General features: G+C 38.3%; 3 protein-coding genes across 6 annotated transcripts; 2 read left to right on the top strand and 1 right to left on the bottom strand.

Annotated features, from left to right (window-relative positions):
* The first annotated feature begins 2,001 nt into the window (after positions 1-2,001).
* On the top strand, positions 2,002-13,540 carry LOC135468376 (carboxypeptidase O-like). The gene is made up of 7 exons (XM_064746594.1): positions 2,002-2,105; positions 2,670-3,389; positions 3,664-3,765; positions 5,807-5,979; positions 10,150-10,245; positions 10,872-10,991; positions 11,170-13,540. Exons 2-7 carry the CDS (start codon positions 2,780-2,782, stop codon positions 11,350-11,352), a joined length of 1,284 nt encoding a protein of 427 aa, XP_064602664.1. The 5' UTR covers positions 2,002-2,105; positions 2,670-2,779; the 3' UTR covers positions 11,353-13,540.
* Positions 13,541-14,461: 921 nt separating this feature from the next.
* LOC135468323 (ubiquitin-like FUBI-ribosomal protein eS30 fusion protein) lies at positions 14,462-18,571 on the top strand. 2 transcript variants are annotated; one of them, XM_064746509.1, is made up of 5 exons: positions 14,462-14,480; positions 15,683-15,763; positions 16,055-16,193; positions 16,401-16,456; positions 18,395-18,571. In XM_064746509.1, exons 2-5 carry the CDS (start codon positions 15,689-15,691, stop codon positions 18,518-18,520), a joined length of 396 nt encoding a protein of 131 aa, XP_064602579.1. In that variant the 5' UTR covers positions 14,462-14,480; positions 15,683-15,688; the 3' UTR covers positions 18,521-18,571. The 2 variants fall into 2 exon arrangements, with proteins under 2 accessions (XP_064602579.1, XP_064602578.1); XM_064746508.1 differs by lacking the exon at positions 14,462-14,480 and adding an exon at positions 14,570-14,604.
* Positions 18,572-20,238: 1,667 nt separating this feature from the next.
* LOC135468105 (ras-related protein Rab-13-like) lies at positions 20,239-41,851 on the bottom strand. 3 transcript variants are annotated; one of them, XM_064746168.1, is made up of 9 exons: positions 41,633-41,851; positions 35,175-35,342; positions 33,856-33,916; positions 32,310-32,370; positions 30,152-30,229; positions 28,786-28,806; positions 27,681-27,770; positions 26,869-26,934; positions 20,239-25,782 (listed from the first exon to the last, which is right to left on the bottom strand). In XM_064746168.1, exons 2-9 carry the CDS (start codon positions 35,296-35,298, stop codon positions 25,570-25,572), a joined length of 714 nt encoding a protein of 237 aa, XP_064602238.1. In that variant the 5' UTR covers positions 35,299-35,342; positions 41,633-41,851; the 3' UTR covers positions 20,239-25,569. The 3 variants fall into 3 exon arrangements, with proteins under 3 accessions (XP_064602238.1, XP_064602240.1, XP_064602239.1); XM_064746170.1 differs by lacking the exon at positions 28,786-28,806; XM_064746169.1 differs by lacking the exon at positions 41,633-41,851 and having other exon boundaries at positions 35,175-35,357.
* Between the last annotated feature and the right edge of the window lie 13,284 nt (positions 41,852-55,135).

Raw genomic sequence — 55,135 nt, 5'->3', positions numbered from 1 at the left:
ATGTGCACTTTGCATACTTAACATGTGGAAAAGTTTGTCAGTAACTTGCCAAAGGTCGGGGATTTATACTAGGCAGGTGAGTATGATGTTGAGCAGCAATCAAATAAATAAATAGCCTATGGGTGTCAAGAAACATGCGCTCCACTAGAGTGTACCACAACGTCAGTAATATAAGGGACGCTTCCAGCACGATTAACGTGGCACGATTTGTCGTATACATTTGCAGACATTTAAAAGTTATGAATTCAACAAGCTTGTATGTGGCTTGAACTGCGGTTTATATAAGGTGAAAAGAATACTGTACCAGGGTTGAATTATGGCAATGACATATAGAGAATGAGACTTCACGCAAAAATTGCGGCTGTAAGGAAAAATATGGACAACTTTCTGTTTTGTGCATGATGATATGACAATTTTATATTCATCTGACATCTTCGTGGCTAGGTTACTTGCGAAAGGGCGATTATTTATTCCCGACACTCCAGTTTGTTCCATGAAAATAACCACCGCACGTCGTGTAAAAGTGGAATATTCTTGAGTATGCCATTTATCTTTAATCAGTTAAACAATAAAATCAATGCAGTCAGTCTAGTGATATTCGTATATATACTTAATTGTATGAATAAGGGCAGATGTTGTTGCATTTTTATAGTTAAGAAATCACGACACTGAAAAAAAAACACAGGCGTGGAATATCTGCAGTTGAAGCTCTGGATTTTTTGAAGTGTCGTGGCACCTAATAATTCATGACATTATCTGAGTAGCCCCTATAGTGCATATATAATGTATTCCCTATACTTACTATATATGTTATACCCAAATAAGTTTCAAAATCACCGTAAACGGCCTTCCTTTGAGGTCTATAAGGATTCGTGTACGGGTACCATCGTACCTTCTTTGGAGCGCAAATATGCAGAACAACGTCACGTCACAAAATGATTGCATTTTTTATCCGCCGTGACGCACGAAAAAACGAATGACACGCCGTCAAGTAACAACATTGTTTTCATTTTTTATAAAGTGCTGTTGTACTACAAGCGTTACGCTGTCTCGCGTGAAGGGGCTCGACACGAGATCAAAACTATTGAAAAATTGTGGAAATATTGGCTGGAAAAGCCTTCATAATAACCACTCGTAATAAATATTTGAACTAAACTTGCCAGGTATATTAGCATATACATAGCCATATTTATTACACTATTTTACATGTTTGAATGTGCCCGATAAAAAATAGTAATTTGGAAAAATAAAACATTGCAAGGTTTTGGTTTAAATAGACTGTATCGTGACCATGAATTTAAAGTATATTTGCATGGTTTATGCTTAAATATAAGTATTTATGGAGGAATTACGTTAGATTTTTGAAAAAAATCAACCTGCGGATGATCGTGGGTTTCCCCCAGGCCCTGCCCGTTTCCTCCCACCCTAATGCTGGCCGCCGTCGTAGGCCTATAAGTGAAATATTCTTGAGTACGGCGTAAAACACCAATCAAATAAATAAATAAATAAATTGAGGACCTTAATAACCTCACGGGTTAATAAACGCTTTAATTCCAGCAGGGTTTGCCCAAAGTGTTAAGATAAAACGCTTTTTCATGGAACATTATAAGGTGTATAATTTTTATTTATTTATTTGATTGGGGTTATACGCCGGTGATCTGTTCAGTTTCCTCCCACCAAAATGTTGGCCGCCGTTGTATAAGTGAAATTCTTGAATACAGTGTTGGAAACGCCAATCAAATAAATAAATAAATGATATATTACTTGCAGACTGAACTTAGCGCTTGAATTTAGCACGTGAAAGGATGTAAATTCTATAAAAAAAATAGAATGGCATAGATCCAAAGAGAACAATCATTCTAGATTGGAACTACATGCAAAAAGTCTGCAGTACATTATCTCCCCACGCAAACTTTATTAGTAGCTGCAATTTACGGGCATGCAAATCTGTGAAAGACGACAAGGTCATAGAGCGGGGCACTAGGCTTAGGAAGGGGGGTTGGGGAGGTAACTCTAAACAACATTTGAGCTGAAAAGTGTGGTCCTGCACAGTGGGTCGTTGAAAACTAGTATCATTTATTGTGTATGACTGAAACTTTCAAGTAGTGAGTATATGTTGAGGCATTACAAGTTAGGACTATATTTCAATGCACAAAAGATAGCAAACTGAAGAGAATGTTCGTCATGTTCGTAGCGTTAGTATTGTGTTGTTGTTGTAGCTTTTAACGTGACAGATGTCATCTGCATTTCCTCGCCAGTTGCCATGCTGTTGTAATGTATATTATATCTAATTAAATGTTGCCAGATTTAAAGGTTATTGTGGAAGTAACTAGTCATTTAACTGGATGCAGATCGAACCGCAGTTCTCTTTTTTTATATGCTGATAGACATAGAACTGGGCAGCAGTCCATCTAGATGGACTCAGTGTCGGTATTTTGAAGTACTAGCATGGCAGGAGGCAGGGGGACTGCCTTTAGTCTGACAAGTAGTCGAGTCCGTCAGAGTTATTCTTAATTAGCATCCATGCTGTTTTGAATCCCTGTACGTTTTGTGCTGGTACAGTAATAGTAATAAAATTCTTTAATAGGAACTGTTGCGTTTGACATCAAATTAAGTAAGTAAACTAATGTGACTAATTTTTTATGGATGACATCTTTCTACTTCTATAGGCTATGTATCCAGTTACAAGATGATGTGATATATAGGTCTACAGCTAGAATCCATCTTTGTGACTAATGAGGGAGAGACAAATCTCGGAGTAAAGCAGAGTGTTTACAGAATGAGGCGGTCAGAATGGCTAGTGAGGGTGAATGTTGTAGCCATTTTGCTGGATCTTTGTGGATATGTGATCTCCAGAGATGTGCTGCCTCAGTCTGAAATCTACCTCCCGGATTATACAGTGTATCATAACTATTCCACCATTAAATATCAGCTCAAAAACCTCATCAGCAATAATCCACAATTCATCAAAGCTGACTGGACATATCGTTCCAAACAGGATAGGCCACAAATTCTTTTACATGTGTCAAATTTTACAAATACATTTCCTAAGTTAAAATTATTATTTTCATATGGTGAGCATGCCAGGGAGTTTTTCCCTGTGGAAACTATGTTTGCGCTTTTACATACTTTGTTGCATGGAGTGATGTCATCAACAGACAGCCATGAACATTTGTCCTCCAGAATGGTCCTCTCAAATTTTGACCTCTACATCATTGTTATGGCCAATCCGGATGGAAGACACTACTTGGAAAAATCCCAGAATTATTGTTGGCGGGGAACTAGCACAGGTGTTGATCTCAATAGGAACTTTGATTGGCAGTTTGGAAATTTGGGAAGTTCTAGTAATCATGAAGATGAAGAATATAGAGGTCAGAATGCATTTTCGGGTAAGGAAGCACTGTGTCATGTGTATGTAAGATATAAAAAGATATAATAACTTTTTGAATGCATGCATTATTACATTTCTCATTAAACGAATGACTGCATGGAAAAAATGTTTTCAACTTTACATTTTTAAACAAAAAACAGTACACTTTCTATAAATATACACAGCTGTCAGGGAAAGAAAAATTCAGCAAGTCATTGTCAGAGTAGTTTATGTAAAATTATTTTGAGAAATTTGTTCAGTATGTAAATAAATGGTATTAATAATATTTTCAGAGCCAGAGAGTGAGATTTTCCAGCATGTTACTTCCCAACACAAATTTGATGCATTTTTCTCCTTCCACTCCGGAATTAGACAGATTTATTTACCTTATGCAGGTAGGCACATCATGTGTACATTACATACGGTTTAGTTTGATTGTCATGACATCATTAATCTACAAACGTGTTTGAACAACTTGCAAGATGTGCTTGGTTCTTGCTTTAATATCACTTGGAACTGTCTCGCGTTAAGGAGCGGGCAAGTGTCCAGCAAAACAGAGATCTAATTCCTCACCAGGTCAAGATGAGTAGACACAGGTACTTGGCGTAAGGTAGATAGAGATAATAAATAGAGGATATGTAATGAGTGACCCGAAGATATCAAATTCCGTACATGGGAAGGTCTGCCAGCAGCCTGCGGATGGTTGTGGGTTTCCCCCGGGCTGTGCCCGGTTTCCACCCACCATAATGCTGGTCGCCGTCGTATAAGTGAAATATTCTTGAGTACAGCGTAAAACACCGATCAAATAAATAAATAAATAAGATATCAAATTTATTAAATGAAAACTGCTATTCAAGTGTAATAAATTTGATTACAAGGGTCATGAATTTCATATCCTATTTATCCCATAAATGCCTTATTGTAAATTTATAGAGGAAAAAATCATTGCAATTTAAACTTTTTGGACACTGCGCCGACGTCAGCTGCTTAGTGATATCACATATGTAGGTGAAGTGACGTTAATATCTATAACAAGAATATTACATTTTAGTGCAGAAAGAATTACTGTATAAAAATAGACAAATTTCACGTGCGCTGAGCAACTTTCAAAAAACAACTGACAGTTTAACTTAACGAAGGCTGAACAAACAAAGCAGCCTGCAGAGTTGTAACAGCTGATTGGAATTTAGGCATCAGCTAGTGTTCTTGTGAAGATTCGGTTGACGATTCAATAACACAAACACGTTGACGTTTGGGTGCTTCGTGATTGTAATGAACATTGCACGTGAAAAACACCATCCGCTATGGGACCGCCAAATATCGGCGCCATTACTTAGCCTTCGTGGCGATACAATAATGTCGTAGTCAATACTGAGGATTTCCACATTGATTCGATTATCTCTTGTCACATTTATAACTCATCATTTTTTGTCAATTTTTACAATATCTCCTGGTCGAAAGTTGGCCATGTTGACATTTGCAGACGACAAGAAAATGTCGTAAAAAAAAGTAGTGCCTGTACAGCCAAGTTGTAACTTTTGATTGGTCGATTTGATGAATGAAAAGATACACGGACCAGTCAAAATGTCGGAATTTATATTACACACGGTGCATATTAAAACGATATGTCATGCTTTTTCTACCTGGAAAAATGAACATTTATGGGATAATAACAAGGATTTATTGGAGTATAATATGAAAACAGAATAGTATTAGAGAGAAAGAAGTAACATCAATTGCGGTATGATCATCTTCTCCAGGTGTGTGGCTTCGGCGAGGGTGTCACTTAACTGTAATGTGTCTGGTATACACGTGTAAATGCCTGTAGGTAAATCGCACAACCAACCGCTTCAAAAGTTGGGAACAAAAGAGGCCCGCTACAGGCTTTGACCATCTTTATATCTTCAAGTCACATGGCCTTGGGGACTTAAAGGCGTGCCAACACCATATTGGCAACCCATTTGGTAGAACCAATGAGGCTTTGTGGTATGTTTGCCACAGGCTCCATTTGAGGCTACTCAAGGGGTTTACACCAGAAATTTTAGTGCAGAAATTTATATTCATCTATGGATACATGTAAGACTGGAAGTAGTCATGTAATTTTTCAGCTTATTATCTGATTTTAGATGTTTTTCTAAAATAATATTGCCACAAACTGTCTTTGTTTCCTTTTATATTGCAAAATGTTTTTGATATGAGTATTTTTCTGTTTTATTTTTGTTTTGTTTTTTTTTTAATAATTTTGGGGGCATTTTCAGATTTTTGCAGACCTTCAGATTACATGCCTGTTCTTTTACCTGTTTTGATGTGAAACATAGTACATATATAAATATTAACTGAACAGATACAAAACTGTTAATATGTTAACCAATGTATAAAATTGTTGTCACTTTGCTCTGTATACCTTGGGGTTTTTTTGTTGGTTTTTTGTAACAGATACTCGGTCAAAACAGCTACAACTTCATCATGATAATTTCCACAACTTGCTGGAATTAGCCAAGCAAATGTCACATGCCACAAAATATTACTTCAGATATGGAGAAGGCTATACCCTGAATGATTACACAGCTGATGGAACGATATTTGACTACATGGCTGGAGTGCGGAAGGTAAGGTGGTCAGTGAAGACATGGTCAACAGAAAACATTTGTCATATGTGAGCGTGCATCTGTACTGTAAATATAAAACTGTTCTCCTGCCTGGTTGAGGATGTGTCAAATGTGAAGGTGATCCTGTATTGTAATGTAAAACTGTTCTCTTGCCTGGTTGAGGATTTGTCAAATGTGAGAGTGTTTCTGTACTGTAATGTAAGACTGTTCTCCTGCCTGGTTGAGGAAGTGACAGATGTGAGTGTGATCCTGTATTGTAATGTAAAACTGTTCTCCTGCCTGGTTGAGGAAGTGTCAGATGTGAGTGTGATCCTGTATTGCAATGTAAAACTGTTCTCTTCCCTGGTTGAGGATGTGTCAAATGTGAGAGTGTTTCTGTACTGTAATGTAAGACTGTTCTCCTGCCTGGTTGAGGATGTGTCAAATGTGAAGGTGATCCTGTATTGCAATGTAAAACTGTTCTCTTGCCTGGTTGAGGATGTGTCAAATGTGAAGGTGATCCTGTATTGCAATGTAAAACTGTTCTCTTGCCTGGTTGAGGATGTGTCAAATGTGAGAGTGTTTCTGTACTGTAATGTAAGACTGTTCTCCTGCCTGGTTGAGGAAGTGACAGATGTGAGTGTGATCCTGTATTGTAATGTAAAACTGTTCTCCTGCCTGGTTGAGGAAGTGACAGATGTGAGTGTAATCCTGTATTGTAATGTAAAACTGTTCTCCTGCCTGGTTGAAGTAGTGACAGATGTGAGTGTGATCCTGTATTGTAATGTAAAACTGTTCTCTTGCCTGGTTGAGGAAGTGACAGATGTGAGTGTGATCCTGTATTGTAATGTAAAACTGTTCTCCTGTCTGGTTTAGGAAGTGACAGATGTGAGTGTGATCCTGTATTGTAATGTAAAACTGTTCTCCTGCCTGGTTGAGGAAGTGACAGATGTGAGTGTGATCCTGTATTGTAATGTAAAACTATTCTCTTGCATGGTTGAGGAAATGACAGATGTGAGTGTGATCCTGTATTGTAATGTAAAACTGTTCTCCTGCCTGGTTGAGGAAGTGTCAGATGTGAGTGTGATCCTGTATTGTAATGTAAAACTGTTCTCCTGCCTGGTTGAGGGAGTGACAGATGTGAGCTTGATTCTGTACTGTAATGTAAAACTGTTCTCTTGCCTGGTTGAGGAAGTGTCAGATGTGAGTGTGATCCTGTATTGTAATGTAAAACTGTTCTCCTGTCTGGTTGAAGTAGTGACAGATGTGAGTGTGATCCTGTATTGTAATGTAAAACTGTTCTCCTGCCTGGTTGAGGAAGTGACAGATGTGAGTGTAATCCTGTATTGTAATGTAAAACTGTTCTCCTGCCTGGTTGAAGTAGTGACAGATGTGAGTGTGATCCTGTATTGTAATGTAAAACTGTTCTCTTGCCTGGTTGAGGAAGTGACAGATGTGAGTGTGATCCTGTATTGTAATGTAAAACTGTTCTCCTGTCTGGTTTAGGAAGTGACAGATGTGAGTGTGATCCTGTATTGTAATGTAAAACTGTTCTCCTGCCTGGTTGAGGAAGTGACAGATGTGAGTGTGATCCTGTATTGTAATGTAAAACTATTCTCTTGCATGGTTGAGGAAATGACAGATGTGAGTGTGATCCTGTATTGTAATGTAAAACTGTTCTCCTGCCTGGTTGAGGAAGTGTCAGATGTGAGTGTGATCCTGTATTGTAATGTAAAACTGTTCTCCTGCCTGGTTGAGGGAGTGACAGATGTGAGCTTGATTCTGTACTGTAATGTAAAACTGTTCTCTTGCCTGGTTGAGGAAGTGTCAGATGTGAGTGTGATCCTGTATTGTAATGTAAAACTGTTCTCCTGTCTGGTTGAAGTAGTGACAGATGTGAGTGTGATCCTGTATTGTAATATAAAACTGTTCTCTTGCCTGGTTGAGGTAGTGAGAGATGTGAGCTTGATTCTGTACTGTAATGTCAAGCTCTTCTCTTGCTTGGTTGAGGAAGTGTCAGATGTGAGTATTATCCTGTATTGTAATGTAAAACTGTTCTCCTGCCTGGTTGAGGAAGTGACAGATGTGAGTGTGATCCTGTATTGTAATGTAAAACTGTTCTCCTGCCTGGTTGAAGTAGTGACAGATGTGAGTGTGATCCTGTATTGTAATGTAAAACTGTTCTCTTGCCTGGTTGAGGAAGTGACAGATGTGAGTGTGATCCTGTATCGTAATGTAAAACTGTTCTCCTGTCTGGTTTAGGAAGTAACAGATGTGAGTGTGATCCTGTATTGTAATGTAAAACTGTTCTTCTGCCTGGTTGAGCTAGTGACAGATGTGAGTGTGATCCTGTATTGTAATGTAAAACTGTTCTCCTGCCTGGTTGAGGAAGTGACAGATGTGAGTGTGATCCTGTATTGTAATGTAAAACTGTTCTCCTGCCTGGTTGAGGAAGTGACAGATGTGAGTGTGATCCTGTATTGCAATGTAAAACTGTTCTCCTGCCTGGTTGAGAAAGTGACAGATGGGAGCGTGATTCTGTACTGTAATGTAAAACTGTTCTCCTGCCTGGTTGAGGTAGTGACAGATGTGAGTGTGATCCTGTATTGTAATGTAAAACTGTTCTCCTGCCTGGTTGAAGTAGTGACAGATGTGAGCGTGATTCTGTATTGTAATGTAAAACTGTTCTCTTGTCTGGTTGAGGAAGTGTCAGATGCGAGTGTGATCCTGTATTGTAATGTAAAACTGTTCTCCTGCCTGGTTGAGGAAGTGACAGATGTGAGTGTGATCCTGTATTGTAATGTAAAACTGTTCTCCTGCCTGGTTGAAGTAGTGACAGATGTGAGTGTGATCCTGTATTGTAATGTAAAACTGTTCTCTTGCCTGGTTGAGGAAGTGTCAGATGTGAGTGTGATCCTGTATTGTAATGTAAAACTGTTCTCCTGTCTGGTTTAGGAAGTGACAGATGTGAGTGTAATCCTGTATTGTAATGTAAAACTGTTCTCCTGCCTGGTTGAGCTAGTGACAGATGTGAGTGTGATCCTGTATTGTAATGTAAAACTGTTCTCCTGCCTGGTTGAGGAAGTGACAGATGTGAGTGTGATCCTGTATTGTAATGTAAAACTGTTCTCTTGTCTGGTTGAGGTAGTGACAGATGTGAGTGTAATCCTCTATTGTAATGTAAAACTGTTCTCCTGCCTGGTTGAGGTAGTGACAGATGTGAGTTTGATCCTGTATTGTAATGTAAAACTGTTCTCTTGCCTGGTTGAGGAAGTGTCAGATGTAAGTGTGATCCTGTATTGTAATGTAAAACTGTTCTCCTGCCTGGTTGGGGAAGTGACAGATGTGAGTGTGATCCTGTATTGTAATGTAAAACTGTTCTCCTGCCTGGTTGAGGAAGTGTCAGATGTGAGTGTGATCCTGTATTGTAATGTAAAACTGTTCTCTTGCCTGGTTGAGGAAGTGTCAGATGTGAGTGTGATCCTGTAGTGTAATGTAAAACTGTTCTCCTGCCTGGTTGAGGAAGTGACAGATGTGAGTGTGATTCTGTACTGTAATGTCAAGCTCTTCTCTTGCCTGGTTGAGGAAGTGTCAGATGTGAGTGTGATCCTGTAGTGTAATGTAAAACTGTTCTCCTGCCTGGTTGAGGGAGTGACAGATGTGAGCGTGATTCTGTACTGTAATATAAAACTGTTCACCTGCCTGATTGAGGAAGAGTTGTATCAGAAATTGTTTATGGAACAGAAATGTCTGGCCCTAGTCTAGTATGTTGATTTAATGTATGATTGTATGGTACTTCTTGGAGTAAAGTTGCACTGAACAGATACTGTTATGGGTAGATGTATTTGTATAGTACTAAACAGTATACCCTACATCCTTTATTTCATGAAAGACATGAAGAAAAATCTTGCATTTGGACAATAAATTTTACCCTTTAAACTTGAAGATACTTACCAGCTATTTACCACTACATTTACTGGCTCACTATGTGTAAAGTGTGCCACTGTGTATAAAAGAAAGTTATAAATTACTTGCATATCTTTGTAGATAAAAGGTAGCTCTGAAATACACCTTATACAAACATTTTGTATTGTAATCATGTTAAAGTGTGGTAGTTATGCATGTATGGTGTAATGTGTCCATGTTCGTTTTTTCTGTGACCTTGATATGACCTTTCTGTGTTCTTTAAAGATTCCATATTCATATGCTGTGGAGTTATGGGGAGAAGGAGACCACGAAGGGGCTCGTTGTTTTGACCTCTTTAACCCAAGAAGTGAAGATTTAAAGGTTTGGCAAAAATAAATTTCTATCATGTTGCCAACAATATTGTGTGTACATTTTCAAATTGGAGATTTGTGTAGCAGACCCAAAGTCGGACACCATTGTTTATTGAGATTCGTATACAGTATTTTATGGTCCATTTTGTATCAACTAGTACCAGCTAGCACTTCATGGTGGTGTAGTGGATGGAACATCTGTATCAAAAATTGGTTGAACTGGGGTTCATTTCCAAATCAGGTCCTACCAAAGACTGAGTTTATTATTGGTAGCCTTTCAACCTCAGCATAAGTAGAATAGACCATGTTGGCTTGGTGTCAGTTTAATGGGACTGGATAGTGCATGCTGTCTGGTGTCTTTGGGATATTGTTCCAGTGAGGCAGCACTATAAATATGTTGGCACTTTGTCCTAACAAACCAGTTAACTTAAGCACGAATGTAAAATGTCTCTGTCCTCTGTGCCATCAGCTGTGTAATCATTCAGGGTATATAATAAATATATTTTAGAATTATTTGGAGTTATATATTTTTTGTTTTATTTAGTTTTGCTAGAAAAATGATACGAGCAGTAGACAGTTTCATGAAACAGTTGTACTATTCACCATTACATGACATGTTCACACTGTACATTGCAGGCTGCTGTGACTGATATACTCCCACTATACTGGACTATATTCCAGTATTTTCACCACATCCACCAGAGCTCTTCCAGGCATGGAGGTCATTCTGTATATATGCCCACCCCATACCCAATGGTGAGAACATGTATATATGTGCAGATGGGTTTCTGTAGCAATTACCAGTTCATATCAGAATTTGGTCAGAGGACCACTTGCTATTTGAACGCTAACCATTACTGCAGTGTGGAAATTTCAGATTTACCCCATGATTACACCACTGTATCTAATATTGTGTATATCTACTTGTTTTCAGCTAAGCTCAGATGTCCTGCGTTTTGGTCATGTTTTACTGGTTGGTGTGGTCGCACTGACATGTTATTTTGCCGTCCACAATTACCTGCCTTCTTGTCTTCGATGTTTTCCAAGGCGGCGAATTATAAGCCTTCGCAATCTAAGCTCCACTTTTACATCATTTTCATCAATGAAGACCACATGATATGTTATATTTTCATTAAAAAAAAAAATAATAATACTATCAAGAACATTCCCTTTTCATGAAGAATAAACTGTAAATAGCAATAGTGTATTTTGTGTAGTATATGTTACATTTTTATATGTGTTATTTGGGCTGTGGCTGTGTGTGTGGTGAGCAGTGACAGGTGAACTTATCATAATTTGAGAACTGAGGTCAGGGGACCAATGTTATTAGAACAACACTGTGTAAACTTTGACAGAAGAGCACCATTAATAAATATGTTGATATATATACTCCACAGAAAGAAAGTTGTGTTATTTTCTACAGGGTCTGCCAGGAACCTGTGGATGGTCATGGGTTTCCCCCAGTGTCATCCCACCATAATGCTGGTCGCCGTTGTATAAGTGAAATATTCTTGAGTACGGCATAAAAAACAATCAAACATTTTCTACAGTTAAGATGGTAATGCTAGACCAGTACTAATGTGGCCGTTTGTGTAGTTTAATGTTTGTTGTCTTTCAGCAGAATGGCATACATATCTGGTCTTCCCAGGTTGGTGGTTTACCCGGTGCCCTCAGGTTTAGTCCACCCATAAGACTAACCATGATCATGGCAGAGAAAAATATGGCATTTTGAATATGGCATTAAACAGCCATAAATAAACAAACACTTTCATGGTTGCTTTGTGGAAGATGTGATTATTTTACCATCATTTTGTTTCATGTGTTAATTCTGATTATGGTTTGCATGGATAATTTAATGGAGAAGTATTTGGATGTAAGACATCTTGCTGATATAGTATCTTTCCAATATCTTGATGAAGTATTGTCTTTTACACAACTTACTGATGTAGCTTCTGTTAAACTTATATGAAAATCACACAAATCTCATAAAACGATATTTTTGTTTGCTATACTTGTTTTGTAATGTAATTATCCATGCAAATTTTGGCAGAGAAATGTCAGACCATATATGGAAGAATTTCATACAAGACTCATTATCAGTGTTAAATTACGCTGAATATTAACTTAAAGTTGCCAAATTATTTTCATGTTTGAAGATTTGTATACACTATTATTATTTCAATTTTGATCAGGAAAATACTTGGACGCATTCCTGTTTTCTTGTCATGGATGATCATATGAAAGGCTTGACAGGTATAAATAAAACTAAATACTGTTTTTGGTACTGAAACTAACATTTTTCCAGTAGGGTATCATCTGACTGTTCAAACAAACCTGATAGCACCTTTCTGTAATCAATCAGGAAAAATGAGCAAGTTAGTCATGAACGAAATTTATGGTCATTTTGGGGTATGCCCTATACATTTCGACCATCGCATAGGTTGGTGACCCACATTTCCTCCATCACACAGGATGGGAGCCCACATTTCGTCCATCACACAGGATAGTGTTCCACATTTCCTCCCTCACACTGGATGGTGTTCCGCATTTCCACCATCACACAGGATGGTGTCACATTTCCTCAATCACACTGGATGGTGCTCCGCATTTCCTCCATCACACAGGATGGTGGCCCACATTTCCTCCATCACACTGGATGGTGTTCCGCATTTCCTACATCACATTGCATGGTGGCCCACATTTCTTCCATCACACAGGATAGTGTTCCACATTTCCTCCCTCACACTGGATGGTGTTCCGCATTTCCACCATCACACAGGATGGTGTCACATTTCCTCAATCACACTGGATGGTGTTCGGCATTTCCTCCATCACACAGGATGGTGGCCCACATTTCCTACATCACACAGAATAGTGGCCCACATTTCCTCCATCACACAGAATAGTGTTCCACATTTCCTCCATCACACTGGATGGTATTCCGCATTTCCACCATCACACAGGATGGTGGCCCACATTTCTTCCATCACACAGTATAGTGTCCCACATTTCCTCCATCACACAGGATGGTGTCTAACATTTCCTGTGTCATACAGAATGGTGTCCCACATTTCCTCCATCACAAAGGGTGGTGTCGCACATTTCCTCCCTCACACAGGATGGTGTCCTACATTTTGTCCATCACACAGGGTGTTGTCCCACATTTCCGCCATCATACGGGATGGTGTCTCACATTTCTTCTGTCACAAAGGATGGAGTCCCTCATTTCCCTGGCACTGAGCAACTCCCACTATGACCCATGATGACACCAATGGTAGTGAGCCACACTGGATAGTAGTGTTAAACGGTAGGTCCAACAGATCTGTGACACAAGCCGCAAAACATTAAGTTTTAAATGATGCCATTATTAGATTTTTAAGATCTACATTTTTGTGAAGATGAATGTGCGGTAACGTAGTGGATGAAATGAATATTATTCTGACTCCAGTGAGAGCAAATATGTAATACTGACTGAACATAATTTCGGTAAATCGGAGCAGTGCAGTGCTTTGTGTTCGGTAATGTTTGCCTTCTGACAAAAAGGAATTTTGGTCAAGCACAACATTTTTTAAATCATGGCCTGGCGGAATCAGTGGAAATACAACCATTTTGTATCATGTAGCTCAGTAAAGAGTGCAAACAGACAACAGTAAAATTTTATTGTAAAAACAAAAAAAAAACAATTTAACCGGTATTTTATGAAGGAAATATTGTGCTTAACAATAACGATGTTCAACATGTAGGTGGGTTTACACACCTAAATAGAAGAAAACCTTACGGAGAAGCCATAATACACTGAGGCGGAATAGGAGCACTAAAGCTGGAACTACTTTGGTAAATCGGTGGCAATTTCACGTCAGAAATGCCCTCACAGGACTTCGCTTTCCGATCCCCCCACCCAAATAAGTTCTGTTCAAGGATTTCTGAAGAATTAACATAGGCAAAATAGACGATTTGACTAGCCTCAGCAATACGTGAAAATAAACATAATAAATCCTGTGTCTCATCTAAATGTTTTCACGGGTTGCCTAAAAATTAAAACTATAATTCATAAATTACAATAATCAAATACTAAAACGCAAACAGCTTGAAACGCCGCGCAGTCAACATTCTTGGTCAGCGCTAGACCACAGCAATATTTATGAAATGATTATATTTCAGCGATGCGCGAGACTATACAGGAAGTGCGCTGTGATTTGCGCAAACGCTGTCTTTTTAACCTCCTTCTTGATTGCACATGCACGTGTAAGTAATCCACTTGATTATTTAGGGCATAAGTTCACAACCGTGTTTTCATTTACCAGTGGACAGCTGATTTATGTAAGCGGACATATTGTACTGTCGAATTAATTCTACATCAAGGTAAAAGGTAACATATTTCTCTAAAATTTGCCGTCTAAATGATGAGCATTTCTACGAATGATACAACAACAACAAACCTGATATTGAAAGGCTGTCAGCGTTGTTTTGCTTTTCATATCTGATGATGATCTAGCGTATAGAATTGTCATACGTCTCTCATCTGGCAATAATGACTTCATTTAATACGGGATGTTAAGTTTTGGTGTGACTAAACTGTGACTAAACACAGTTCTTCAACAGTTTATGACAAAGTAGCCCGAGTGCTATGTGGACCCGATTCCAGTATAATGCTTACGAAGAGCTACCTCCACGTTCAGTTCCGATGCATGCACGTCACATTCATCCCGAGTACACATAAAGCTTGGCAATTCTAAAAGCTGAAATATTTACGCACATTTTGTCACAATCGCTATTTGCCTTTACATCACAATTCTTGTGAATTTTAGTCTTAAGTCCAATTATGGAGATATTACACAGACATGAAAATTCTTTCGTCTTATGCATTAACTGTACTTAAACTAAAGGCTGAGATGCCAGCAGGCTATGATTCTTTGTTTTTTGATGCATAAATCTACCAGATCTGGTTAATGTTTTATGATTAGAAATAGTGTCTAAACTGGAGAATCATGCCAGGAATGCATGAAACTGACAGATAGGTACAGTATCACAAAGCTTGATCTTATGCTAACTTCATTCGTGGAGCTACCATGATTTGGGACACCTTGTCTGCACATTTTAGCCAATATATATGTAATTTTAGCAGGAATATTGAGTTTCTTTTTTTTTTCTGACATGGTTAGACCATCTGATGAACAACACACTCATATCTTCACTCTTCCAAAAGGCTGGGAGAGAAATGTAATATCCTACTTTCAACATTACAAATACCTGTCGCAAATTTTAGAAGAATCAGGGTAGTGTATGTATTGCGTTGCAAAATGTTTGTCGGATCAAAGCTGGACTAAAACCCTGCACGATATTTTGTGGATGAAAATCTTTTTTATATTCAGTTAGTCATTCAAAAAATGAATGTCCTTGTTTTTTTCATTGGACTGTGTCACTTACTCTTGTTTTGTCTGTGACAGGTGACAATGCAGCTATTTGTACAAGCGGGAGAGATCCACACCCTGACTCTGTCAGGTGAGGAGACCGTGCAGGATGTCAAGGTGAGAAAGTATTCTGACTACATGCACAAGACTTTTGAAAAAAAACATGAGTTGCTGTTGACTGAATTTGAGTCTTGGGATTTTAATCTTGAACACTTTTAGTTGGAGACTACACCCACTTGGGTAATTTTTAGAGTACAAAATGTATGAACTTACTGTTCGCCCATTTTACAAAATGTGTTGTTTAATTCTTTTTTGACCACCTGCTGATAAACAAAATTTGCATCACTGCTAGATGACATTCATTATTGATGTTTGAATAACAAATTCACGAGTCATGTTTCTTGTCAGACACTTGTGAATGAGACAGAGGGCTATCCTCTTGAGGACCAGGTTGTCTTTTATGCTGGCAAACCCTTGGATGGCTCTATCCAGCTTGGCACTCTGCCCGACCTGGCCACCGTCAATGTGGAGCTCAGACTGTTCGGAGGTAAGTTAATGCAGACAGCTATGATTGTGTTATCTCCCTGGAATAATTCTTGTGCGTTATACCGGAAACTGGTAGAGAGTTCTTCATTTGGCATTACCAACCAGGAAAATTCTTTATGGTCTTGAAAAGTGGTGAATGCACTTGATGCCTTGGTACAGCCTTAAGATCAATATTGGTTGCTCTAACCAGACTAATTTCTGTTTGCAGGAAAAGTTCACGGTTCTCTGGCTCGTGCTGGTAAAGTGAAGGGTCAGACTCCAAAGGTTTGTATTCTGTTCTCTGGTAATGAATATTGGAGGCTATGTCACTTTCATAATTTGTTTACAGGAGATAGAAAATTAAGAGCAATCTGCGAGAATTGAATTTATTGTTGACTGCAGTGAGGATTGAAATTGCATGAGTTAACATACTTCTGGCCATGCAGCTTTTAGCTGTTGTTATATCAGTAACAATTCACAAAGCTGACCTGTGCATAAAGAGGTTGTTGGCTGGCATTCTCAGATAAAATGAAACCCTTGGTCCAAAATTATGGATGGTGAGAAATATTAAAAGATTCTCCAATATTAGCATCTCGTCTAGATGAGCCAGTATTTGGTCCGTCGATTGAATAACAAACTCAATAACTGGTTATATTTATTCAATTTGAGGTTTTTGAAAGAAATATTTAGTTTTACATAAATTCAATTTGAACATACCCAAAGTTCCGCAAAGCAACCTGTTTCAGATTAGTTTCTAGAATACATGTAAGATTTTTGATTTTCTCAAATGTTTTTTTTTTCTTTAGGTCATTTCTGACATGTCCTTTTACAGACTGAAAGTGACAACCACATATTCCATAAGCCATTAATGCATGACTATTTTGTCTTGATTAATGATTGTTGAATATTTTGAGTAAAGTGATGCCAAGACCAGTTGCTCATGTTGTGAGTTTTAGTCAATCTAGAGTGATGCTCTAGGTTGCTAGCTGTCTGGGGAGGCCTTCACACTAGACTGGTATCCTGAAATACACATAACAATAACTGCAGTGTGCATCGATTATCAGCTTGCAGTATCAACCAGGAGGCCAGCTTGTGTTCATATATAGGTTGTAATAATTACTTTATTCAATGAAGGAATGTACAAAAGTTGAAAGAAAAACTCAATTTCGCTCAGAAAGCGGTGGCAGGTACATGAAAAAATGACTTCCATGGACCCTTGCTCTGTATTCTTGAGTGACTCTTATTTACTGTAAAAGTGAACATTCTATATAGGCCATAGATATTGAAACTGATTAGGATCGTCTGATCAACTAGATTCCATAGCCATTTCTGACAATTGCAAGGTTTTGAAACAAAACTTGAGATTATATTTTGGCCTAGGAATTAAAGCTATAACTACCTTATAAATGTTTACTTAAGACAAATGACAAAATTTCAACTTATAGAACCAGAAACTAAGAATTGTATCGGGGGTATTAAATTTTGATTGGACAGAAATGACTCCCATGAATTTAAAGGCAAAGAAAGTATGAAAATGAAGCCGAGGTTTTTATACATTTATTAAGCACAGCCACAGTATCGCAAGTTGGATGTTACATCGTTTGTGCATATTTTGTTAAGTACAAAATTCACGATCTAATGTATTTTTGTGAAGTACAAGATTCACGATCTAATATATTTTTCTATTAGAACTTGAGGCAAATGTTTGGGGTGATATCAGAAAAAATAATAGAAGTATTTAGCACAGGCTTTGAATATATGTAAAGCACAGTATAAACATGAAAGGTATGTTTCAATGTTGAGGGCCAGCATGTTTTCATTACAGTAAATTACAAAATTGATGACGTTCCTTTTTTTCATTTGTGTTACAATCCATGTTAAGGTAAATGTTTCGGTACCTTATATAATTAAGCTAAAGATTTACATTCATGTGCCTCCAACTGCCCAGCTCTTCTGTAGTGTTGCCAACAAATGTATGTCACGTTTTCTTTCCCTTCAGCGTTACCTGTAACTAGTAACTGTCATAGAGCAGATCAGATATAGTTCATCTCCGTTTACCAGACTGTTCTCATGTAGGAGGCATGACTGCAGTCATGTTGTACATACAAACGATTCTTTTGGGTATCAACTTCTGGTGTTTTGGTGTAATAGGGAACACTGGTCTCAGATGTCATGTGGCTCAGACAAGTGCTCTAATTCTGTATCTATTATGATGTTTTTCAGGTTGACAAACAGGAAAAGAAGAAGTCAAAGACTGGCCGTGCCAAGAGAAGAATGCAGTACAACCGACGATTTGTCAATGTTGTTGCCACATTCGGACGCAGAAAGGGACCCAATGCCAATTCATAACTTAATTTTATGATGTTTGTGACCTACATGGAATAAAGCTCCAATCTGCTATTCTGGTAGTTTACTTTGTTTTGTGCTATTAAAATTATACTACCCTAATTCCTCAACCTTTTCGAATATGAAACAGCAACTTTCAGTGGAATTTGTGCACATTTGTGATTTCATTTTGGAGGTTGGGAAATTGCAGTAAGGATGCTTGACACCTGTTACGTATTAAAGTGAACAATTCTTGAGTATGGCGATAAAGAAGAATCAGATAAATTAACAAAATATTAAAGGAGATTCTGGCTTTAGATTTCTAGTGAGCATATGAATTTATTTCTTAAATGTGAGTTGCAAAGTGGAAAATCCTCTTATGAAAGGGGGAAATTTCATTGTCAGATGTAAGACATGTTTTACTTCCCACAAGCTTTTCACATTCTATTAGTTATTTGGTTTTTGCTGAATGCCATATTTAAGAATTTTCCACATACTTGATGGCGAATGGTTTTATGGGTGGAGGTGTTCCTCGCATACTTGGCCATGTGATGTAGAGTTATGCTGATCATATTGGTGGAAGACCAGTACCATCTTGTAAAGGCATAGCTGTGCCTTTGTGTTTTAGCTAGAGTTGTGCATTTGGCTTCTTGTTTTAGTAAAAAATGTGGAGGATGCACTAGGCTTGTGCAGTTTTCGTGGCGATCTTCTTGCACAATTTTTGTAATAGGAATGTGCAAACCCTTATAATCCGATAATGGAGTAATGTTTGGATTCCCTTATCACAAGAATGCACTGTGATAACAAATAGGTTAGAATGCCTAGGGAGATGAGGATGGGGGTTCAAACCCTGTGTCTGCTACATGTATATGGTGTTACTGGTGAGGAATGGTATCTGGTGTGTTTGTTCCTGCATTCTGGTGTGGCTGCAGTGAGACAGGCTTGCTACAGAAAACTTAATGATGTGCCCAAAATAATGTTGAAAGTTTTCTTATAATTCCTTATAATGCAGGCAATCCGACATCATAGTGACTGCCCTGTGCACTGTGACGTTTTATATCACTCAAGGGTTAATCAGCATTTTAACATGGGATATATACGGTATAGGAAATCATCTGTAGGAGACTAATTTACTGAATTTTCATAACAAAAAATCGACTAAATATTTCAGTAAGTAAGTTATCAGTTACGAATAATATTAGCTATTGTATATACCCACCCATCCTTTAGATTAGACCTTGTGCCCCAAAACCATATCAGTCCTAGCATGTCTCCATGTTTCCACCCTTGAATCGCAAGAGTCTCATATTAACACTAAAGCAGCATGCTTTTAAAGTGTTTAAAATGTGCATTGAAATTTTGGACAACAGAAGTATTATGCATATATCATATATAGGTAGACAGTCCTTAACCAATTGAACGTGAGATGGCCTGAATGTTCTGACATGTTGAAAATATGAGCATGTAAACTATGGTTGTCATCCCTATTTGAGGGTAGGTCATATTTTAGAATAATGGACTGGTAAACATGCATCATTTAAGTTCAGCACGCCTCAAACTACACAGGGATAGTTGTTAAACTACACATCTGCTTGTCCCACTCTGCCCCATCTGCAGTGCTATATCTTGAACACCCGTACTGATAACCATTTCCTCAAGTAAGACCACAGATCAGTGGTGTGACGTCAACACAGCCGATGACAAAGAAAATAACAACTAAATCGTTTAATATACATGTACTGACATTTAATGATAATTTTGTGAACAGTTATATACAAGAATGCTGGAAGTAAGAACAGTACAAGCAAGATAAATGTGCTCATTTGAACAGATCAGACAGTAGCAGTCATTTGAGAAAGGTGAAGTAGGTGTACTCCTCTTCCTATAAATGCTTATTTTGTGACTTTCAACCAAGAACTCAGAAGATGGAAGCCATCTCAAAAGCTGGGACATATTTAACAAAAAACATGCGCACCAGTCATTCAGTCTGCATCCATACACTTAAACAGATTCACGATTTTTAAAACTTGAAATACACTGTAAATCTTCTACATGCTAGCAGAACACACACTGACTTAAAGGCAAAATAATTTGTACGGTATTGTCCCATTTCAACATTTTAAAAATCAACAATTTTGTCTTCAAATTTTACTTGAGTTGTAAAAGATTGTGTAAAAGCATGTTTTAACATAGGTATGTAATCTGACCATTACATTATTGAGCAAAATAGCAAAAGTATAGCGAAAAATTCATGTCCCCTACCAGCTTGAGTCGTCAAAACAATGGCTACCACAAAAATAAGACAAACACGGTCAATAATGTGGAAATTCAACGAAAATGTTCAAAACTCTTTCACCTGTAAGTTGTATTTGTGAAGCCACATACCAAGCTTCAATTCACAACATTAACTGCCCACAATATCAACTCGAAAGCTGATCTGTAACTTGTCAGACTGAAGCCACATAACAAGCTTCAATTCACAATATAAACCGACTGTAACATCAACTCAAAGGTGATCTGTAACTTACCAGGTTGAAGCCACATACCAAGCTTCAATTCAATATAACAAACTGTTTTGGAAAAAGCCCAGAAAACTAAGTCCAAAATTGGGCAAAAACAGCCATCATTTTGTCCGAAAAGGATGAAATGGGTCAAATCCCAAACATGATATGTAACTTGTCATAGTGAAGCTATAAGTGCTAATACAATGCAATCAGATGTTTTGAAAAAAAGGTCCAGAAAACTGATTCCTGAGGGACTGACAGGTGAGGTGTAAACTGATAGTCTCCTGCCGGACTAATATGTGGCTAAAAAATGCTATACATGTGTTAATGGTCATATGCACAGAGCTGGGTGGTGCCTTCATATTAACAAAAAATCATTAAAAACTACAGGGCTCTAGGTAATTTTTTGCAAATGAAGTTAATTTCAAAGGCCTTCACTACCATGTAGTGACATGGCAATATTCACACAAGAGTTTGGGAGTATACTTGTAAGCACACATACAATAGTTAACAAAACTGTTATTCAAACCACCAAATAAATAGTGTTACTTGTACAGCCTGAGTTACGATGTACAGCCTATGTTACAATGTACAGCCTATGTTACAATGTACAGCCTGAGTCACAATGTACAGCCTGAGTTACAATGTACAGCTTACGTTACAATGTACCGCCTATGTTACAATGTACAGAATCACAAGAGTTAGCCTGACTAATATGTAATAATTTAGTGTACAGAAATCCAAGTATGCCATCAACCTGGGGAGCATAATTTGGCACTGATCACTGTTCAATATCATCTGACATGACCTCATGAGTGTGGTAAGATTGTTCCAAACTCCAAAGGAAAATAGTCCCCCATGTAAATGATCACATGACAACAAGATATACTGTAAATGATCTCAAATTTCTCCACAGAAAATGTGAATTTTTATGGCCACATAAATGTCATAAAATGTTACTTTTGGTGCTGTAACTTACATGTTTTCAACAGAACATCATCCTTCCTTCCAAACAACCTTAGGGTCCAGATGTTCAAAATTGTGCTAGGACTTAAGCTCGGTATTACCGTTAGTCCAGTCTATAGGGTCATTTACTTTGTATCAGGATGAGACTGGTATTAAGTTTTAAGCCCAACTTAAATTAAATACACCTTTGAACAATTTTTCCCTGAACATCTGTCCAAGAACTTTCAAAATCAGAAAAAATTAAAAACAAATTCATGGAGGAAAGTTTAGGTCAATAGGCCTAGCTGCTTATTTGAAAATGTTCATACTTAACATACTGTCAACATGAAAACAAGTATTGTTGGCATCCTTCTGTTCTAAAAATTGCCATAATACACTGCACATACATTTACCCTAATTTCTCAACCTTTTCATACTAAATGTGCATTGGTTTGGGTTCACCAATTTCAGGACTTCACAAAATTTTATCAATCTACGGGGGATAGTCTTCTCAGAACAAGCTCGAATCAACACCTTGCAAACATGCGAAAAGGTCAAAGAATTAAAGTATGAACTGACACAACAGTCAATAATTTTGTTCCTTACTTTCAGAAATGTTCACATATAAATAATACAGTCCATGTCTTATGCCAAAAGGATACAGCTAAAACACAAATAGGTCTTCTAACAACTTGGCATGCCTTGCAACAACTGGCCATGCAAGTGATCACTATACATCTATAAACAAGATATTTGACAGTGATCAGCTTGTTTCGTTCTCATGGCTGTAACGGTGTATGTTGACAGACAAGGTAAAAGGTAAAATTAAGCCCAAGGCCCAACTCACACAATATAATGTAACTCTTATAAATAATGGCAAAATTAAGCAAATATTTCTCCCACAGAAATAAAGTAACCAACAATGTACAGCTGTGATACAGTGGCCCACATCGAACTGTAGACCTCATTGCCAGTCAGAGACAACGCAACTTATACTATACAATAGTAAAGTTTAATGATAAAATGGACCATTAAGTCAAAATATCAAAGAGTTATAACATCAACATATGAAGAAAAACATTAAATAAAATAATTATATTGAAATTTATGAGATTCGTTTTTATTTGAACCAATACACTTAAGCTGCAAAGTGATGCATTAAACACTGCTACAAATACAATGACTATTATAACAAGTGAAAGTCAACATACACATGCAGGCCTACAGTATACCAAATACACTGCTTCTAGCCTTTAACTATGAAACAACAGTAAGTCATTACAACCTTAATTATAATGATAAACTGTCTTAAAAGACACACAAAACCATTTCTTGTTTTAAATAAAACTGTGGTTGGTCCCTACCAGTTTGTAAATTGTAATCTGGTAATAATGTAAAAATTTAGCATAAAACATGAATTGGAAAAATATCCAGGTTTTTCACATTGATAAACCCTTTTTGGAGTAAGTGAGTGCTTGGGGTTTAACGTACCCTTATTGGATGTATCAATATAAGAAATACATATATGTCAGCTAGGGAGAGCAAATTAGTATTTGTGGTGCAACAAATTGGCATCATCATTTAAGGTGTGCAATGTACATACATGTACATGTACTGACAAGCCTGTCAATATGTCTATGTACATAGACATATCTTTTGTCTTTGACAAGCATGTCAAAATGTTTATGTACATGTACTGACAAGCATGTCAATATGTCTACGTACATGTACTGACAAGCATGTCAAAATGTTTATGTACATGTATTGACAAGCATGTCAATATGTATGTACATGTACTGACAAGCATGTCAATATGTCTACGTACATGTACTGACAAGCATGTCAATTTGTCTACGTACATCTACTGACAAGCATGTCAATATGTCTATGTACATGTAAAAAACATTTCCTTTCAAGCAAAATTAAGGGAATAGCACCAAGTGTCATTACCAAATAAAAAAGAGCCTATAAAAATAGTGCCAATAGCAAAATAGTTCTCGATTCACATGTACCTATGAGTGCAAGTGCTTTCAATATCTCAGATGTTCAAGTGTATGCCTTTCTCCTCAACAGCAATCCAATACGGACAGCCTGACTTACAACTTGGCAGGACTAGATTTAACCACTCAAGCCGGGTATCACTAAGGGTTACAAAGCAGCAAGTGTACTAGGACTGCTGTCATCCATGTTGCCCGTAAGCTGATAAATCTGTTTATCTGACTGTTGTTGTCATATCACAATTTTTCACTTATACAGTAGCAGTCAGTTTTATTGGTGGAAGAAACCAGAGTGCCTCAAACCTTTGTCTGACTAACTGATTTGACAGATTGCTGTTTTTTACTCCCTACTCAAAAATATTTCACTTATAAGACACCGACCAGCATAATGGTGGGAGGAAACCCGGCTGAGCCCAGAAACCCACGACCATCCGCAGGTTGTTGGAAGACCTTCTCACCTACGGCCAGAAAGGAAGCCAGCATGAGCTGGACTTGAACTCACAGCAACCGCATGGGTGAGAGGCTCCTTGGTCATTATTACATGGAGCCCCAACCCTTGACAAGTTGGTAATGAAATTTCCCACATGCGATGTACACTTAGGCACATCATATTGGTGGAAGACAAGTGGCCTTCAATGGCTGTTGAATTACACACCAACCACATGATCTGCTATAAACAGCTTATCACCCAGCAAACAGCGGAGTGAGGAAATCCACATACTCCACGGCTTGTTTTAAAGTGGCATTTTGTGTTCTGAAGCAATTCAAAGGCAAGCACTATTAACCACCAAGACACAGCTTACTGTAAAACATGGCCAACTTTAAACATAAGCATCTGGTTTGGATGCAAATATTCCCTTCATCGCCGTGAAAACAAGGAATGTATCACATAGAAGCTTAATACAATAAAGAACTCACACCACAGAGCAGCTGGAATGTGTCTTGTGAGCTAGATTGGTGAAGTAGTGGAAGAACGTGTATCATCATGACAGGCCAGCATTCCCATCATGAGAGGGTGTCATCAACTTGGGCAGAGGGTAAGAGAATGGGGGAGATGAATGTCCTAATCAAGGCAGAGGGTGCTATTGTCATGTATCAAAATACTTAGTGTTCTCACTCTGGAGAGAGTATGACATCTTGTGTGAAAATGCCAGCATCTTCAACATGGAGAAAGGATAGCATTTTGACAAGCATCTGTGCTGCAATGTTTTCTGTGTTATCAGTGCATGAGGTAAGTGTCATGGCGGAAGAAAGCAGCTATACTGTCATCACGTGGTGAAGCCAACGTCATGTATCATCAAAGCATCAGTGTTATCATTGTCAGAAACTCTGCAGTGACATCATCACAGAAATAAGATATCATCCTGGCTTTAGTTAAACCAGCAAGGTGATCATCAGAGGGATTTTGATATCATCATAATTTGACAAACCAGCAGTGTCATCAGCATTGTCAGAAAGTATCACACTAATGACTGAAAACCACAGTGTCCTTTTCATGCGAAGCTGAAGGTGTCCTGATGAATAAGTTACAGCGAAACAATGTCATCATCACTGCAAGCACGTGTCACATTTGTGTATATCTGTCCTCTACAATGACAATGTAGAAAAGTGAAGTGTGTGTTTGACATCAGGACAGTGAACAGCACCATCTTGACTGGCCACGTTCATCCACTGCCTCTTCATCACGACTTGATGAGCGAGAGCCTCTGGCCAACAGAGGGGCACGGTCCGTCAACACCTCTCCTGCGCCCCCAGAACTGTGGTTTTCAATACGATTGTTCTGTTTATCAGTTTTAGCGTTTGTTGATCTTAACACATCAGTTATGATACTCAAGAAAGCCTGAAACAGAAAGCAGGAGTATATTATTCAGATTACAAGTGTCAATTTTACAAATTTATCTATTCATCTGATTGGTGTTTTAAACCCTACTCAAGAATATTTCACTTATGCAACGGCGGTCAGGCAAAACCCAGGGGGAAACCAACGACTATCTGCATGTTGCTGCAGATCTATTTATGTATTTATCTGATAAGTGTTTGATGCCATACTCAAGAATATTTCACTCATACGATGGCGGCCAGCATTATGGTGGGAGGAAACCGAGCAGACTTTCCCACTAACTGCTGCAGATCTGAAGTTAACAAAAGCCTGAACCAACCAGCCTTGCGGTATAAAGGTTTCTTCCCTTCCAGACTGACCGAATCCTCACCCTCACCTTACAGCAGCCAGTCTGCCTGGTCCAGAGGGCTCTTTGTGGTTTTGTCCATTAGTAAACTTTAACTAATGATCTTAATGTCGTGCCACAGAAGGCAATATTGGGAAGGGGACATCACGGTAAACCAAAATTTACTACAAAAATTGTCAGTTTTTTCTTCACTCAAAAAGTAATTTTCTATGCTTGTTTAACATTTAAGACAAAATTTTTAACACAACCCTAGGGCAGTTAACCCTGAGTGTGCATTTTGATCTTAGAAATGAAGACAACTGAGGCATAGTGTAACAAATACTGAAAACTGATTTTTTTCTTTGGTAGGGCATTAAACATCAACTGAAGAAAACATAAACACCAAATCTCATAGTGTTAACATCACTTGTTCCACTGATGCTGTTTCTTGTGTCAGTGGTTGTTACCTGTGAAGACAGTAGTCACTTTCTGACAGGTATGAACAGGTACAACAATGAACAGGAGCTACCATAATTCTTCAACGTTTTTAATTACCTCTGCAACCAATATTTTGAAACATTCTGAGATAACTATGGGACGCACAGAAATAATTTGCACAGTTTTATGTAACTCACATCCTTAATGACACAAACAAATCATTTTTAGTATCATTTTCATAATAACTGTAAGCATAAATTCCATTGAAAATGTGCTAAAGTGGTTAAAAGGCTGGAGACTTACAGTAATCCACACTTACTTACCTGGTTAATATTGTCTGCACTTTTAGCACTGGTTTCACTATATTTCATGTCATAATTTTCTGCAAACTGACAAAAACATATGCCATATTAAAATGTTGTTGTAGGTCAAATTAAATATAAATGAAACTTAATCAATTCTGTTTAAATTTTACCCTCCAAAGGTATGGCCAGAGGAAGCCAGCAGGAGTTGGACTTGAACTCACAGGCTTCTGGGTTACTGCGCCGCACTGAGGCGCCTTGCTATCCATAATGTAACATTATTAGACTAGGGGTGACAAGTGTTACCCACAGTGTAATCATTCTGCTGCATTATAATATGGGGGGCTCAGTCAGTTAGCGCACTAGCGCAGTGTAATGACCAAGGAGTCTCTCACCAATGCGGTCACTGTGAGTTCAAATCCAGCTCATGCTGGCTCCTCAGCAACGTGCGGATGGTCATGGGTTTCCCCCAGGCTCTGCCCGGTTTCCTCCCACCATAATGCTGGCCGCCCCTTGTATAAGTGAAATATTCTTGAGTACGGCGTAAAACACCAATCAAATAAATAAATAAATAAATCACTATAATATGGGTAGTGATTAACCCATTTTATGCCCATTATGTAACAAAATTTATTTACTTCAAGACTAATGTATTTGTGTAAACAGAGTCCTATTTAAGCATTAGTTAGCATCTGAACAGGGTAGACTTTGCTGTTAAATTCGCAGGGCCCGCATGACCTAAGTGATCCAATGTGTTGGTAGGTATTGTATATCACTAACTCCTGGCCAGAAAGTTCTTGTAAACTGGTACATTGCCCAAGGTTCTTTCTTACCTCTTTAGCTTGGGCAAATGACACTTGTCTTCTATGTTTTCTATCACTTTTGTTTCCTAGCAACATCATAACAGGATCCTCCCTTGTTAACTGAAATTAAAATTGTGCTATTATTCAACTTCAAACCCAATTCAGAATAAACAAAATCATACATATAACACTCATAAGCACAAAAACACATTGCAGTCATACATATGGTCCAGAAAATGCATAGAAGGACCTGACAAACATAAACAAAATAAGAAAAAGACAGTGGCTTGACTAAAAAGGGAAAGGAATTTGTGTCAAAGAATTCAAATAAACAAATCTAAACCAATCCATGTAAGTGTTCTGAACGGTAGCAGATATATTATCAGGACATTCACCACTGTTAGGCCTGATGTCATCCATGACTGTTATTACTGATATTACCCATCAAATAAACATATTCCCACTTGTACCATTTACTTTGTGCGCGCGTGTGTGTGTGTGTGTGTGTGTGTGTGTGTGTGTGTGTGTGTGTGTGTGTGTGTCTATCAGATGCAATGTAAACAGAGCATAAGTGAGATATTTAATTTTGGACGTTACACGTGTTGAAATGAGGCTGTTGCATCTACATCTTCATTTAAATGAATGATACAAACATAAAAATTATAATGTACATTTAATTGGTTTTATTCAGCGAGTCAAATTATTTGGACCATCATATTTTTCATAATCCAAAACAACAGAATCACCCCAAAAAAATCTCACAAAAGAGAGTTAAAGTTGATCAGATCTGTGTGTTAACATAACATCTGAAACTGGCAAATTAGTAATTACAAAACTGACCACAACCAGAATTTTTTTTGAACAATAAAACTGTGAAACAGGCACCACAGATAACAATACCATAACCCTACGAACAAGAAATATAAGAGAAATAACGAAGAACAATATATTTAATTCATCACTTCTGAAATGGGAGGATAGTTACTGTCCACAACAAGAAAAACAACAGAAAGAAGAGTCACTAAACTTTCCCTCAACCTGAAAAGTCACAACATCTGGCAACAAAAGTGTTGATTCAGTTAGCTACAATTTTTAATAATCTGAGCTCTGTCAGACAAGCCCTGGAAACACTTACCCTGCCAGACTGACGCAAATCCTTGTCAAAAAGAAATCATACAAAGGTTCATCATTCCTGACATTTGTCAAAGATGTCAGTGGACATCACCGTCCAAACTTTCAGTTTTACCTTCAGTTCAGTGCCAAACTTTGAACAGACTTTTAATAATATCCACTGCATGGCTCATGACACATTAACCATTCTGACCTAGTCATAGTAATGAATGAATGAATGAATGAGTGAATGATAATGGTTTAACGCCTAGTCATACCAGTGATGGAAAGGTTCAATTGCAGAGCTTCGCAAAAAGTATAATTTTATCAGTCAACACAGAGAGAAAGGCTGAAGAATTACAATGCTCAAGATTACTCTTACATGACCACAGTCAGCGCTATATCAGGAAGAAACCGAAAAGAGCTTGGTGAAACGCACAAGCCGCACACAAGCAGACCTACCCATGTATATGTACGCCTGGCAGGGAGGCCAGAACGAGGCTCCTGGGTCATTGTGCTATGCTAGCACATTAATCATTAGGCCACGGAGGCCCTCTGTACTTGCTAGAACATGACACTAAAGGCCTCTAAAGCAAACTCCATGTGCCTTGTCATAATGCAGGGAGAACTTGTAAGTGGAAAACACACTCATATTTTTTGATTTTGATTATTACATGACATTCTCATAAATATATTTCATTCATATGACAGTGGTCAGTTTTATGAGTAGAGGACTCATTAAAAGCCTTGAGTAAACGGCTCAAAAAACAAAAACGAAAAAAAAAAAAAATAAAGTTCACATGAAAGAATGCAAAAAAATTAGTTGTACATGGTCAATACTTTTAAAAATTTTTCTTAAAGAGAAAAAGACCCTTGAAAATATTTTTTTTTATGGTAGATATTTGGGATCGCTTTTTGGTATAAATAAGTCTTAATAATTTTATAGAGGATGTTACACATGTTTAATTAAAATAAATATATTTGCACTAGAATTTCAACAAATGCGTTAAACCTGGATTATGATTACCTTATTTATGATTTATTAAGATGCCTGAAAGTAATGCCTTACATAACAAATTATAGTGTTAAAGTCCCTTATAAATATTTGCATAGTCAGTAACCTTGAATACTGGAAATGGTTTTGAAACATTGGAGTTCAATTTATCAGACAGTATTCTCCACCAATTGAGCTTTTTAACAAATGCTGTAAGCTGGGCACCTCTAAAAGGTATCAAAGCATCCTTTCTCATGAAACATGCCTGCAATATTGTTGGATTGAAAGTGAGCTCTGAAGACCTTCGTGTAAGACCACCTGAACAGCCTATTGTTACCATGGTCCCCCAAGACCAATGCAAACAGTAGCTCGCTTCTCTATTTTCTCACTGCCTCACCTCTCTGATATAAGTAATCCACTTCCCCACACCTTCAAATGATGCTTTGTTTGTGATATCAAACACCAGCAGGATCCCCTGAAAAATAACCATAGCAACACATTTTAATATACATCTACAGGCACAAACAAGGACATATATCACACATAATGATGAGTCATCAGTCCCAGTCACCAGCACCATCTCCAAAGTTCGCCGTGGAGTAATTCACGTAAACTGCATATCAAAAACCTGTAGTTTAACAACAAAATGTTCCTAAATGAAAATCATAATTAAGACTGTCTGTCCCTGTCAACATTTTCAGTCATATTATATTTTTTTAATTTATCTGATTTTTGTTTTACGCCGTACTCAAGAATATTTCACTTTAATATATGACAGTGGCCTTCATTATGGTGGGAGGAAACCAGGCCAAATCCACGACCCTCTGCAGGTTGCTAGCAGACCTTCCCTCATACTGCCGGAGAGGAAGCCAGCATGAGCTGGTCCCGACTTCACAGCGACCGCATTAGTAAGAGGCTACAGGGTCTTTGCGCTATTCTAGCGCGCTAATCCCCTCAACCACGGAGGCCCCCAAGTCATACTACTGAAAAATGTAAAACAGCTATTGTGATCCCTTTAACAGGGTTCGTACAGGTATATGAAAATTAAATTCAAGGAGTTTTTACAGCGTTTTCCATGAGATGTTTATCATTTTCAAGGCTACTTAAAACATACCGTGGTGCAAATTATAGACTATATTTTAAGTCTGAATTACAGATGCTTTAATTTGCATGCATGTATATTGAATAGTACACTTGCTCTTGCAGGAAATATCTGCCCTTCACCTCTGTAATGCGACACATTCTATGACCCGGCCTTGGTTCAGTAAAAAAAATGAACGCCATATATCATTATGCAGGGCTTCCTCTCAGTCAGTATTTTTTTATTCAGTAACTTTAGCCACTCATCAGATTTTGTAGTAAATACTATTTTTCTTTAGCCATAATTCCTTAGAGGCCATGACTCTTGTAGGTCTTCTGTAATTCGTTTTTATCTGCCTTGATGTAGCTGCTAGAATCACTTTGGTCTCTTCCAACTATATCTGGAGTTTATCAAATGTTACATTTAGAACAATTGCCCTAAAAATAATGGACCAAAGCTTGGAAGCATGTCTTTGTTTTTGGAAAAAAAAATCAATCCTTCTTTCAAACTTTCTGTAAGATCCTTGTAAAATGTAATTTCCTCTATCAGAAAAATTTGTTACAAAATTAATTTGTAAATTCAGTTTATTTAAATGCAACATTATGATCAATACATTGGAGTAACACAGTCTGACAGGAGAAATCCAGACGGCGCACACATTTATGTAACGGCACATATTCTGCAACATTTAATTTACTTCGGGTCCCAAAAAAAAGAGTTTATTAAGTGGAAAAGTTTAAATTTTTCATGGAAGGTAACTTCAGTACAGGTCTACCTTGTTTTGTATCCCTTGATAATTTTTTTTTTTTTTTTTTTTTTTTCAACAATTGGCGATGAAAGGCATTCCCAAAAAAACATGATTCTCCAGCGTTCTCAATAATGATTTCTAGCGTTATTTAATGTAAGTCAACTTGCAACAATGCTGAACCCCCTTTTTAGATTTCTGTCAAGTAATCACCATACAACTGTGTTGTTGTTGTTTCATCGAGATGAGGCCGTTGGAAATAAAAGTGGATTATTTTAATCAGAAAAATTGAGAAAACCTGCTCAAACCCCCAGAAAACTCTCATGGTAGATTTTGTATAACGTTTGTATTTTTTTCTAAAGTAAATAAATTTGTCGCCAAAAACATTATCATTTTTTTAAATTTTATCGTCATTTCAAAAAATTGTTCTGAATTTGCGACAATGGCAAGTGCCAGCGGAAGCACTGATTATGGGAAAATTATCTGCGAGCTCCCAATATACAGACTGGGCAGTCAGCAAACAATATTTAAGTTTGGGACAAACTAAGATTTTCAAGGAGTTTCAGGAGTATTTGTCTTTGTTAAGGACTTTCAAGTACTTGAAAATGAAATTGTATTTTTCAAGGAGTTTCAAGGACTGTGCTCACCCTGTTTAATGGAAGGAACAGATGTCAGAAGGTACCACACACGTTTTTTCAGTAGGTATTGAAATTTCTAGTTCACACATACCTCAGCTCTTCTGTAGAATTGCTTAGTGATTGATTCAAATCTTTCCTGACCTGCTGTATCCCTGTGAATAATGAACAGGAAAGATCAAAATCAAGAGGTCTTCTTTACATTAGTACGGGAAGACTGTGAATCCAAATTACACTGCGCCAGGTCTATATACAGTACTTAGATCAACAAGTTGATAACTGACAGTAATATATATGCACACCGAGAATCAACAATGGAACATCCCTCTCATGCCATTGTCCTTTTCCATATGTACATAATAACTTCTGCTTAATACATGCAGTACTTTTGGAGATACTGTACCACTCCTAATATTTACTATAAAATTTATTCTAATACACAATACAACAAGTCATGAATTTTGTAATTTACAGTAATTAATAGGCACACGGTTCGTCAATCTCGGAACATCACCCTTGTTTCTCTACATGTGTGTAAAACCTGAGTTTAATACAAGCACTACTTTTGGAGATACTGTACCACTCCTAATATTTACTACAAAATTTATTCTAATACACAATACAACAAGTCATGAATTTTGTAATTTACAGTAATTAATAGGCACACGGTTCGTCAATCTCGGAACATCACCCTTGTTTTATTGTGCTCTACATGTGTGCAAAACCTGAGCTTAATACATGCACTACTTTTGGAGATACTGTACCACTCCTAATATTTACTATAAAATTTATTCTAATACACAATACAACAAGTCATGAATTTTGTAATTTACAGTAATTAATAGGCACACGGTTCGTCAATCTCGGAACATCACCCTTGTTTTATTGTGCTCTACATGTGTGCAAAACCTGAGCTTAATACATGCAGTACTTTTGGAGATACTGTACCACTCCTAATATTTACTATAAAATTTATTCTAATACACAATACAACAAGTCATGAATTTTGTAATTTACAGTAATTAATAGGCACACGGTTCGTCAATCTCGGAACATCACCCTTGTTTCTCTACATGTGTGCAAAACCTGAGCTTAATACATGCACTACTTTTTAACATACCACCCTTAATATCTTCTTTAACACTGCTTTCTGCGTTATTGGTGGCCGAGGCTGATTCTTGGGGTACAACATAAGCTAAGCCAGTACTTTGTAGAATAATCACTAACAAATCTGCATTTAACCTTGATCAATTGTACATCAAACCCATCGGAAATGGGTTCAGAATCAAGAAGGGATGAAGTTCCGTAGAACAGTGGCTTATTCTTAAAACAATGAATGCAAGCAATGTGATTAACAAAAGCATGTTCCAATGGGACCATGGTAGAATTTTATCTAACAAACAAAAGCTATTTCCATCCTTAAGAACAAAATCTATATATTATGCTAACGTTTCTTCTGACCACTGTTAAGATGGAAGATGCAGGACTCTGAAAGCTGATTTCACCACCTGTACATTATTTGATACAAACAACACTTCGTAATTGCTACTGCATTTCTCTACATGTTATGTACATGTAAATATTGGTATAGAAATAACAGCAAATTGTTACGCTGCATCTAGCAAGGTTTCACCACATACCATATTTGAACCTTCACTGTTCTGCCATCCACAGCCACTGTTTTCATTTTAAAATCGATACCTGCAAATAAAAAATTTAAAATTGCATACAAACCATCACCACCAAGTTCCATCACTAATGACAACGACTCAGTAACACAATGTCAGTATGGTGATATATTAATCCACCATTCCACCACCAATTTTTCAGATTCTCCCAAACTTGGAAGATATAGATGTCTCATTAAGCAAAGCATATGCATTATGAAGTTATATCAGATTTATTTCTCCATTTGGTGGTTGTTGAATACCATACTCAAGAAGTTTTCACTTTAGATACGAGCGACCAGTTCTGTGGATGGGAGAAAATTAAAGCGCCTGAGGTAATCCACTGACCTTTCGCAAGCAACATACATACACACCTCAAAAAATCTGAATGTCTGCTAAATGGAAGGTTATACAATTTATTAAATCCTAACAATTTCAAATTTGTCTCGTAGACTGCCCAATGATGCAATGTGGAGTGTGTAAGTGGCCTTGTATATTTATATACCCTACTTCTTCTAAATTTCTGGTCTGTCATTTTAGCCAATATATTATGTAATTATGGCAGGAATATTGAGTTTCTTTTTTCTCACATGGTTTGACCATCTAATGAACAACATACACATATCTTTACTTGTCCGAAAGGCTGGTAAAGAAATGTAACACTTTCAACACTACTAATATCTGTCCCAAATTTTAGAGGAATTAGGGTATACAAGCAAACTTCCAGACATCCATTAACTTTAATGTTAGTTCAGGCAGTTTTCTTCACTCATTAAACTGACCACCACTGTACAGGTGGAAAATTCTTGGGTGTTGTGTTTAACACCAATAACCATACTGAAAAGTACCACCAATACTGATATGAACTTTGTATGCGAATAGAAAATTTACTGCATCTGTCAATTCCTCTAGACAACTCTGAAGTAAGTCATCACAGAGTTGAGAGCCATGTAAGCATTGAATATGTAGTCAGTAACAAATTCCAAGGTGGTCACCATATGGATGGGGCTATCAACTCCAATTTACAAAGGTAGCAAACTACACTCATTGCCAATATCCCCATAAATTTTCAACCCAGAGCTATCCTTAAAAAGTGTATTTTCACATAGCCTGAACCTCCAAAATCATGAACACCATTTCATGTCATTACTACCTTAAAGCATATAGACACAACTTTTATGTGAACAAAGTAGAAAATATCCATTGCCCTCAACAGGTTAAATATTTATAGCACATTAAAAAATAGATCAACTGAACATTGTACAATTTTCGCAAACCAGTCACAAACTAACCTATGGTGGATATGTGAGTATCAAAAAATTCATCATTGGCGTAGCGACACAGCAGACAGGTCTTCCCAACACCCGTATCGCCCACCAAAAGCAGCCGCATTAAGATATCGTAGCGACGCGACATCTTGGGGAGGGGCTAGTGAAAACTGCTACACATTCATGTATTACCTGAAATGGAACAAAATAAATTATATTTTTAGAGCTTTGGCATATTGCAGCCTGTATCACAACGATGTGTGTCTTACATAGGTAAGTTCTATTTATTTACCAGCCTTCGACTAGAGTTTCATGTTTCATGCTGTACTTAAAAATATTTGGTGGCACCCAGCACCATGGTGGGAGTAAGCCAGGTGGCACCCGGAGCAAACCCACAATCATCCGCAGCTGGCTGGTAGACCTACCTTACATGTGACCTGGGAGGAAACCAGCCTGAGGTGGATTTGAACTCACAGCAATCGGATTGGTGAGAGGCTCCTGGGTCACTCTGCTGTACAATCTGGGACATACAGTACACATGAAAAACATGTAGTGAATCTACTTGTGCTTAAATCTATAAGTACCATCCCACATTTTGGACAAATCTATGCAAGGAAAATTAAGAAATTTATATAGATCATTCCTGCAACCTTGGATACAGACGCTGCATTCTTGGTTTATGTCAAGCATGTATATATCAGTGGAAAATTAATAATATCTATCAAAATTGGCAGCAGAGTGAATTTTCTACATGCACAGCCAAATATTTAGGTGCACTGGTGCATGTATCTATATACCCTATTTTTTCTAATCCTGTCTGCTGCATCTAACACTATTATTTTCATGAAACATCAATATACCAACATTTGTCATAAAATGTGAGACTGGGATGGAAATGTAGACCAGCATGCACTAGATTACAACAAGTCCACGCAAATTTTATAGGTTATTCAATCTAATTAAGATCATACAGCCCACTTGGGAGTTTCCATATCTGATGCCTATTCAGTGGTGCGGATGAATTAGATTAGTATGGCCATGCCTAGACAATGTTGGCATTCAGTGAGAGGAAAAATCACCATATTACAATGGCTGCAGGCAGGTTTGACCTATTGTGGGCAGAAATCATGGCAAAGGCCTTAGTATCTAAGACATGTCTGCCCCCAAATCTGCATCCCCTATGACCAAACAGGGGCTGTATGTGACGTACTGTAATTCTTTAACCTTTTCGCAGGTTTGCAAGGTGTTTATTGAGCATATTCTAAAGGCAATACTGGGGGTAGACTGATAAAATCATACTTTATGTGCAGCTCTGAAATTGGCAAATCACACCAATGTAGTTTAAAAATATGCATAAACTCCACTGAAAGTTTTTCTTTCATATGAGAAAATATTGAGGAATTAGGGTATACAGATTTAACCAGTTTGAAAGTTGATGTCCTCCTTGTGCCTATGAATGAGCACACTCTTTAGGCAATCATTTTGCAAGATACCTACATGCATACTTGCTCATATTGCAAAATGCAGTATTAAACAGAAATAAGAGTATGCCCCAATAATAATACTGATGGACAACCATTCAGATTCTGTGAGATTTGTTACAGATACACTTTGTGACAAAATTTACCGCACAAAATCACGATACAGCATAATGTAAAACTGTTTTGACTGTTACGAATGAAGTAAAGACATCTACAAAGAAACCCATACTCAACACAAACATGAACCTTAACATGTATTTATTTACTGGATTGGTATTTTTCACTTACGATGGTGGTCAGCATTATGGTCGGAGGAAACCTGGAAGAGCCCACGGGGAAACCCACGACCATTAGCAGGTTGCTGGCTTAACATGTAAACTTACTTTACGACGCACTTACTTGTTATGTATACAATTCATCTACACCTTGCTTCGTGGTAATCTTTCAATTTGATAATAATAGGAATATATATACGTATATGTATAATGCATGCATCTCTTGCTCTTGACAATGTAATAACACTTATGCTCAATAAATTTTAAAGGACTTCCTTGTTTTGAGGTGGCAGGTCAGCTGACAAAAATGTAACATCACCACATCAGTTCAAGTCCTTCCAAACGCCAACAGAGGACTCAACCATAAACCTGAACTATATCCTTATTTATTTGAATAGTGTTTTACGCCATAGGCCTACTCAAGAATATTTAACCTGAACTAAGATGTGGCCTGGGCAAGGAACTGCTGAGATATAGTTGTACTATTGACCCAAACTAAGATAGAGCCACACAGCTGTGATTGAGACATAACTGCACCACTGACCCAAGTTAATATACATGTAAAAGTAGAACCAAGATACAGCTACTGAGACACCTATAACTGCAACTGTACTACTGACCCAAACTAAGATACAGCCAGAACTTGTGACTACTGAGATATAACTGTGCCACTGACTCAAGCTAGCTACAATGAGAACTAGTGACTACTGAGATATAAACTGCACCACAGAACCAAACTGAGATACACCCAGTACATTTTACTACTGAGATATAAACTGCACCAAAAAACTAAACTAAGATACACCTAGAACATGTGACTACTAAGCTATAAACTGCACCACTGACCCAAACTAAGATACACCCAGAACAAGTGAATGAGATACAAATGCTCCTCTGACTCCAGCTTTATACAGCCAGGGGGAGTGACTACTGAGATATAAACTGCACCGATAAACCAAACTAAAATACAGCCAGAACAAATGACTACTGAGATATAAACTGCACCCATAAACCAAACTAAAAAACAGCCAGAACATGTGACTACTAAGATATAAACTGCACCAATAAACCAAACTAAGATACAACATGTGACTACTGAGATATAAAGTGCACCACTGACCAAACTAAAAGGTACACCCAGAACAAGTGACTGAGATACGACTGCTCCTCTGACTCCAGCTATATACAGCCAGGGGGAGTGACTACTGAGATATAAACTGCACCCATAAACCAAACTAAAATACAGCCAGAACAAATGACTACTGAGATATAAACTGCACCCATAAACCAAACTAAAATACAGCCAGAATATGGGACTACTGAGATATAAACTGCACCACAGAACCAAACTAACATACACCCAGAACATGTGACTACAGAGATATAAACTGCACCAATAAACCAAACTAAGATACACCTAGAACACGTGACCACTGAGATATAAACTGCACCACTGACCCAAACTAAGATACAGCCAGAATATGTGACTACTGAGATATAAACTGCACCTGTGAACCAAAGTAAGAAATGGCTATGACAAGACCTTTGCACCCACAATAAGTAAAAAGGTGTCACCCAGGTCAACAAAAACAGAAAATGGCGGCAACTGAGAAGCTTACATATACTACTCATAAATTCCTGGGCCCTCCTTTTCCACACCACTACTAAAGGCTGGTCAAACTATATAATTTATAGAAGAGTTAACAGAGTACAATACTTTACTGGAAATTACTAATCACACACAAGATTATGTCAATACTTACATGACAGAATCTTGCATAACTAAGTTTGCATAGAGACATCTTTATATATTATAGAAATATCTTTTATTAGAGAGGAATTGTATTTTTTTTCTTTCACATAATCCTCAAGAAATGTAAATTAACGTAAGTCTGTACAGCTTAATACATTAAATATATTTTTTTTTTATTATATTCTCTTTGCCTCTGCTTCCACATCCTGTTGAAACATTTTTGTGAAACTCTAAGGTCATACTGTATGATTACTAGGCCATTGCTCACGACTTACTTATCATAACTGGTGTCCAATTACATGTGTTGGCATATCCAACCACCCCCATTTGCTTCTCCCATCCTACTATTTACTTGTAACTACGTTTAAGATACAACACATACCCTATAAACTACCATCATGTTTCTCACAATGTTCCATCCTTTTGACTTCAGTTTGACCCTGGACGCTGTTCCCTGCCATGTACCTGACATTCCCTCAGGCATCTGAACTGTACTCATTGACACCAAAGCTTGACGGTTAAACATCACCTACATGTACTACAGCAGTAGCCACAGGGCACTGTCCTCGGATTCTTTTATTTACAAAGCTGAGTGAGATGGACTGATTGGTATCCAACACCATATTGACAAATATTTCACTCCTACTACAGCAGTAAACTAACAACAGATCTCCAACACAATTCTTGTGAGACTACATAAATAGCCCTATATGCTGTAAATGAGCTTAAATTTTATCCCAAAGAGTGCATCCCCAGACACAAATAAACGTCATATAATAAATGCCTCACACACTTGTACATATACACCAATAAGGACGGTCAAGGTCAATGATGGCATTTTAACTGTGCGGCTGCAACCCACACCTTCAAAAAACTAGTTTATTTATTTACTTATTTATTGGATTGGTGTTTAAGGCCGTACCCACTGAATATTTCACTTATACGACAGCGACCAGCATTATAGTGGGCGGAAATCGGGCAGAGCCCGGGGGAAACCCATGGCCAATCTGCAGGTTGCTGGCAGACCTTCCCACATACGGCCGGAAAGGAAACCAGCATGAGCTGGACTTGAACTCACAGCGACCGCATTGGTGAGAGGTTCCTGCATCATAATGCTGCGCTAGCATGCTAACCAACTGAGCCACGGAGGCCCCACTCAAAGAACTGAAGAATCAGAGCAAAGATACAGTGCACTGACACAAAGATGAAATCATCTTATCATTGCTATCAATCAATTCACGCACTTGTACCATGATACTATCAGTTATCAATCTGTCTCATCTGTTATGTAACCAAGAGAAGTTACAATCCATAGTAATACCATTGTCAATATGAGTACTTATAAACCAGGGTTGACATCTGATAGCTTATCAGAGATAATGCTGATAAGTGTAACTGAAACCTCAAAGCAGGAAGCTATGTCTACTGACTCATGTATTCGCAGAGGCACATACTAATGTGCTGGCAGGCATATGTTATTCATGTGTAAGCACTTATAATAAATTTATATCGTGAAGTTTCAGTTTTACTTTCAAACCAACAGTAACATCATACATGAAATGATCATGACGTTATCCAAAAGTGTACTGAAATAAATGTGGTAGGGTAAGGTCATGTGGCTGTTTAAGCCAATCAGACACTCTCTACTATGTCCAGATGGGAATTCCCCTTCTCTGACACACTCTGACCTTTTGCTGGCATGATTTACAGTGCAGCTCCTTGTCTTAAAACAGCCTGACTTTTCCACAGCTAAGTCACTGGTCCTTGTCACTCAGCTTACTTGTCACGGCAAAGATCCGCTGTTGCAGGCCTATGTTTTGAAATTCATCTTTTTCACACTGTTCACCACATCTATAGACATTTTCCAGCCAGTTATTTGCCAGGGTATCAGAACAAAAGCAATATCACACTTGGTCAAGTCAGAACTATAAAAACTAGCCTTTTTGGATGGGGCTACAGCCTTCTAATTTTCGACAGTAGTTCTGAAACAGTCTGTTGCTATTTACATTAAGGTTATTTGTTGCATTATCCCTGCTGTACTTCAGTTCCACTCACAGCTGACTAACATCTCACATGTATTGTTTTGTCCATGATAAAGGCAAAGCAATGAAGTAAGTATTGTAATGAGGACTGACCATGGACAGTAGAATGTTCCTCCAAAAAATCAGGCAGTTTTAAAGGCAAATAGCTCAGCTGTCAATCACGTCAGCATAATTGCAAAAATGGTGTTTACAGTACACTGTATCCAGCTACCAGCTCAGCTGAAATAAATATTTGAATTATGAATTAAAACTTGTGATTCATGTATAACATTCTTTGCTTATTAAGTTCTTTCATTAGTCAGTACAAGGGCTGTGTTTAGGTTATCACTTAACCAAGCAAGAATAGATAAATAAAATATGGCTAGACTGTGGTTTTATTAATGACTTAATTACACATATCAATGGTGCAAACCAAGCATAAATAAATAGATGTATGTCATTTTGAACCCTCAAGTGCTAACATGTTTTTACGTAGTCACAGAGTTCTATAGAGCTGGCCTGATATAATATACTTGCATGCACTCATATTATTTATACATGTACATGCATTATAGTACATGGTTGGCCTATCGGTATACAGGGATAAGAAGAATAGGCCTACACAGTATACATATGGCCCTACAAAGACAGTAAGGTCCTAAATTGTGGGTGCAAGTATGCTACTAGTACTCGTTAGTGGATAAGATACTTTACCGGTAGTGCAGTATATTATGAGCTTGTTTGTCATGCTACAGGTATGCGCGGCCAGGTAACCCAGTCCATCTACCTAGATCCTTCCTCATCCTCGCACACCCAACGGACTGCTGTGTCTGTGGTCCGTGATGACTATTTCTAGACATTCCGTAAAGGTTAAACCGACACGCTTGCTGATCGGTAATCAACCAGTTGTTACCTGTCTATTGTAGTGACACCTGGCCGTCTTAGTACATACCTGTCCCGCCTGAGCGTTGACAAGAGGTGTGACAAGCTTGTGACTTGTCACCGTCCACTGAACATCTTCGCCAATCCTTCAGCTGTTCACCAACGCATAGCACATGGTCGCAGAAATTTGATTTCTAACTCCCTCGGATTTCCGAATAACTGCCAAACCCGTAGTATATTGTAGTTTTCGACCACGTCTCTGCTTCTATCAAGCGGTAGTGAGCCAGTGAGCTGTACGTTTAAAACCCCTTGTCTGTTATCTTTTACTCACAGCTTTTTCCGGACAACCACTGGAGCGGCTCCGACATGCTGTCATGTCGCCATTTGAATTTGAGGAGTGTGGACATTTAATTCTCCTGGGATTCGCTATTTTCGGCAACATACGCAGTTGTCCCCCTTGATAAACCAAAGTAGATGTATTACAGAGAACCTCTGCGCAATATTCAGATAGAAAACTACTTTACCAACCGTAATTCCGTTTGTGTGGATTCAAATCATGCAGCTGGTTAGTTTTGCATTCCGAATGTGTGGAGAGTTTATATCCAACAGCTGTGCGGCATGTCAAGCTACCTGACTACTAGCAATGAACACTGCTGTCTTTTAATACATACATCTACATGCATATTTGTGCACACTGTTTATGGTCTACTGCCACTTTAGATTTCACATCTGTGGATTCCCTGTGAAAAAGTCGGTCACCGTTGGTAACAGGTGTTGATGTAAGACGTCAATAGAAAAGTAAACAGCATAACACGCGTTCAAAGACTATAAGCACAGTAGGCCTAGAGGTATGTTGTTTTATTGTATTGGTTGCATACACTTATGATTATCAGTATATTATATTGCGAACTCCTGTCTGGTGGTACTCGTACCAAAGCTCAAAACACAGAAACAAGTAGTCTGATGCATATGTCGGTCAGATACATAGAGCCTGATTCTGTCATGGGAAAAGGCCGAGCTAATTAGGCCTACAGTCAGCTTAATTTCTGCAGATCGAATGAGGGAGAAAAATTAAATCATGTCCTTTCGGCTGAATTTTAAATGCAAAGACGACACTAAGCTGGAGTATATGTTAGATGAAAGCCCATTAAAAACTATCCACAAAAGTAGTTGGATTTATTTTTTTAGAATTTTGCATTTGGAACTCTGGGTTCTATATGGATGCCTTATCTGGTCATATTGAAACAGTGACGTCACATCAGGTTTTTGCCACTTAGGGATGCACTCGCAAAATGAACCTTGAAAGGAACTATTTCAAGGAGAATATATGAATGTGACGTTACTGATTTCTGCTGGACAAACAACCCTACATTCTGATGTTTTAAAACCATTCTACTCGTTTAGAAAAATTCTAAAAGAAATAAATCGAACTGTTTTCATGGACAATGTTTAATGGTCTTTCACCTGATATACACTTCATTTTAGTGTTTTCTTTGCCTTTAAATCTGCATGCCTAATTTGATGTATTGCGTCTTAGGGCTCTGGCCCATGTGGTTTTGAAAGCGCCGCTCCGGTTGGAGCTATATCCAGTGACTTAATTCCTTACATAACTGCATGTTTCAGGTCAGAATATTTTGGAAAATTGGCTACCTTCCGTTATATTCGTTTCCTGAGTTATCACGGATTGCATCTTCGTCGATCAAACGGATTAATCCGTTATCAGGAATGAATTGAGATTAAACCGTTGTCAGGAGCGGATTGGTCCGTTACAGATCGACAGAAATGAAGCCCTTCATAACTTCAGGAACGGATTTAACAGAAGACTTTTTGAGCACATGCCCTGCTAAAAACATTACGCAAATACTCTTGCGAAATAAAGTCGTGTTCTATATCTTTAAAAGCAAGGGTTATTTATATAGACATAGTCTTTATCCATGCAAAGTAAACGATAAAAGCAATTCACCAGAAAATATGCAAATTCCGATATTGTTTTCCGGGGCCATCGAGCCTTTGGGCTATATAGACCTACGAGTTCGCACGTCCGCAAGTATTCTAATGTATATGCATACGTGTGATTTTCAACCCATTGGTATTCCAAAAACTAGATATTTATATCCAGCTGACAGGTGTTTCACGCCGTATACTCGAGAATATTGATTTTGATCACGGCGGTCAGTTTTAGGGTTTATAAGTAGAGGAACTCGAGTCATTATACTTGATAGAGGGACGATCCAGCCTATATATATATATAGCACGTGCTGAGACATAGCATATGTACATGCTCGCTCAGCTGCGTTCAGACGATGCAGTTTGTCGTGAGTAAAATTCGACAGGACTATTCAGTAATTTGTCGTAGAGTCTCGTCGAATTAGACAAGTGAAATAAAAACACGAGCTGTTTTATTCATTAATTCGTGTTAAGACTACTGGATTTGTCGAGTGCTACAGTTACATGAAACAGCGCATGTCTAGCGCATGTCTTATACACTCATTCAACTAGTCGACTTCACGGGTTGTCTTAGCCCAAAGCTAAGCTGGACGTTCTACCTTAACGCCCAGCATCGGTCATACAGGCTTCTGCGCGGACAATTTCACCAAAAAACCCGGCTCGAAACCTATACCTTCTGTTTACAGGGCGTGCAATTCTTAAAGAGAATGTGTTGGGCAGGATAAAAATTTTCGCGGCCCATCACCCTGTTCGAGGTTGAAAAAAAAAACCAAACATGGCAGACGTTGATTAGAGTTGTCCGATTCAAAAGTTTAAGCGGCCGGAATGAATGAATGATTATGGTTTAACGCCACATCGGCAATATTTCAGCCATATCGTGGCGAGAGCACACGTGTGTGTGTGTGTAAGATCTGCATGTACCTAGACACAATTAGAGATAAAGCTGTTAGTCATACCTTCCTGGTAACACCCCACTGATCCGTAGTTTATACAGAACTATCCACGCTTCATGCTCATCTCACTTAAACAGCTGGACCACAAAAAAAAGGATATCAATATCTGTGTATTTTTATGCTCATCAGACAAAGGCAGTGTGTTCGTTATAGCATACTAATATTATTTTGTATGGCTACATTGACACTGTAGCCGTCGGATGGTCATGAGTTTTCCTCTGCCCGATTTCTTCCTTCCACAGTGTCGTATAAGTAAAACAGTTTTGAGCTCGGCGTAAAACACCAATCAAATAAATACATAAAGATTGATATTATACATTCATGTGCTCGATGCCATGTATGAACATTATATGAAGTGTCCACTCGTTTTCGTGTATATCATGAATGCATGAGAAAATGCTGAAGAGATTAGTGAGTGCATGTGTATACAAACGACAAGATCTGATCTCAAAAGGCCTGTGTAAGACGCAGATGTATATTCACGAGCATGGGTATCTGTGGCTTGATAGGTGTCTGTAGCGAATATTTACCTCAACTATAAACAGGCCAACCGTCTTGTCAGTGAAATCTATTTAATTGCGGCGTTAAACACCAAACAAATAAAACGCCAAACAAATAAAACACCAAACAGATAAATATGTAAAGAATACGATTGCATGACCGTCGGCCAAGGTGGTCATGTTTTTGCCGAGGCCTTTCTTAGTGTGTTCGCCTATCGGCAACTTTACGGGAGACCTTGAGCGCGCATTTTGATCAAACTTTGTGCACTGCGTGGCCTTGACACAAGCACCAGCCCATTTTACTTTGGTGATCTTGTATCGATCTTCACCATTGCAATACGTCACGCAAGATTTTAAATTGACTGTGAACAGCTTGGCCTAAGCACAAGTACTAATCCGTTATGTTGGTGTTGATTCAGACGCAGGGATGCTTTTTAAAGAATTCTTTCGCCATTGCAAGATATGTCCGTGATTTAGAAAGGTTAAGAGCGGATTCTGACAAATATTTTGTGCACAATTTTGCACTCTGCGAATGCGATCAAGATACAATATGGATGTATTGTCCTTTTGCCTTCAAGGTACAGAAAGGCACAGCAAGAAAACGAAAAACGAATGGTTTTTAATATGGCAAAGGTGAAAAACAGTTTTATGACGTACAATAAGTTGCTGACTTAGTATATATTGAAGGTGGAAAAGTGAAATGTCTGCCTGTTTCCTGTATCCGCAGGCCTACATACGAGTGTATATATTTTTGATTATATACATAACTAAGGCTATACAAAACAGTATGCAGACAAGCGATATTAATACAAGCCGCAAATTATTTAACATGTAGCAGTGTGTAATACAAAGGCTCGTAGACAGCTAATTCCCTGAGGTCGTCGTCACGTGAATGAAAACTTGTTAATATATAGCTACGTAAATCCTAATCATATACCTCCTTCAAAGGGTGTTATGTTTTGACAGCGTTTATTTGTATGTATGCCTGTCTGTTTGCTTGTCTGTTCGTCTGTCTGTCAGTAATTTTACGCACAAATTCACACACACACACACACATCGGTGCACAGCTTGACCTTAGGCCAAGTAGAAATCCATAAAAGTTTGGTGCATATATACGGTGATCAGTATTTGAATCCAGGAAATTTTTAAATCATTCTTTACCATTTTAAAACATATACATGGCATCAATTTTTGAATTAACTTTGTGAAAAAAGTTATGAACGGATTTTGATTAAATGGCTTGGCACAAACACCTGTACATCAACCAGAATTTATTCTGGCCGACTGCTGTATAGAGGAAATAAAGTCCACAATATCCGAATTACAAAATAACGCGGCCGGTTATGATAATGTTAGAATATCTGTAATTTAACACGTTGCCGAATTGATAAGTGAATCATGACATCTGATTGTCATTTAGACCAGTTTTGTTGCAGATTTCATGAAAACAAGCATTATAACCCCGTATTTTTAAATCTGGAGATAATACAAATATTCAAAATTATCGTCCATTATCTGTTTTGCCGTGCCCATAAGTAATTTTTTTATATAGAACGAACAGTAGCCTTCAGAATGAAGGATAATAATTTATACGGATAATAATATATTATACGAAAACCAGTATGGCTTTAGACAAAATCATTCAACCGTCTTAGCAGTGTTCGATCTGTGTTAAAAGTTAATACCTGCTAGGGAAACACATACATTTAGCACTGTGATCTTTTTGGATTTCGCAAAAGCGTTTGTCACAGTTAACCATCATATATCACTTAATAAGTTAGATTATTTTGGGTTTCTAGAGATTCGAACAGGTGGTTTAGCAGCTACTTATCCTCGAGAAAACAATATGTCAAATACAAGAACTCTCTCAGCCCCTAGCTATATGAAATGCGGCGGTCCACAAAGATCCATGATGGGACCATTGTTGGTTATCCTATACATTAACGACATCGGAAACGTAACTAGTCTTCTTGACATAATATTATTTGCTGATGATACCTGTGTTACATTATTTGATAAAAACTCTCAAAACCGCATAGCGACTAACGAAATGTGTAAATTACATAACTGGCTCACGTGTAATAAACTCTCCTTAAATATTTTTAAAAACATAATGTCTTATTCTACACCCACATAATCGCTGCAAAACTAATATTTTAAAATAACTTAAAATTATCTTGCGAATTTATGCTTCTTGAACGTCACGTTTATTTGTTGTATTATTTGCTTGTTAATATATTCTGGTGAATAAATCAAATCAAACTACATTTTGCTAATGATCCATGCATATCTGAAGCCGCATACAAGGACGAGTCTTCACTATTACTGCCAGATGTTTGTCTCTACAGCAACAACTTTAAGCACAGTGTACATACAGATTGGCTTTGTACTGCCACAAGCACGAATGCGTCAGTGTACAATACATTCCCTTTTGGTGGTACAATTACATGATCTGGATCCGGTTCCATGAATTTGTAAAAGATACCTCACGATTGCGAGATATACACGACGATTACAGAGTGTTGTTTCTTTTCACGCAGTGGTGGATTTGGCTGTGATGAGCGTTTACATTCTTGGTTCGCCATTTATATGTATGGATGTATTGAGAGCCTTCTGTTTTATACCTTGTGAACAAGCTGATTCTATAAACAATACACCAATCACAACATAATACATGAGGATATAATTCTCAAAAATGTAACCATATCATTAAGATGGATACACATATGCAGTACATTAAAACTAATAGTCATTTAATGAAGTAATCTAAGAGTCCGCACGTGTTGTCATTCATATACCATTTTCCACGTATAACCTATAGTGGATAAGTCAAATGAGAGGCACAGGTTCACCATTTTTCACTCATGTCAGTATTTTCGACACTCAAGATATGGAATACTTATCGTATCTCACGTTGTGGTTAAACTAATGCATATAATTTATTCCTCAACCGCCCTTTAACTACAACAGCTGATTTTTTTTCGTGATAACACTACCCGCACCGAATAAAAATGTTATAAACACGTCCCATGATACATAATACCATGCATAAGTTTTTCTGAAAAAATGGCGACATTAAATTTATCTCATTCCCGTGACCTATAACTGCCGTGTACTTACTCAGTCAAGTACATACCAACATATGCTATGTATCATCCAGAGTGTATGGAAAGATGATCGTCTTAATCACCCTAATTCAGGACAGAATCAATACAAATGGTGTAAAATGCTTAGAATATGCCATTGTCTTTATCTGTGTCCTTTTAATAAGTACGGGTGTCCAAGCTCATATCTTACACATGCACCTGTGCAGCTTAGAGGCTATCAAAAGGTACACTTAGGTTTGACTTTAGGCCTCATCCTGTTCGCCCGCTCCACTGCTTTGTTGACCTCACGAATCTTGTTCACTAACATTTGCAACTGCATCTGTGGCCGTTTCAGCATATCTGCCAATCTTCTGTTCGTTAAAGGTTTCTCTGGCTTCTTCTTTTCAACAGGTGTGGTATCACTCGCGCCATCTTGTTTTCTTGGTCTTACTACTGATGGGAGGATTTCAAGGTTTGAGGCTGAGGTGTCCGTTGTTCCACGATTCAGTCTATCCGCCTTCCCAACAGTGGAGAGGTAGGTCGTAACGCGGTCTTCAAGAACGTCAGAACATTTCAATCTTGACATGAACGAACTCACTTGTTTCTGCACATACGCATCGACATCATCGTCTTTCCAGTCGAATTCTTCGCTGTCGGAACTATCCGAGACTGCCTCATCTTCGACCCACCTGGATGACTGCCTCCTCTGAGATAGACGACGCTGCATACGGGCCTCGTGTGATGATCTGGCGATTCTGCCACGATTATTTGATTTTACTTCTGGTGCCGACACTCGTCTGTTGAATCGTTTGTTCGGCGACTGGCTCAACCGGTCATTGTGGACCAGTGGACTCTGTTTTGTCTCTATTTCCACCGATTCTTTGTGGGATATGTTCATATCGTTTATGTTTACACTTTCAGAAGGCAGGTTGTCTGGATCTCTAGATTCTTCATTATTACAGGGGATAGGCAACTCAGTATTTCGGTCAGAATGAGAGGTTTCCCTGTCTTTACGTGGCTGCAAGGGATGTTCTCGTTCTGGGGATGAAAGGGGTGCCTGTTGAGAGGACGCAGTGGGAGAGAGGTTGGCACTCTGACCGGCGCTCTGACCAGGGAACTCCTCTTTGGCGTGTTCTCCGATCCTTGTGCCTCTGGTATGCATATATGGACTGCTGACAGTGGCGGATCGCTGCCGCATCATGGGTTCACATGATGACATTCGAGTTGCTCTTGAGGGGCCGGAGTATGACATAGATCTCTGCTTCACGTCACATGGCCGCAGACATTCAACATCTGCCAGAACGATTGGAGTACGAACGTCAATCATGGTGTTCCGGCGCCCGGATCTGTTCATGTACTCTGATATGGTCTTCACCTCGTTCCATCTGATGTCACTGTTGTAGCTCGAGAGAGCAGCTGGCACCAGATTATTTATCTGGGACACCGGAGTGCCGATTGATCTCCTCCGTGTGGGATTATGACAATAGACAGTAAAAGCCTCTGTGTCTGGGCTATCACATTCCAATCTCTGAAAGGTGTACACTTTAATATCTTTGGCATACTCATTCTTCAGGCTAGACTCACCCTGGCTTGATGACCGGGGTCTGTACGATCTTATATGGGGCGACCCCTGACCGTTGGTGCCAACACTCACACTCTGGGAGCGGCTCCTGATCCCAGGGGTAGAGCTGGTGAAGGGTCTGCTATGCATAGGTTGCGCGGGTATACCGAAACGCTTTGAGTCACTGCGTAGGCGTTTCAATGTGTTAAAACATTCTCTTTGCTTTTCCTCGTATCGTTTCTTGAAGTGATTTTTTTCCTTTTCTATGAAATCGCAGGTAACGGACAATTTTTGTTGAAGATAAATATTTCGGCTGACTGTCTTCACATCTGGACTGAACGCCATGTTGTCAAATGTCTTGACTTCAACTCTGTAGTGAAGATCAGTCATTGCTCTCTGTTAAATATACAGGTGGGCGTTCAGACAATCAACACACAAGCACAATTGACTCGTCGAGGCCTGCATGCATGTGAGCTTAACTTCATACTGGACCCCATATCATGACCATAAGATCGCTGTTTTCTTGGACATAAAATATTATTAACTATACTTTCTGCGTAGCTACCAGTCACATCAGTTTCATTGTATACTTTTGTGCGACAGAGAAAGGTTGAATTCGAAACGATTCAGCATGGTCATTATGAGATTGTGGACTGTGGCTGTATAACACTAGTTTGGTCCCTGTATTGTGCTTCAGATTCTACGACCATTGTGCTGAGTAAGGACGAGCACTCAAGTCAGCTGACCGCTGCGCAGAAGAGCGCGACCATGGAGGGACTGACCAGAAGTAACAACAGTCCCGCAACAATAAGCAAAGGTCGCTCTGACATGTCTTCATATATTCTGACACCATACATTTGCTTATGCACTCACTATATGTAGTACAACGTTGTTGTTTCCTGTATATGCATGCATGGGCAGCACAGTTTTGAACACACGGCTAGTAAACAACTCTGGTGTTCACTTGACCAATCTTCAAAAACTATGGAATCCTTCCTCACAAATTGGCTGCAAGAATGAACTTTTGTGGGCGGTCTTTATATCTCAATATGAAGTTGTCAAAATGAACACCAAAATAAAACAAATTAGGACAAGGGAGGTTCTTGAATTGGTAAAAAAAAATGCATATATCACAAAGACTGTACAATATAACAACACTGCAACATCTAAATGTATGCTATGGCGTCGACATATCTCCATAAAACACGTAGAGGCATATACCCAGTATCTACATCTATGTAGATCAATGCACAATTTGTATATTTGCAACCGTGAGAAAGCCTTATTCCCGTACATAAATGTTACTGGAGAGAGCCATTGTTAAGTGAATCACTTAGGAAATCATGGAAATACGAAAAACAAAAAGTTATCGGTAGCCGAAACAAAAGGACATGTGAGTATACTCTCAAACAGGAACGGCTTGGAAAATACTTTGTCTATTTGACAAAGAGAAAAGACGGTATGGAAAACTAAGAAAGTATACATAGGAGACGATACAAAAGACCAAAGTGATATCTTCATTTGAGAGAAGCTAGAGCCGTCGAAAGATCAGTTCCGGAAAACCTAAAGGGTAGTTCCTGAAATTGCAGAAAGATGAACTCAAGCCAACACAAGAAGGAAGAAATCGAAATATTAATTCCGGAAAGCCTGGTGCAGGACACAGATATAAACAATGGCAAACGCCCTACTGAACAATTTTCAGTCATATGAGTCATTCGGTGTCTGTATACATGTATATACGGTGTCTTGTGACAGGGCGATTCCATACCGCCAAGACATCCGACATGACACCATACCCAATCTCATTATACTGAAATCGGGCTAGCCAGTCATATTTCCTTGCTCTAACCGCTCAGCGGCATACTTTGATATGACGGGTTATTTGAGTTTGAAGGACCGATTCCGCCTTCGAGTCTGCAGATGAGTTACAAAACGAACAAAGAATACGAAAGCAAGAGTTGTTTTCATCGGACTGAACGCTTGGGTGCAATACGTAAAGACATTATAGACATCATAAGGAAAGGTGTTAGCAGTGTATGTAAACTCAAGGTGTTTAAATAGATTTGTAATGCACAATATGCATCCTTTCTACAGTAACTTCGAAGACCGGCAAGGCAGACCTTCAATAACCCACAAACGATTTAAATTGATAAAATAAATATATATCGCCACCGTTCACACCAGAGATACATTATTTCTTCTGAAGCCACTTCACGAAATGCGGTCTGTACAGCGAGCATCGAACTGTCAATCCGTTCTGGTCAAAATGTTCCATCCAAACCAACAAATCACACCGTGCAAACGCTACATGAAGTTTATTATAGAGCCGAGGTCTGAAGTGATCGATCTTTGATCAAAGAGTTATATAAGTATTCACTTGTACAACGTTCTTGTGTATAAACACTTAACAGGGCATATTGTTGGTGTCACTAAGAGATCTTTTCAGACACTGTTGCTGTGCTACCGTATATTTCCAGTGTCTGTGCGGTTGTGAACTGAGACTTGCTCTCGTTTAGGAGCTTCTGTAACTTATAATGAGCACTTCTGGTCCTCAGTCTGTTTTCTGTGTTTGTAGGGGGCCCTTTGACGCCTCCATTTATTGACAGGGAAAAGTGACGCCTTGCGAGGCCAGGGGAGGCTTCAGGCGAGGGCGTCGGTGACGTTCTACATGGCGGCTCTGGAGTCGCCGACACAAGGGTCGGTGCTGAGAGTGACGATCTCAAAGATGGCGATAGGCTCCGGCATCTGTAACTTAGACTTGGGCTTTGGTGCTGAGAATTGGATGCTACTCGGAAAACACCGATGCTTTGATCTTTGCTTATACTGGAACCATTCAAACCGCGGTTCTTCTGTGCATCGTTGTCTGGTCCAAAATCGGATTCTCCGACTGAGCGTCTTCTTCGTAACAAAGGCGTGTCATTTTTAACACGCGGAACAGTGAGAAACCTGGGACGGTTCGGGTTCACATCTCCATCGGAACCAAGAATGGCTGGCTTGTGCGACGGATGACGCCTAACACACGTAAGGTCAGAAGTGTTTTTCATAGCAGGATCTTTTGGCGCCGTCATATGGTCAGTATCAGCAATATTTTCCGTAAATCCATCTGAAAGCTGGTCATTTCTCCCGACCTCCTCGGAGTTGACCATAAGGCGTGGCACGGGAGACTCAATATGCGGCAGACGCAAGGAAGTCGGGGACCTCGTTGATAAGTTATGAATTGCCAGGGACCTTTCTCGTAGAAGTTTATCAAGAACTTTCCAGCCACATTCCCCTTGCGACAAATCCATAACTGGTCTTCCCGCCATGATGTTTGGCCTTTTGGTGTCTGCAGTTTGCTTTAGAAAGAAATGATTACTGATCAAAAGCTGAACTACTTAGAACTGTTCTGATGCACCATATTTCAGATTCTCTAGAGCAGCCACCACCCTTTGATAAGGCGGGAGACTGGGAAATGGACTATTGTGTATTGACCTCAGTCAACTTAACACACAGACCACCATGGTCACAGGTTAGACTAATTAGGTGTGGAATACATCCTCTAGAGGTCGAGAAAAACAAATGGACTGCAAATGTTCAATGATATATATATATATATGTATATATATATATATATATATATATATATATATATATATATATATATATATATAACCGCATCATAATGATACCGCGAAAGGTACATGTATATGTTCCACCATGAATAACAGCCTTCGGCGAAAATATGTGTGATACCCAAAGGCAAAAGCCAATTATGATTTATTTATAAGAAAACGTCAAGAGACGGTGGGGAAAGTGTGAGAAATATGCTTGTTTTCATAGCTTGATATATATGTATGCCGTTTTTGCATCGAGCTCGGCTATTCATTTCTGCCAACATTGAAAAACCGATCGTTATTTATTCGCGCTCATCTTAAAGTATCACCCGTACAAGACACTTGTTCTCGACAAGTGCAGTATGACCAAAGGTTCAAACACGCTTTATAAGTACAATGTCTGTAATACCTTGGAAGTAATGCTCTGTGTGAGACATAGTGGGTTAACTCAGGGTTAGCTTTTATCTGGCGGTTGATTAAACATCTTCACAGAACAATTAATAAATCCACAAAATGTCTGGAGACGACACTGCTTTCAAGCTAGTCGTTTCCTTGTTAATAACAAGAAAAAATCATACAAGAATAAGCATACCACTAGATACAGAAGTTCGAATATACGTGTCTAGTGAAATATAGATCAAAGTCAGCCAAGAAATAAAGTACGTGTGTGTTACGGTAGATATGAGCCAAGACCTGGACCCAGTTGTTCAAATCTTGTTTAAGACTTAATACCGAGCTTAACTTTAAGCTGGGACTAATATAACTGTTATATTAGTCCCAACTTTCATCCAAGTCTTCAGTTTTGTACTTACCCTAAAAAAAATCGTGAACCAGTATACGAAATATAAACTAAAATTGCTGCTGTTATACACTGGAGAGCTGCATTATCTGCAGAGTTTGAATAAAATTTTGAATATAAAATATGACTTAATACCAGTATAAAATAATACACTTTCAAACTACTGGGTCCAGGTCAATTAATTCTATTACATTTTGACAACTTACGACTTCTTTGTGTGTAAATCAACCGTGACTTTTAATCTTGTAAATTTCATTATGATTATAATTAGCACTTGTACTCCTTTGAAGACTCCTCTGTTAATTTTCAGTTTATTATCCCTTGTATAGCTTTAACTCATATACTGCTATGGCACCACTTGCATTCAATTCAACATTTGATGTTAATGTTATGACAGCCATTATTCAATAATACATGATCAACTTCCATGCTAACTCCCTAAATACTGGTATACACATTTTCATAATGGCAATTTTCATAAAATCGCTTACCCTGACTAGTATTTTACTTGCTTGAACCATGCCCTATAATATTATTCTACTCCAAGTGTATATGATACTCTGGTCTGCAAAATATATAATTTACCCATTAAGAACAGCTTCAGCAGGTAAATAACCATCTACCAGAAGTTTCACATGTAAGTCATTGGTACACACTTTCAATGTCAGTTTTTTTTTTTTACAAAGATTTATCTTCTCCACACAAAAAAACAACATTAAAGACAATGCTGAAAAGGTAAACTTGCAAGCTAATTTTTTACTTTAAATAATCCCATGTCATCATCCGATCTATGATCTCAGCCACCCCACCCCTACCCCCACCCCTACCTCCACCCCCCAAGAAGCCTTCAATTCAGACATGCACATCGCCAGTCAAATCAAACTTGTATACTTTAGTGAATAATCACAAATACATGTACAAACTTGTACAACGTTTGGCTTAATAAATTCAGGAAAAACTATGGCATACACAATTGTAAATATTCCTTCAAAAATCATTTAAATATCATCATGTATTCTAATGTAAAAGTCTCAAGCGAGTAAATTGCAGTAAATCTTAAAATGTGAAGACATCCAATCTGAAGATCTCGACCAATTTCTGAGCTGGCTGAGCACAGCTGTACCAACTGCAAAC

This window comes from Liolophura sinensis, chromosome 6, assembly GCF_032854445.1.
Source record: "Liolophura sinensis isolate JHLJ2023 chromosome 6, CUHK_Ljap_v2, whole genome shotgun sequence".
In the NCBI taxonomy this organism is placed as follows: domain Eukaryota; kingdom Metazoa; phylum Mollusca; class Polyplacophora; order Chitonida; family Chitonidae; genus Liolophura; species Liolophura sinensis.
Note: the sequence above shows the minus strand (reverse complement) of the source record. Positions and strands in the feature narration are given on the sequence as shown.

Excerpts from the sequence above, each read along its gene's own strand:
- LOC135468376 (XM_064746594.1), top strand. The coding sequence starts at position 2,780 with ATGAGGCGGTCAGAATGGCTAGTGAGGGTGAATGTTGTAGCCATTTTG. Across the intron at positions 3,766-5,806 it reads GATTTATTTACCTTATGCAG|ATACTCGGTCAAAACAGCTA; the intron begins GTAGGCACATCA and ends TTTTTGTAACAG. Across the intron at positions 5,980-10,149 it reads ACATGGCTGGAGTGCGGAAG|ATTCCATATTCATATGCTGT; the intron begins GTAAGGTGGTCA and ends TGTTCTTTAAAG.
- LOC135468323 (XM_064746509.1), top strand. The coding sequence starts at position 15,689 with ATGCAGCTATTTGTACAAGCGGGAGAGATCCACACCCTGACTCTGTCA. Across the intron at positions 16,194-16,400 it reads GGAGCTCAGACTGTTCGGAG|GAAAAGTTCACGGTTCTCTG; the intron begins GTAAGTTAATGC and ends TTCTGTTTGCAG. Across the intron at positions 16,457-18,394 it reads TGAAGGGTCAGACTCCAAAG|GTTGACAAACAGGAAAAGAA; the intron begins GTTTGTATTCTG and ends GATGTTTTTCAG.
- LOC135468105 (XM_064746168.1), bottom strand. The coding sequence starts at position 35,298 with ATGTCGCGTCGCTACGATATCTTAATGCGGCTGCTTTTGGTGGGCGAT. Across the intron at positions 33,917-35,174 it reads TACTCACATATCCACCATAG|GTATCGATTTTAAAATGAAA; the intron begins GTTAGTTTGTGA and ends TTTTATTTGCAG. Across the intron at positions 27,771-28,785 it reads ATTTGCGTCAGTCTGGCAGG|TTAACAAGGGAGGATCCTGT; the intron begins GTAAGTGTTTCC and ends TTTTAATTTCAG.